General features: G+C 38.2%; 3 protein-coding genes and 1 long non-coding RNA gene across 5 annotated transcripts; 2 read left to right on the top strand and 2 right to left on the bottom strand.

Moving 5' to 3' along the window:
- Nucleotides 1–14002: 14002 nt before the first annotated feature.
- LOC118491475 lies at nucleotides 14003–14688 on the bottom strand. The gene is made up of 2 exons (XM_035989290.1): nucleotides 14684–14688; nucleotides 14003–14573 (listed from the first exon to the last, which is right to left on the bottom strand). Exons 1-2 carry the CDS (start codon nucleotides 14686–14688, stop codon nucleotides 14003–14005), a joined length of 576 nt encoding a protein of 191 aa, XP_035845183.1.
- Nucleotides 14689–15653: 965 nt separating this feature from the next.
- Nucleotides 15654–18032, top strand: LOC118491665 (allene oxide synthase-like). The gene is made up of 2 exons (XM_035989633.1): nucleotides 15654–16877; nucleotides 17405–18032. Exons 1-2 carry the CDS (start codon nucleotides 15688–15690, stop codon nucleotides 17808–17810), a joined length of 1596 nt encoding a protein of 531 aa, XP_035845526.1. The 5' UTR covers nucleotides 15654–15687; the 3' UTR covers nucleotides 17811–18032.
- A 12843-nt stretch (nucleotides 18033–30875) lies between these two features.
- Nucleotides 30876–32072, top strand: LOC110934571. 2 transcript variants are annotated; one of them, XR_002588447.2, is made up of 2 exons: nucleotides 30876–31073; nucleotides 31529–32072. It is a non-coding gene; the product is annotated as an uncharacterized LOC110934571 (long non-coding RNA). The 2 variants fall into 2 exon arrangements; XR_002588446.2 differs by having other exon boundaries at nucleotides 30889–31068.
- A 13594-nt stretch (nucleotides 32073–45666) lies between these two features.
- Nucleotides 45667–47751, bottom strand: LOC110933246 (glutathione S-transferase T3-like). The gene is made up of 3 exons (XM_022176475.1): nucleotides 47277–47751; nucleotides 46448–47141; nucleotides 45667–45787 (listed from the first exon to the last, which is right to left on the bottom strand). The coding sequence occupies exons 1-3, from the start codon at nucleotides 47749–47751 to the stop codon at nucleotides 45667–45669; spliced, it is 1290 nt and encodes a 429-aa protein (XP_022032167.1).
- Nucleotides 47752–72089: the final 24338 nt, after the last annotated feature.

Raw genomic sequence — 72089 nt, 5'->3', positions numbered from 1 at the left:
GTATATTGTGATGCATCGCACACCGGTATGGGTTGTGTGCTTATGCAGAGGGGCAAGGTGATTGCCTATGCTTCGCGACAATTAAAGGTGCACGAAAAGAATTACACCACACATGACTTGGAGTTGGGTGCCGTTGTATTTGCACTAAAGCTTTGGAGGCATTACTTGTATGGCATTAAATTTGTGATCTATTCTGATCACAAAAGCCTTCAGCATCTATTCAATCAGAAAGATTTGAATATGAGGCAGCGACGTTGGATGGAAACTCTGAATGATTATGACTGTGAAATAAGATACCATCCAGGCAAGGCCAACGTAGTCGCAGATGCCTTGAGCAGAAAAGAAAGAGTGAAACCAATAAGGATCAATGCCAAGAACATTGAAATCAAGAACGGTCTGAATGAGAGATTGTTAGCTGCACAGAAGGAAGCTGTGTTAGAAGCTAACTATCCTAACGAAAAGCTAGGAGTAACTGAAGAGCAGTTATCCTATGGAAAGGACGGAATTCTGAGATTGAATGGAAGGATATGGGTTCCTGTTTATGGAGGTCTTCATGACGTTATCCTTCAGGAAGCCCACAGTTCCCGATATTCCGTTCATCCTGGAGCTGACAAAATGTACCAGGACTTGAAGGCAAACTTTTGGTGGATAGGCTTGAAAAAGTCTATAGCCACCTACGTATCAAAGTGTTTGACTTGTGCGCAAGTAAAAGCTGAACATCAAAAGCCGTTAGGCTTGCTACAACAGCCTGAACTTCCCGAGTGGAAATGGGAAATGGTGACGATGGATTTCATCACCAAGTTGCCAAAGACAAAGAAGGGAAACGATACAATATGGGTAATAGTTGATAGACTGACTAAGTCAGCACATTTCCTACCCATAAAGGAGACTCATAGCTCCGATATGTTAGCCCAGTTGTTTGTAGAAAAGATTGTAGCCCTTCATGGCGTGCCTATGTCTATCATCTCTGATAGAGATACCAGATACACGTCACACTTTTGGAAAAGTTTCCAACAATCTTTGGGCACACATTTGAATTTCAGTATCCACAATGTGTTTCACATCTGTAATTTGAAGAAGTGTTTCGCTGATGAATCACTGGTTATACCGCATACAGATGTACACATCGACGAGAGCTTAAAGTTCGTTGAAAAACCTGTGTCGATTGAGGATCGACAGGTTAAGAAGCTTCGCAGGAAGTATCTACCAATTGTGAAGGTAAAATGGGATGCCCGTAGAGGTCCCGAATACACGTGGGAAGTAGAATCCACGATGCAAGAAAAGTACCCTCATTTATTTCAATAAATCTCGAGGTCGAGATTTCTCTTAAAGGGGTGAGGATGTAACACCTCGAATTTTTGCGTCCAATAATGTATTGACACGTGTCATGAGTTTACACGTGGTAATAAGTACTAAATAAGGACTAAAGTTGACAAACATAGAAAGTATGTGAAACCGAGGGTTTAAAAATGTCAACGAGGGATAAATATACTGTACAGTAACCCTAAATGATGCTCGTACCTTCAAACGAATAAATCATGGATCGTACGGGACGAAATGCGGAAGAAAGTGAGAGATTACAAAGTATAGGGGTTAAATGTGTCAACATGTTTAAGTTATACCTCTGAGTGACCCTTTAACGAACCCGAGACTTTGTAACAGTAAATTACGCTCACTAGAATGTACGATATAAATTTCGCAAGTTTCCGTTTTAAAACGAGAAAGTTATGATCAAATTCGTATGCGAGGGGTTAAAGGCGTCAACATTGAAAATTAGGACTTTTCGGGTAATAATAAACTAACCGACGACTTAACGGCGCGGGTAAAAGTCACGGGGCCCTTGTGCGTAAATAAATGAGGCCCAAAGTGCAAAGTTACGCCTTCGAATCGCCAAAGGCCAGCAGTAATAATTGAAAAGATTTGAAAAATCTTACTTTTTGGTCTCAGGCGGGCCGCGTAAAGGTTACAAAGGATCTTACGCGGGCCGCATTGACAGTAGAAGATATGGGCTTGTCAGAAGGATTCTTGCGACCCGCGTAAAGGTTACCTGATCATTAACGCGGGCAGCGTCAGCCTCCCAGATGCAGAAAAGTCGGACAGAAGCACTGTTTGCTGTTTTAACCGACTTATTTAACCCATCTAGCCGCTCTTTCTCTCATGTGGACGACCCCTAGGCACCCCCTAAGCACTAGGTCATGTGTTGATCAGTTGTGGATGGGTGCTAGACTAAGATGTCAACATATTGTGGTGTCTTGGTCACTATATAAAGACCCGCATGTTATCAACTTTGATCATTCTTGCCTCAACACATTTCTGATCAAGTGTAGAGCTTCCAAGCAGACCCCAAGCTTCCTAATCAACCATTAAACACTAGTAAGTATGCTTGACCCCTTCTAATTAAGTTTAGCTTAGTATTTTAGCTAAAAGTCAAACCGTCGTAACTACGGTTTGACTTCGAGATTAATAAGTAATGGCTCAGTCAATTCTCGAATCAAAAGTAGATATAAGATGGTATTTATGTGGGTAATAAAACCTCAAAAGGGTTTCCCCTGATCATCACTCTAACCAGGTCAAAAGTCGGGTCAAACCTTTACTTAAAAAGTCAACAGGAAGTCTAAAATGCCATTTATGCATAATTAACATTGTAGATCATATACAACCTGTTGGATCATTGTTATAACTTAGTAATAAGTGTAAGAACATGTCTAAACATGTTCAAACCCGACAATTTCCTGTTTAGACCCGGTTTGGAACCGAAAGTCACATAGTTTGACTTTCACTTGGACTTTCAGTCCTGACCCGTTTAGGCATATTTTAGAAATGCCTCAGAGCTTTAATTGGACTAGGTTACATGTTAGAACAACCCTCTGTGATTATACACCTTGGTTCATTAGTTATCCAATTAATATGCATGTTTCCGTTAATTGCTCATATGTTGACCGTTATGCCCTTATTACCTTAAAACGTGATTTATGAAAATCTAAAAGTGTAGAAACCTTAGTTACTGATATATAGACTTGTATGCAAAGTTTGACATCAGTTTGACTTGTAGATTAAGAGTTATGCTCATTATCGCAAAATGAATGCTTTATGCTAATAAAATAGCGTAATTAGCGTATAGCCTAGTTAAACATACTTTTTGGTATCAAATCTTTTACCCACTGATGTAATATATTATTTTGGGATTTTTAAAGATTTTTAATTAATTTTAGGTTGAGCATAACTCATAGTCGTAGGCTTAATTCGGTGAATGTCGGTTTTGCCCTTACGGGCCATAAAATGAGATTTACATATCTAAACGACTCCAAACCTTTTGCTACTGATCACATATGATAAATAAATTATTTTAAGCCTTCTGGAAATATAAAAATATCAGATTTAAGTATCGAACTCGGAAATGGCCTTTAATCGCCTTAATTAGCGTTTTTAACACATAGTATGTTTTAAAATCATATTGGACATACCCGGGTTGATACCTACTGATATAAGAGGCAAATTATAATATTTTAACAGTAAGCAAAGGTGGATAAACTCAGACTTCAGTTTTGAGCTTTTCGGCTTATGTGAAATTACCAAAATACCCCTACGGGGCATAGTTTGGTTAAAAACGATAAATTTCACACATATGCTTTATCTTACTGTTATAACTCATTAGTTGGAGTATATTTACTGATTACATCAGACCTGTAAATTAGTTAAACACTTAAACCTTTTTACAACCTTTATAATGACCAAACTACCCCTAAGGGGCCTAGTTTGTGTTTAAACACGTTTCGGGCATAATGAAAGACACCTTACTGATGTCACAACATATTTGAGACATAATTAACTTAGGAAACCTGTATATAGCTCTCATGCCTACCCGTCACGCTTATTACGCGTACGGTTCGGTTTATGTAACAAGTTTACATAAATTAACCGAAACGGGTTAAACCTTAACGGTTTTATCTCAAAAGTCCAGAATGTGAATAATAAACCCATATTAAACAAGTCTCTGAATTTGTCGGGTCTAAATCACATTCTATCCGGTCTTCGCTTAATCATGCGTACGAACCGTATCTTTGAAACTAGTCGGTCTAAGCTTAAGCTTAATAAAAGACCCGTTAGAATTCTAATAGGTTATTATAAACTTTCGTTCCAGATTAGGAGGACCAGTAAAAGCTACGTGCATTTGGCTTATTGTGAATTATACATTGCTCAGGTAAATACTTTTAACTTATTTTCCCTATACGGGCTTGGGTTACGGTATATAGCGTACCGCTTGATCGAGCATCGAATCTCCACAGTTAAGTAGGTAGTTGAATAATTTGATCGGCTCGTTTAAACAGTCTTGATTACTTAAAGTCTTTGGGGGGTTAATGACCATGTCCCGGATATCCTTGGCATCATCTTACGAGATGGCCACGACTTGAGCACGGGGTGTAGGCGTACACCTGTCAGTGTATAACTCTATGATGTGGTGTGTCTATTGATCTTTAACCCGGACAAGATCCGGGCTACTGAACGCACAAGTAACATGTAATTCGTTCACAAGATTATAATATTAAATAATTCTCCCAAGTTAAATAAAATGTTTATGCCTCGTGCATCCAAACCAATTTTCAATCATTTTTCCAAAATGAGTCAGTTGAATGTATTTACCAGTGTAAACTGACGTATTTTCCCAAAAAGATTAAATGCAGGTACTAAGCGAAATTGGCTGGGATTTCTCCTTAGCATCATCAGAAGTCTCGCAAGCTTAAGATGCCTGAAGTCTGTTGAACTATTGTCTCATATTTTATTTCGATCCGTCTGTGGATAAACAGTCGAACGTTGTGATACTTGATATTACAATAATTAAATTCGATTGTGTTACATCTTTTAAATTGCTTCCGCTGTGCATATTAAATATTGTGTTGTTTGACTATTACGTTGCCAACCACGTCACGATACTCCCCCACCGGGCCCACCGGTGACACGTGGAAATCGGGGTGTGACATCATAACCGGTACGTTTCTTATCAATGATGTATTCGCAAGAGTAATATTTGATTCTGAAGCGGATAAATCCTTTGTGGATGATAAGTTTTGTGAGTTGTTAAAATTGCTTGTTAAAACCTTGAATGTGAAATATGAAGTAGAACTAGCTGATGGGACTATGGGAACAGTCTCAACTGTTTTAGATGGATGTGTTATATCCATTAGGAATCACTCATTTCCTTTATCCCTGTTACCCTTTAAACTAGCTGGTTTCGACGTAGTGTTGGGTATGGATTGGTTATCGCATAACCAAGCCCAAATTATATGCGACAAGAAGCAAGTGGTTATCAAGACTCCGCCTGGAGAACCACTTACCATTCAGGGAGATACTCGACATGGATTGCCTGAGCAAGTGTCTATGCTAAAGGCATCCAGATGTTTGAAGAAGGGATGTGTCATTTATATGGAACAGGTGACTATTAGTGAGGAGAAACCCAAGATTGAAGACATCCCAGTCATCTCTGACTATCCTGAAGTTTTCCCGGAAGAACTGCCTGGTTTGCCACCAGATAGGCAAGTGGAATTCAGTATCGACATCATTCCAGGTGTCGCGCCTATTGCGAGAGCACCTTATAGATTGGCACCCACGGAAATGAAAGAATTGAGGACGCAGCTAGATGATCTGCTAGCCAAAGGTTTTGTTAGACCAAGTTCATCTCGTTGGGGAGCACCAATCCTGTTCGTCAAGAAGAAAGATGGTTCGATGCGTCTATGCATCGATTACCGTGAGCTGAATAAAGTTACAATCAAGAATAGGTATCCTTTGCCCAGGATCGACGATCTGTTCGATCAGTTGCAAGGAGCGAGCTACTTTTCCAAGATTGGCCTAAGGTCAGGCTACCATCAATTGAAGGTCAAGGACGAAGATGTGCACAAGACCGCATTTAGGACTCGCTATGGTCATTTCGAGTTCCTAGTGATGCCTTTTGGGCTCACTAATGCACCTGCCGTATTCATGGATCTCATGAATCGCGTCTGCAAGCCATATTTGGATAAATTTATCATTGTCTTCATCGATGACATCGTCATCTACTCAAAGAGTCAAGCTGACCACGAGAAGCATCTTCGATGTATTCTTAAACTGCTTCATCAAGAAAAGCTTTATGCCAAATTCTCTAAATGTGAATTTTGGCTACGAGAAGTCCAATTCCTTGGACATGTGGTGAGTGAGCTTGGTATCCAGGTAGATCCCGCCAAGGTTGAAGCCGTCATGAATTGGCAGGAGCCAAAGACGCCTACGGAGATTCGCAGTTTCCTAGGTCTAGCAGGATACTACAGACGCTTCATTGAGAATTTCTCAAGGATTGCTGCACCCCTAACTTCTTTAACTAGAAAGAGAATAAAGTTTAATTGGGGCCCTAAGCAGCAAGAAGCTTTTGATATCCTCAAACAAAAGCTGAGCAATGCTCCAATGTTGACATTGCCGGACGGAATGGAAGAATTTTTCGTATATTGTGATGCATCGCACACCGGTATGGGTTGTGTGCTTATGCAGAGGGGCAAGGTGATTGCCTATGCTTCGCGACAATTAAAGGTGCACGAAAAGAATTACACCACACATGACTTGGAGTTGGGTGCCGTTGTATTTGCACTAAAGCTTTGGAGGCATTACTTGTATGGCATTAAATTTGTGATCTATTCTGATCACAAAAGCCTTCAGCATCTATTCAATCAGAAAGATTTGAATATGAGGCAGCGACGTTGGATGGAAACTCTGAATGATTATGACTGTGAAATAAGATACCATCCAGGCAAGGCCAACGTAGTCGCAGATGCCTTGAGCAGAAAAGAAAGAGTGAAACCAATAAGGATCAATGCCAAGAACATTGAAATCAAGAACGGTCTGAATGAGAGATTGTTAGCTGCACAGAAGGAAGCTGTGTTAGAAGCTAACTATCCTAACGAAAAGCTAGGAGTAACTGAAGAGCAGTTATCCTATGGAAAGGACGGAATTCTGAGATTGAATGGAAGGATATGGGTTCCGGTTCATGGAGGTCTTCATGACGTTATCCTTCAGGAAGCCCACAGTTCCCGATATTCCGTTCATCCTGGAGCTGACAAAATGTACCAGGACTTGAAGGCAAACTTTTGGTGGATAGGCTTGAAAAAGTCTATAGCCACCTACGTATCAAAGTGTTTGACTTGTGCGCAAGTAAAAGCTGAACATCAAAAGCCGTTAGGCTTGCTACAACAGCCTGAACTTCCCGAGTGGAAATGGGAAATGGTGACGATGGATTTCATCACCAAGTTGCCAAAGACAAAGAAGGGAAACGATACAATATGGGTAATAGTTGATAGACTGACTAAGTCAGCACATTTCCTACCCATAAAGGAGACTCATAGCTCCGATATGTTAGCCCAGTTGTTTGTAGAAAAGATTGTAGCCCTTCATGGCGTGCCTATGTCTATCATCTCTGATAGAGATACCAGATACACGTCACACTTTTGGAAAAGTTTCCAACAATCTTTGGGCACACATTTGAATTTCAGTATCCACAATGTGTTTCACATCTGTAATTTGAAGAAGTGTTTCGCTGATGAATCACTGGTTATACCGCATACAGATGTACACATCGACGAGAGCTTAAAGTTCGTTGAAAAACCTGTGTCGATTGAGGATCGACAGGTTAAGAAGCTTCGCAGGAAGTATCTACCAATTGTGAAGGTAAAATGGGATGCCCGTAGAGGTCCCGAATACACGTGGGAAGTAGAATCCACGATGCAAGAAAAGTACCCTCATTTATTTCAATAAATCTCGAGGTCGAGATTTCTCTTAAAGGGGTGAGGATGTAACACCTCGAATTTTTGCGTCCAATAATGTATTGACACGTGTCATGAGTTTACACGTGGTAATAAGTACTAAATAAGGACTAAAGTTGACAAACATAGAAAGTATGTGAAACCGAGGGTTTAAAAATGTCAACGAGGGATAAATATACTGTACAGTAACCCTAAATGATGCTCGTACCTTCAAACGAATAAATCATGGATCGTACGGGACGAAATGCGGAAGAAAGTGAGAGATTACAAAGTATAGGGGTTAAATGTGTCAACATGTTTAAGTTATACCTCTGAGTGACCCTTTAACGAACCCGAGACTTTGTAACAGTAAATTACGCTCACTAGAATGTACGATATAAATTTCGCAAGGTTCCGTTTTAAAACGAGAAAGTTATGATCAAATTCGTATGCGAGGGGTTAAAAGCGTCAACATTGAAAATTAGGACTTTTCGGGTAATAATAAACTAACCGACGACTTAACGGCGCGAGTAAAAGTCACGGGGCCCTTGTGCGTAAATAAATGAGGCCCAAAGTGCAAAGTTACCCCTTCGAATCGCCAAAGGCCAGCAGTAATAATTGAAAAGATTTGAAAAATCTTACTTTTTGGTCTCAGGCGGGCCGCGTAAAGGTTACAAAGGATCTTACGCGGGCCGCATTGACAGTAGAAGATATGGGCTTGTCAGAAGGATTCTTGCGACCCGCGTAAAGGTTACCTGATCATTAACGCGGGCCGCGTCAGCCTCCCAGATGCAGAAAAGTCGGACAGAAGCACTGTTTGCTGTTTTAACCGACTTATTGAGCAATAATGAGAGCATGGGCGCCCCCTAGACGTCCCCTAGCACTCAGGGACACATGTTGGTGATCTAAGAACATTTGTAGACTTGTGTGGCAATGATCTAAGGTCCCAAATTTACTATAAAAGGGCCATGAGTTGCAACAAAGTTCTTCACACCTTCATTCTGCTTTCTGATCATTTTTGGAGCTCAAGCATTCTCTCTAAGCTTCACAAGTCGTGCATAGGACTCTTGTAAGTGTGTTTAACCCTTTGTGGTTTAGTTTTTGCATAGTTATAGCTTAAAAGTCAATCCGTCGTAATTAACGATTGACTTAACAGTTAATCACAAATGGTCCAGTGATTAGCCGAATCAAAGGTAGTTATATGTTGGTAATTATATGGGCATTAAACCCCTAAAAGGGCACCCTCTGATTCCCACTCTAACTAGTCCAAATGTCGAGTCAAACTTGCTTAGAAAAAGTCAACAAAATGCTAACTTTCGATTTTATGCATAATCAGTAATGTAGATGGCGTGTAACCTGTTTTGACACTCATAAAACATGATAATAAGTATTATGATTGGTCTAAGCTTGTTTGTTCCGACCATTTACTGTTTTAACCCGGTTCGGAACCGAAAGTCGCAAAACTTTGACTTTTGTTTTGACTTCAGTTCTGACCCGTTATGGTATGATTTAGATATACCTTAGGACTCTCTTAGGACCAGGTTACATGATGGTATAACCCTCTGTGACCGGTTCATTGTTTGTCCGAGTCTTTTGCACATTTCCGTTAAAAGCTTAAAAGTTGACCATAACGCCCTTTTTACTTTAAAACGGGAATTTTGGACATGTGAAAGGACAATAACCTTAGTTACTGATTTCTAAGAATGTCCCTAAAATTTCACGTCAATCCGAGGTCTAGAATAGGAGTTATGCTAAATAGCGCAATTACGGAACCTTTAGTAATTAAACGGCGCAATTAGCATAAAGCCTATCTAAACCCAAATTTCGACACCAAACCTTTTACACACTGATGTAAAATAATATTTTGGGATTTTTAAAGATTTTAATTATTTTTAACCTGCTCATAACCTACGGTTGTGGCATTGATTCGGTAAATACCGAATATACCCTTTTCGAACATAAAATGAGTTCTACAAGGTATTTTGACCCGAATCCAGTTGCTACTGATTTTAAATAATAAATAGAGTATTTTGGACTTTATAAACTGTTCGGAAAACTCAGATTTCCTGTAGAACTCGGAAATCTCTTTTATAATCGTTAAAAAGACCGAAATACCCCTACGGGGCGTATATTGGGATTAAACTCATTACGGGCGTAATGGAAGGTATCCTACTGATACCACAACCTCTTTAGAGCATATTAACTTAGGAAGCCTGTGTAGGACTCCTACGGTTACCCGTTACGCCTTTTACGCGTACGGTTCGGTTTATGTAACTAGTTTACATAAACTGGCCGAAACGGGTCAAACCTTATCGTTTTTACTTCAAAATCCAGAGTGTGGTTATTATACCCATATAAAACAAGTCTTCAAACTTGTTGGGTCCAAACCACATTCCATTCCTGGTTTTCGCCCTTCACGTGATTAAACCGTATTTATCCTTTGAAACTGACCGGTCTAAGCTAAGGCTAAATTAAAGACCCGTTAGGATTCTAATAGGTTGTTATAAACCTTCGTTCCAGAATAGGAGGCCAGTAAAAGATACTTTCATTTGTTTATTGAGGTTATTACGTGCTCAGGTAAATACTTTTAACTTATTTTCCGTTATACGGGCTTGGGTTACGGTATATAAAATACCGCTTGGTCAGGCAATTGACCCTAACTCATTAGTAGTTGGGTATTATCAATGTGACCCGTTTAAAAATTTGCTTTGTTGGCTTTACGCCTTTGGGAGCTTAATGACCATGTCCCGGATATCCTTGGCATCATTTTACGAAATGGCCACGACCTCGACACGCGGGTGTAGGCGTACACCCGACAATGTGTCTATATTTATAAAGGTATAACCGTTGGTTTTCCCGCCACGGCTTTATGCTTTGTGGCGTGTCTATTAACCTTAAACCCGGCACGACCCGGGTGACTAAACGCATAGTGAACATGTAATTCTTTTACAAGATTTAATTTATTAATTATCCCAAGTTATAAAGAGTTTATGCCTTGTGCATTCAAATCAATTTTATTAAACCTTTTACAAAATTGTCGGTTGAATGTATTTACCAGTGTAAACTGACGTATTTTCCCCAAAAAGATTAAATGCAGGTCCTACACGAAATAGGCTGGCCACTCCTTAGCATCGTTAGAGTCTCGCAAGCTTGGGATGCCACTATCTGTTGAACAATATTTCTATTTTTATTTTGATCCCCTGTGGATTACTTCGACTATTTGTGATACTTGGATATTACATTGAATGGTTGAAATATATCTATTTTTATGCTTCCGCTGTGCATTTAAATATTGTGTGGTTTGATTATATTGTTGCCAACTACGTCACGGTAATCCCCCACCGGGCCCACCGGGCCCACCGGTGAAACACGTGGAAATCAGGGTGTGACAAATAAACACAAGTGTATTCATGTTAGCCTTAGGAAAGGCATATAAATTTAATCAACAAGAAGTATAGCTAGGAAGCATGCATGGTAGAGTACAAAAGTTTTAAACAACAAATAAGAGGCAAAATTTCTAAAACTATAGATTAGGGCAAAAGCATGGCAATTTTTCCTAATTCCCTATAGTTATGGCTCTGATACCAATCTGTCACACCCCAACCGATGGCGGAAACATCGGGATGAGACGAAGTGTGTATAGATTGCTAGAGACTTTATAACACTAGGTGATAATATTTAATTAAATTCAAATTTCATTGCAATACTAAATTGTCATACAACATTTTAAAGTAGAAATAACAACATTGTTCAAATTTCAACATAACATCAAAAGATAAATAGATTAAAGGTGTGTATCTAGTCCACCCTACACTTGTTTCATCATTCATCCATACTTCATTAATCAACCTGCAATATGTATTAAAATAGAGTTTCAATGCAAAAGCAAAAGCGAGTATACAAGTTTAATTACATAGCGTAACAGGGTAAAAACTCAAATCCAACATGATTCATAATGTGTGATTACTAGTATGCGATTTTGGCGTACAATATGATCAAACCCGAGAATACAACGCATAAAAGAGCCTAATCCCAAAAGTTTAGCGGGGTGGTAATGTTTAACTTAACAATACCCAAAAGTATAACGGGCGGGGCGTTAATCCTATAGCGCTATAATTGTTAAGGTGGGCGAGCAAAGTTAATGAGCATAACGTTCCAAAGCGTTCACAAAGCATACGAGAATAACAAGCAATTCACATTAGTTTCATGTTTAATCATGGATAGAGTATGTTTCGTTTGAGTTTAAAAAGTTGTTTGCATAATCATACATGTTGCATCCCAAAGTGTAAGAGGGAAAAGGGGATCGAGTATACTCACGGTTTTTGCAAGCTTTCCTACTTGAAATCCCGCGAGAGGTTTTGGTGGATGGATTAGTTTGGAGCACCTTGTCCTTCTACATGAGGAAAACATAGGTGTGTGAGTTTGGGGAAATCGAAAGATTATAGGTTCGGAGTCTAAAATGTATGGAAAATAACATAAGTGAAAATAATCATCTTGTACACATAACTCTTGTTCTTGACACTATTAAAACTCAAAAGAGTTTGTATGATTTCATGGATTCAAAGGTCCATTAGAGTCGTAACAAGGGCATGGTCATAGATGATGTAACATATTCTTGACAAGTAACTATTAAGTTATCATCAAGTTTAGTTACTTAGGTATACATATGGAATAATTTAGATAATATAAAGATTACAAAGTCCTATGGTTCAAGCATGAGGTAGGAGATTAATGTCTCCATTTAGGCACCTCTTTGTGTCATAGAATTCATACATGAGGTAGGAAGAACAAACTCCTATTTAGGTACCTCCAATGTTCACCACTACACTTGATGTAAAAACATTCAAGGAGGGTCTTGAACTTACATAAGAAATGAAATGAACAACAATTCTATGAGAAAACATCAAGAAGTGAGTGGATGTTCATGAAAGATAGCCCAAGCTAGTCTAACCATCACACTTTTACCAAGCTTCAAGCTTGAACACTTCTTGTGGGTAGAACCCTAACTAAAACAGAACGTTTATGAGGTTTAATCCTCTGATTTTAAGTGTCTCAACCTTGTTTGTAAGCCCAACTAACCATTCATTTGATTATGAGCATTAGGACATAGGTTTGAGATGAGAAAACTCAAGTTTGGTTAAGTTTAACAAAGATTTCATGAAAACAAAAACAATCAGTGGACTTTGGAGCCTTTTTTCGGAGTTCCAGGGACTTATTTACTGTGAAAAACCCATGGAATCGAAGCCAAGGTCAAACCAAAGAAGTAGGAAAAAGAATGAACAAAATCGGACAAGTATTGAGTGAGTTATGCTCACTTTAGTGAAGATGCAACAATCTGCTCGAACTTAGGATAATCAGCTGATTAGAGGGTGTTTTGAGAGAGTTTTGGTTAGTTTGTAAAGTGATTTAGGTGTGGAAGAGCTTGGTTTATATAGGGATGAGTTAGGGTTAAGTTGGTAGTTGGTTAATTAATGTTAAAGCTGTTTAAGACTAAAAAAAACATTAAAACCCGCCCAAAACGCGGTCTGTCCGCGCTGGGCTGTGAATCCGGCCCAGTTAACGAATGTATAAAGGATTAATGGGTCCGAATTTGTTTGATGTGGAGTCCGCAGCCCAGCGGTTAGTGCGCGTGTGTGTGTGATGTCGACCCGGGTTCGATTCCTGGGGACTGCATCTATTTTTTTGAATTAATTTCTTTTTGTTTCACACATGAAACTTTCAGGAAATACATAAACAGCCCCTGTAGTTTAAAGTTTCGGTTAATTACTCAAATAATCCCTGGACTTTAATTAAAACTAATGTTGTGTTATTTAGTTTAGTAAGAAAACTAACTTTATGAAACAAACTAACTAGGTTAGTTTACTAACTTTAAAATCTAACGAGTCTAACTAGGTTATTATAAAAATAAACCTTTTTTTTTAAATTGTAAAATTAATTAATTTAGTTAACTAAACAATTTATAAATAACCATACTTATAAGGATAAAAGATTTTTAACGATTAATCACTTCATGAAACTTTCGAGTTTCATTATTTTACGAGTTTCAACTAGTTTAACGAGCATCGAGCGTAATAACGGATCAAAAGTCTTGAATAATACATCGTTCAAACGTGAAATTTGAATACCAATAGCACATAAGTTTAGTAAGAATGCACAACATGATTAAAATAGTTTCGTTTTCATTATGATCAATAGTCTCGAATCACAAACGGAATGAAAGTAGATTACAAAGAGAGTACAAGAGTCTAAATATGGAAAGTACAACATGACCTGCTAAAATAAGAAAGCGCGGAAATGCAGAGCGTTACACCACTCGAGCCGGCCCCTTTGCGCTTTCCGGCCGCCTCTTTTTTTGCTTTGTCCCTTCCGGTGGGACGTTCCGACTCGTGAACGGGCAACACATCCTCGCCATCTTCCGGGTCGTCGTTTATGTCGATTTGACAACGAGCGGTGGAGCCTCCCGCACTATAACTTCCGGACTCGGAAGTTTTAGTCCGATTGACGGTTGCGACCTCATTTGGAACCGGCTTCCATTTTTGTTCTTTCCTTACAACGTTCCATGCTCGGAAGTGCGGGAAAGGCGTTGAATTTTGAGAGTCCCACTTAGCGATAGCAAGGTTAAGAATGTTCTCGTCGTTACTCCCGCTAGGAGGACAAGTGTAAATTTGGTTATAAATCCTGTTAAAGTTATTGATGACCTTGCTCATTTTACGCCACTTGCCCGAGACGGATTCGACATCACGAGCCGGACCATGCTCCATAATCGAGTTAAATCTATCCGTTGTCGCCTTCCAAAAACTACTACCCGTTTGTTTCCTAAATTTTAAAAAATATTGCATTAGTAAAAATAAAAAATAAATGTTTTAAAATTTAAATTAAAACTTTGGTTCATACCGATTATCAGGCGAGTAGAGGACTTAACAAACGCCATTGCTAGCGCCTCCTCCTCTACTTTCGTCCAAGGTCTCCCCTTTGCTCTCGAACCGCTTTTTGGCGCGGTTTCGGGTATGTTTTTAATCTTCTTCCCTTCCCCTTGTTTTTTTTTTTGCGCTTGAGCTCTTGCGGTGGCGATTCGGGGACGACTTCTTCATCATCATCGTCAAGTTGAACCAGGGGTTGCGGTTGGGAAGTTGGCGGTTGCGATTAGAGTTGTTCAAACGAGTTGCGCTGCATGATTTGTTGGAGTGCTTGGTATTGTTGCATTTGTTGAACTTCAGACATTTGTGAGAAGGCGTTGGGTGTTTGTTGGAAACCCGAAAACGTAAATTGCGGAGCCCCCCACGAAGGATCCATAGTCGGAGTGTAAGCGGGAGTCGAAAAACAGTTAGGTTGGTTCGGGTTGGGATTATTCGGGTTGGGGTTGTTTGGGTTGGGGTTGTTTGGGTTGAATGGATGCATGATCAGAGAAAATGGTATAAAAAATTTGGAGTGTTTTTTATAAAAATGGAAGAGAATTTGAGAAGAATGAGAGTAGAATGGAAGAGAATTGTATAAAAATGGATGAGATAGAGCGTATTTATTTAAATTGAAAAAGGAATTTTTTTTTATATAATATAGCCGTTACAACGGCTTTATCTTTCAAAAAGTAGGCTCGTCCTCCCCGGCTGTGAGGAGTCGCCTTTGCCGAGCCGAGCCCAGGGGCAGTGTGGGGGACCGGCGCCGGTTCTAGCTAGGCCTCAGCCGACCCCATACCCTTTAGTCTTAGCCACTCCACCCCATGGCCCGGTCAAATTTAAGTTCTTTCAAGTCAAACGTACAACCCTTAATGCACAAACGTGTTTTTTTAGTTTCTCATACTCTCATGGAGTCATGGTCGGCTAATTGACCGATAAACATTGACCACTCACTCTCAAATGTTCTATACTCCTATATAAATAACCCAAACTCCCCAATGTTTCATCATCATCTCACATTTGGTCAATAAACATAAATGGCAACTTCATCTTTAGCTTTCCCATCCCTCCACCACCACCGGAATCTTGACACACCCATAATTTTCCAGCACCGGCGAGCCACCGGCGTCCACCTAATCAAAGCCACCAAAGACTCTATCCCACCACTCTCCGCCACCTCCGCCGACACAGCCGCCGCCACCACCACCACCACCGCGGCCGCCACCAACCTTCCTCTCCGGCCAATCCCGGGATCCTACGGCATTCCTTTTTACCAACCACTTAAAGACCGCTTCGAATACTTTTACGGCCCCGGTGGCCGGGATGAATATTTTAAATCTCGGGTTCATAAATTCCAGTCAACGGTGTTCCGGGCCAACATGCCACCCGGCCCGTTTATCTCCAACAACCCAAACGTCGTCGTTTTACTCGATGCCAAAAGCTTCCCAACCCTTTTCGATGTTTCTAAAGTTGAAAAGAAAGATTTGTTCACCGGAACTTACATGCCCTCCACCGAGCTCACCGGCGGCCACCGTGTCCTCTCCTATCTTGACCCATCTGAGCCCAAACATGGCCCTTTAAAAAACATGGTGTTTTTCATGCTTAAATCATCAATTAGAAGAGTCTTGCCGGAATTTGAAACGACTTATAACGAACTTTTTGATGGGCTTGAATCCGAGGTGGCCCAAAAGGGTAAAGCCCTTTTCAACGACGCCGGTGAACAAGCGGCGTTCCGGTTTCTGGGCCGGGCGTATTTGGAAACCAACCCGGAAGAAACCAAGATTGGAAAAGATGGCCCCAAGTTAATTAGCACGTGGGTGTTATTCAACCTCGGGCCGTTACTCCGTCTTGGGCTTCCGTGGTTCGTGGAGGAGCCGCTTCTACATACTTTCCGGCTCCCGCCCGCGCTTATAAAGAAAAATTATAACAAACTTTATGAGTTTTTTGAGTCGTTTTCGTCTCCGATTATTAAACATGCCGAATCGTTGGGGATTTCGAAAGAGGAAGCGGTTCACAACATTTTGTTTACAATTTGTTTTAATACGTTTGGTGGGATCAAGATTTTGTTTCCGAACACGCTTAAATGGATTGGTCGGGCGGGTACGAATTTGCATACCCAATTGGCGGCGGAGATCCGAGGCGCGATCAAGAATCACGGCGGGAAGGTGACGATGGCCGCGATGGAGCAGATGCCGTTGATGAAATCCGTAGTGTACGAGTCACTAAGGTATTATTAATCAACTGTGTATAACTTTTAAGTTTTTAGTTTATTATTTTTATAGTGTTCGAGACTCAGATATTTTATTTAATTAAGTCTTATTTTTTGTTAAACTCATAAATATATATAAAAAAATATAAAGTATTTTTATATTTGGTTTTATACCTAATCCAAACATATCTGTTTTAGTTACGTGAGTGTAATTACCATAAACATCAAGTAATATATTAGAGTAATATAATTTTATTAAAAATTACTATATTTTCTTTTTATTTTCAGTTAGATAATATTTTTTTATATATTTATCTTTACTTTTTCTCTCTCCTACGCTTACAACTGTTTTTAAAATATATTAAAAAGTTATAAAAAGTAAACAGTGTCTCACAAATTTACTGATTAGCAGTAACATATTCTTTCTCATCTATTCACAACTACCTACAATCACTTTTCATAAAATAAAAAGCGCTCTCGTATAATTTAATTTAAGATATGGGTTGTGAATGCTCTTATATCTAACGAATATCGTTGACACTTAGGATCGAACCTCCGGTGGCATTGCAATACGGGAAGGCAAAACGCGACATGATGATCGAGTCACACGACGCCGTATTCAAAGTCAAAGAAGGCGAAATGTTGTTCGGGTACCAACCGTTTGCAACCAAGGATCCGAAAGTGTTCGACCGTCCGGAAGAATTTGTGCCAGACCGGTTTGTCGGAGCCGGGGAGGAGCTTTTGAAGTACGTGACGTGGTCTAACGGACCGGAGACGGAAGGGCCGACGGTGGGGAACAAACAGTGTGCCGGAAAAGACTTTGTGGTGTTGATCACTCGGTTGTTTGTTGTTGAACTTTTCCGGCGATACGATTCGTTCGATATCGAGGTCGCCGCGTCTCCTTTAGGTGCTAAAGTTACGTTAACTTCACTCAAGAGAGCTCGTATGTGATTTTACGGCACCGGAGAAGAACACCGGCGAGGATAATTTAGGAAATATAGTTATTATTGTGGATATCAACGTGTCAATTTTTGGCTTATAATGGTGTTTTTAGTTTTTAAATTGCATGACTTATATATTTTCTGGATGAAATTGAATATATTATTGTATATAGCGTCGGTCAGATGTAGTATGATGCATGGAATTGAATATATTAGTTGTATTTACAATTTATCTTATTTTATAAGTTCTTATTATTTATAGTTATTCGAAGCTTGCATAAATAATATATAATTACATTAAAATACGTTAATGGTTACATGAAAAAGAAAAAAAGGTATGATCATATAAAGTTAAAATACCTCAATAATAATGAATAAGTGTAACATTTGTGCTTGTAATCATTGTGAACAGTTCAATTATCAATAAAATAATGTTATTTGATCCCAATGTTTGTTTGGTTGTGTTTTACATTTTTCATGTTTTGAGTTTCGTTCAATTTCAAACTCTACATCGCTTTCTGGAGCATTATACGCAAACTGGTGCGTAAACGTACTCAGTTTAATGCGACAAATACTCCGGAACATCAACATATACTCAACATACCTTAAATAACCTTTACATAACTTAGAAATAAGTTTTGAAGGCTTTGGTATAGCGAAAACAAGTTAATTCGCTTACAGGGACTAAACTTGACAAACTGCGAAAGTATGCCAATTTGAACTGTAACGAACATTCCGGAACATGTCCATAAGTTAAACATACCATAAATATCCTTTACATAGCTTAGAAATAGGCTTTGAGAGGTTTGGTATGCTAAAACAAACTTTTGGATCATTCAGGGACTAAAAGTGTCAAAAAGTGCCTAAGTTTGCACTTTCGCGCATAACTTACGTTCTGAATACATCCGGACATCCAAAAATTTATGTAAGCATCCTTATATTATGCCTTAGTGTTTGGCATGAGAAAAATCCATTCGTCGCGTCATTTGGATCGTCTTTCACGCTTATGCGCATTCCGTCGTAATTAAGCGAACATCGCGATCGTACGGCCAAACGAACCGACATCCGACATATTTTTGGGCATGTTTCATGTCCACAATGTTTAGGCATCATTTTAGGGCCTTAAAGATGGCTTTACAGGTCTTAGAAGGGCTGGAAATAGCTTAAACACGCAACAGGGACCAAATGTGTAAATTCTGCAAGTGGTGCAGATCAGAGAGGGCCAGGCGGCCCGCGTGAGTTTTGCCCAAATATGAGGCGGGCCGCGTGGGGATGTCTGACAGAAAGATTTTGCATTTAATGCAGAATCTGGCCTTTCGTTCGTTCAAAGGGCGATGCCTTTTCACCCAAATGAAGGGCCAAGGGTCAAGTTCACTGAACTTATCCACTGGACACATGTACGCACGAGATCAAGGCACGATATTCGATAAAACGATCCTAACGGTTCCACCTTTCCTATAAATACCCCCCCCCTTAGTGTAAAAATCACAAAATCAGATCTTGAAGCTCTAAGTTGAAACCATTGTTTCATACCTGAGCTGTTTGATCTTGATTTGCACTCGGGGACCCTCCGTAAGTCTTCTTTCGCTCTTTTATTCGCTTTTCGAGTCCGAAAGTCAACGTTTTGTTGTCTTTCTGCATTGACCAGCTTATGGTCGATGCGAAGTTCATGGAACTTCATAACGTGAGCGTGATCACGATGGTTATGGTCCATAGTGACCATACCTACTGATCACCACGTTATCTAGGCTCGGTGACGAGTCGTAGTTTCGGCCAAAATGTGCATTCTTGCATATTTTGTAACCAAACTACTCGTGGGCATCAAAGCCGTTTGTTTTGATGTCAAACCTGTTTCTAAACTTAGTTAAGCATGTTCTAACATGCTTAGCTCGTCACTTTTAGTTTAGTGCTTATATAGGGTCGTAAGGTAAGCGATCTAAACCATCGCTTATGCTTTCGAACCCGACCCATTTTGTCGGTCATTAGGACCTGACCAAACACATTAGGTGACCATAGCTATAACCTTCCGAGGTTATACCTTGTGGTCACGATGTTAGGCGTTCCAGACGCGTTCTACGCGAACGACGCTTAAGGTGGCATAAGCTACCTAAACGGGTCGTGATGGACCGTAAGCACTTAGGTTAGGTTTCAGTTTAGTATGTAGGCTTTGTTAAACCATATTACACGAGTCTCCATACTCGTTTGGTTTTCGAACCCGCGTACTGTCCGATCCTTCCGATTTGGTCCGGTATATTAACATAAGCTACCTATTAGGTGTCGTTGATATTCCGTGATCTTTAGCATTATCTGGTTATTATACAAGGAACTCAAAGCAATCTCAGGTGAGTACATAGAACCCCTCTTTTACTGTTTTCCAAACTGTTTTGGGGTGAAACACATGTGCCTATCTGTTACTTTCATGCTTTCCATGTTTTCACATCATATGCCTGCTATGTTGTTAGTACATTATAGTACACGATTTCATTACATTTCATGCTATGTATGCCCATTGTGTGCGTACTTAGTACATTTGATTTACATTACATTTCTGTTGCATATGTTTACTCAGCATATGGACACATTGATTTACATGAACATTTCTGTTGCATATGTTTACTCAGCATATGGACACATTGATTTACATGAACATTTCTGCTGCATATGTTTACTCAGCATATGGGCACATTGATTTACATGAACATTTCTGCTGCATATGTTTACTCAGCATATGGGCACATTGATTTACATGAACATTTCTGCTTCGTATGTTTACCTAGCATACTTAGTACAATTGTTTACATCACATGCCTTCATTTTGTTATGACATTTGGTTTGTTTAACATGGGACAATACATTCATTAACACTAGCTACGCCGTTCGTTAGTAGGTAGTGGTACCATAGGAATTGACAACTCCCATTCCTGAAGTCCTGGGTTTGATAGGACTGGAAGGAATGACCGAATTCGATATACATAACTTAGATAAACCTTTAATTTGTTTAAGGGTTTATCGCCGCAGTCTCAAGGCTTGGATGTATGCATAGTTTACAATACCGCATAAATGTTAATATCAATAGAGCATGCATTTTCCGCAGAACATAACGTTGATTTAAACCACGTTTTACTTCAACGACTTGTTTTGTGCATATGGTTTAAGTGGATACATTTCGCTTACCATACATGATACATTTTGGGATGCACAATACATGACTTACATTGAACATAAACACGTCGACATTGACATACACATTTGGTGGTTTACATTTGAACATAAACATTTGACATGATTTACAATAACACTTGACATTTGGTTTACACATGAACAATTTACATGGTGGATTGGTTTGGGTAAATGATTTAAGTAACGTGGCGTATGTAATATGATACAAACATGGTGGATACGCCGCTGGTACTTCCTATATATAAATGTTTGTATAATATTACATATCGTGGCGTTATCTAAGTCATTTCAGTTTAGACGCATTACATTTTACATAAATAACATTTTCTTCACAAGACATTATTTTCACAAACAACTTATCTTATTCAACTCATTTTACTTGGTTATTCGTTTAACCTTACACTTATCTATACATATCGTTTGATGTTATCGTTTTTCAAATGATTTACAAAGCAAAACAAATTACAAGGTTCATGACTGACTGTTATTAAACATTTCTTTAAGCTCAAGTCATGAATCCCATTTTCACAAAAACTATGTATCTCACAGGCATTTTTATGCTGACGTACCTACTTTCACATGTGTTTTCAGGAGCTATTCCATAGGACGATGATCTTGATTCTAGGGCGGACCTGTGCCTTAGAGCCTAAAAATGAAGTTTGAACTAGCTTAATTATGTTTTGATTTCCGTACTCTCTTTCCAAGACAATGTAACACCTTTGTTTATAAATAAAATACAACTTGTATGCCATGGTTATGAAACAATTTAATTCTGTCCACAACACTCCCCGGCGTTTCCGCCGCGGTTGCATGTTATACGCGGCCGGGGTGTGACAGAAGAGTTGGTATCAGAGCCAATGGTTATAGGGAATTAGGTTATTAGTAATGCTTTGACCTAGACTATAACTTTAGGACCCTAACACAAGTTATCTTGTGTTTAGAGTTTAAAACATGCACATCACCTATCCTTAGGTGATAACCACAACGGGAACTTCGGTTCCGAATCCGCCTTGAAAATTAATCATCTGTTCTAGGATGATTGATTTCTAGGTTTTGAACCCTCTGTTATAAGGTTTTGAACCCTCTGTTATAAGGTTTTGAACCCTCTGTTATATGGTTTTGAACCTCTTTGGATTTCAAAAATCCTGTCAAAGTTTTGGGTTAATAGTGTGAACATGTGCGAACTGGAAGGGTGAATGCCTGTACCCCGAGTTTTCTGTCTAAGGCTAGAGTGTTCGTACAAATCCACATAATCGGAACAGTCACTCTTACCTGGGAACTCTTGGGGTGAGTGTTCACTTATAGGCGAGAATGTCTTCGCGATACACTAATCCTGACCCATTTACTTTGACTAGACATTTCACGTCGCTTATTTGCTTTGCGATGCATAACCGCCATCTTTGCTTTTGATTGCTTTTGCTTCATCTCATTCTCTTCATCCAATCATCTCACTCGTTTCATTTCATGTTTTTCTCTTCTAGAATGCCTCCTCGACGCGACAACCAGATAGCTACTGCCGAGCTGGCGGAGATTATTGCGCAGCAGATGGCTGCTCCATTTCCGAATCTCTTTGCTCAATGGAACCAGGCCAACAACAACAATGGTACATGCAAATACAAGGATTTTAGCTCGGCTAAGCCACTCAAGTTTAGTGGTTCTGAGGGAGCAACTGGGCTTCTTCAGTGGTTCGAAAGCATCGAGAACACTTTCCGTCATGTGCAGTGTCCTGACAATCGCAAGGTCGAGTTTTCTTCAAGCGTGTTTCAGAAGAGGGCTCTTACATGGTGGAATGGGGTTATGAGAGATCAAGGTGCAGAAGTTGCTCTAGCTCAAACATGGGCTGAACTGAGAGCTCTTATGATGAGGGAGTTTTGTCCTCGTCATGAGCAACGAGCGTTGGAGAAAGAGTTTGATGTTTTGAAGCAAGATAGTGGCGAGCACAGGGCTTATACGGATAGGTTTGAGGAGTTGAGTCTTCTTTGCCCAACTATGGTTACCCCACTCGATAAGGCCATCGAAAGATACATCGACGGCCTACCTGACTCAGTACAAGACATCCTTACTGGTAGCAACCCTACCACACTCCGTCAGGCAATCGAGTTATCGGCGACGTTGACTGAGTCGCAGATCCGAAAGAATAAACTACACAGGAAGGGCGACAAGGGCAAGAAACAGTCGGCTGACAAGGAGGATAGTAAGAAAGGTCAGAACAAGAAGGGAAAGGACTCTGGTTCCTCAAGGGGGTCAAGGAAGCGTAAGGCTTCCCAAAATTTTGCTGTGACTGCCCAAGCTAACCAGGCAGCTCCCAACCAAGCCGCACAGCCTCCAGCCAAGAAACCCTATTCAGGAAGTGCACCTTTGTGCAATCGATGCAACAGTCACCACCAACCACAATATCAGTGCCGTTTCTGTACTAACTGTGGGAAGTCAGGTCATCTTGCCGATGTTTGTCGGTTTGCTCAGAATCACGCAGTCCAGAACCCTGCTCAACAGGTTGCTCAACAACAGGGTCAGGCTGCACGACCAAACTACCCACCAGGTGCATGTTATAATTGTGGGGATCTGACCCACTACAGAAATCGGTGTCCAAAACTAGTCAACCAGAACCAGAATGCAAACCAGAATCCGGCACCGGCTCGAGGTCGAGTCTTTAACATGAATGCACAAGAAGCACAAGCAGACAACGAAGTGGTGAACGGTACGTTCTTTATTAATAATCGGCCAGCATCTGTTCTTTTTTATTCGGGTGCCGACAAGAGCTTTGTGTCATTGTCTTTTGAGACAATGCTTCGCGTGTCTAGAACGAAACTAGGTAAACCTTTGACAGTAGAGGTTGCCAGTGGTGAACCCATTGTTCTAAATTCTGTTCTGCGCAACTGCCAGTTGAACCTTAACGACCATATTTTTCCTATTGACCTCACGCCAATGCAACTTGGAAGCTTCGACGTTATTGTGGGAATGGATTGGTTATCCAAGCATCGCGCAGAGATAGTTTGTTCTGAGAAGATTGTTCGTGTACCGCTATCGACAGGTGAGATCCTACAGGTCCATGGTGAGAAGCCTGCCGGTGGTCTCAAACTCATGTCTTGTTTTAAAGCACGGAAGTATCTGCGAAAGCACTATGTGGCTTTCTTAGCACATGTTACAGCAGATAAAGGCAAGGGTAAGTCTATTTCAGATATTCCTGTCGTTCGGGATTATTCCGAAGTATTCCCTGAAGACTTACCTGGTCTACCTCCAGCACGCCAAGTCGAGTTCCGTATTGATCTCGTACCTGGTGCAAATCCCGTTGCCAGAGCTCCATATCGTCTTGCACCGTCCGAGATGCAAGAGTTGTCTAAACAGCTGCAGGAACTCTCCGACAAAGGTTTTATCCGTCCTAGCTTTTCACCTTGGGGTGCTCCCGTTCTCTTTGTAAAGAAGAAGGATGGATCTTTTAGGATGTGTATCGATTATCGTGAGCTTAACAAGCTTACCATCAAGAATCGATATCCCCTACCTCGCATTGATGATCTCTTTGATCAATTACAAGGCGCTTCTTACTTTTCAAAGATCGATCTACGATCTGGATATCATCAGCTTCGTGTACATGAAGAAGATATTCCCAAGACAGCGTTCCGTACTCGTTATGGACATTATGAGTTCACAGTCATGCCATTCGGTTTGACTAATGCTCTTGCTATTTTCATGGACTTAATGAATAGGGTCTGCAAGCCTTATTTAGATAAGTTCATCATCGTTTTCATTGACGACATTTTGATATATTCTAAGACGCGAGCTGATCATGAGCAACATCTTCGTCTTACATTGGAACTCCTAAAGAAAGAACAACTTTTCGCCAAATTCTCCAAGTGTGAATTCTGGCTTAAAGAGGTTCAATTCTTAGGACATATTGTCAACGAACAAGGTATTCATGTAGATCCCTCCAAGATCAGTGCGATTAAGGATTGGGATACACCTACTACCCCTACTGAAGTTCGTTCTTTTCTTGGTCTAGCGGGTTATTACCGCCGCTTCATAGAAAATTTCTCGAAGATTGCAGTTCCTCTAACTGCTCTAACTCAGAAGAACAAGCCATTTGATTGGGGAGTCAAACAAGAGGAAGCGTTTCAGACTTTGAAACAAAAGCTTTGCGACGCACCTGTCCTAACATTGCCTGAGGGCAATGATGATTTCGTCGTTTATTGTGACGCATCTAAATTAGGTCTCGGCTGCGTCCTAATGCAAAGAAACAAAGTCATAGCATACGCATCAAGGCAGTTAAAGATACATGAGAGGAACTACACCACTCATGATCTTGAGTTGGGTGCAGTTGTCTTCGCTCTCAAAATTTGGAGACACTACTTGTACGGTACAAAATGTGTGGTTTTCACTGACCACAAGAGTCTTCAACACATCTTCAACCAGAAAGAACTCAACCTGAGGCAAAGACGTTGGGTTGAACTCCTAAACGACTACGACTGCGAGATTCGCTACCATCCTGGTAAGGCGAATGTCGTAGCCGATGCATTGAGTCGCAAGGAACGTACTAAGCTTCATTGTGTTCGTGTCCAATCTGTTATTCAAACCGACATCCAAGCACGTATTTCTCAGGCTCAACAAGCTTGTGTTTCATAAGGTTTAATGGATAAGGAATTTCCTTATCACATAACTCCTGCTCTAGAGCTGAAGGACAATGGATCGTACTATTTCATGGACCGTTTGTGGGTCCCAAGCCAAGATGATCTTCGTACCTTGCTTATGGATGAAGCCCATAAGTCTCGTTATTCCATTCATCCTGGCTCAGATAAGATGTATAAGGATCTTCGTATTCAGTATTGGTGGCCTGGTATAAAGAAAGACATTGCCTTATACGTATCCAAATGCCTTACTTGTCTCAAGGTTAAGGCTGAACATCAGCGTCCTTCCGGATTATTAGAGCAACCGGAGATCCCAGTTTGGAAATGGGAAAACATTACTATGGATCTCATTACTAAACTTCCGCGCACAAAGAAAGGTCACGATGCCATCTGGGTAGTCGTGGATCGTCTTACAAAGTCAGCGCATTTCTTACCAATCCGTGAGGATTTTTCGGCTAACAAACTTGCTCAAATCTACGTAGATGAAATTGTAGCTCGACATGGTGTTCCTTTGAGCATCATTTCTGACAGAGATGCTCGTTTCACTTCTCATTTTTGGAGAACCATGCAATCTGCTATGGGGTCTCAACTTAATCTGAGCACAGCTTATCATCCGCAAACGGATGGTCAATCTGAAAGAACAATCCAGACACTGGAGGATATGCTTAGAGCTTGTGTGATAGACTTTGGTGGTAGTTGGGATTCACATCTTCCATTGATTGAATTCTCCTACAACAACAGTTATCACTCCAGCATCAACATGGCTCCTTTCGAGGCCCTCTATGGTCGAAAATGTCGTTCACCAGTCTGCTGGAATGAGATTGGCGAGGCTCAACTTACTGGACCTGCCCTCATTTTAGAGACAACAGATAAGGTAAAGAAAGTTCGCGATAACCTTCAGGCAGCTAGAAGCCGTCAGAAGAATTACGCGGACTTAAAACGCAAGCCCTTGGATTTTCAAGTCGGTGATCGTGTATTACTTAAGGTCTCACCTTGGAAAGGTGTGATCAGATTCGGAAAGAAAGGAAAACTTGCACCTAGATATGTTGGACCATTCAAGATCGTCGAAAGAATCGGTAAGGTAGCCTACAGACTTGAGTTACCTCCTGAACTTGGAAATGTTCATCCAACCTTTCACGTATCCAATCTCAAGAGGTGTTTAGCCGATGAGAACCTCCACATACCGCTTGATGAAATTCGTGTTGATAAAACACTGAAATTTGTTGAGAAACCGGTAGAAATCATGGAACGTGAAGTCAAGTGGCTCAAACGCAAGCGCATTCCTTTGGTCAAGGTTCGTTGGGAATCTAAACGTGGACCCGAGTTTACTTGGGAACGTGAAGACCAAATGAAGGCAAAATATCCGCATCTTTTTCCATCAGTTTCCTCTAAATAAATTTCGGGACGAAATTTCCACAAGTAGGGGAGACTGTAACATTTGTGCTTGTAATCATTGTGAACAGTTCAATTATCAATAAAATAATGTTATTTGATCCCAATGTTTGTTTGGTTGTGTTTTACATTTTTCATGTTTTGAGTTTCGTTCAATTTCAAACTCTACATCGCTTTCTGGAGCATTATACGCAAACTGGTGCGTAAACGTACTCAGTTTAATGCGACAAATACTCCGGAACATCAACATATACTCAACATACCTTAAATAACCTTTACATAACTTAGAAATAAGTTTTGAACGCTTTGGTATAGCGAAAACAAGTTAATTCGCTTACAGGGACTAAACTTGACAAACTGCGAAAGTATGCCAATTTGAACTGTAACGAACATTCCGGAACATGTCCATAAGTTAAACATACCATAAATATCCTTTACATAGCTTAGAAATAGGCTTTGAGAGGTTTGGTATGCTAAAACAAACTTTTGGATCATTCAGGGACTAAAAGTGTCAAAAAGTGCCTAAGTTTGCACTTTCGCGCATAACTTACGTTCTGAATACATCCGGACATCCAAAAATTTATGTAAGCATCCTTATATTATGCCTTAGTGTTTGGCATGAGAAAAATCCATTCGTCGCGTCATTTGGATCGTCTTTCACGCTTATGCGCATTCCGTCGTAATTAAGCGAACATCGCGATCGTACGGCCAAACGAACCGACATCCGACATATTTTTGGGCATGTTTCATGTCCACAATGTTTAGGCATCATTTTAGGGCCTTAAAGATGGCTTTACAGGTCTTAGAAGGGCTGGAAATAGCTTAAACACGCAACAGGGACCAAATGTGTAAATTCTGCAAGTGGTGCAGATCAGAGAGGGCCAGGCGGCCCGCGTGAGTTTTGCCCAAATATGAGGCGGGCCGCGTGGGGATGTCTGATAGAAAGATTTTGCATTTAATGCAGAATCTGGCCTTTCGTTCGTTCAAAGGGCGATGCCTTTTCACCCAAATGAAGGGCCAAGGGTCAAGTTCACTGAACTTATCCACTGGACACATGTACGCACGAGATCAAGGCACGATATTCGATAAAACGATCCTAACGGTTCCACCTTTCCTATAAATACCCCCCCCCCCTTTAGTGTAAAAATCACAAAATCAGATCTTGAAGCTCTAAGTTGAAACCATTGTTTCATACCTGAGCTGTTTGATCTTGATTTGCACTCGGGGACCCTCCGTAAGTCTTCTTTCGCTCTTTTATTCGCTTTTCGAGTCCGAAAGTCAACGTTTTGTTGACTTTCTGCATTGACCAGCTTATGGTCGATGCGAAGTTCATGGAACTTCATAACGTGAGCGTGATCACGATGGTTATGGTCCATAGTGACCATACCTACTGATCACCACGTTATCTAGGCTCGGTGACGAGTCGTAGTTTCGGCCAAAATGTGCATTCTTGCATATTTTGTAACCAAACTACTCGTGGGCATCAAAGCCGTTTGTTTTGATGTCAAACCTGTTTCTAAACTTAGTTAAGCATGTTCTAACATGCTTAGCTCGTCACTTTTAGTTTAGTGCTTATATAGGGTCGTAAGGTAAGCGATCTAAACCATTGCTTATGCTTTCGAACCCGACCCATTTTGTCGGTCATTAGGACCTGACCAAACACATTAGGTGACCATAGCTATAACCTTCCGAGGTTATACCTTGTGGTCACGATGTTAGGCGTTCCAGACGCGTTCTACGCGAACGACGCTTAAGGTGGCATAAGCTACCTAAACGGGTCGTGATGGACCGTAAGCACTTAGGTTAGGTTTCAGTTTAGTATGTAGGCTTTGTTAAACCATATTACACGAGTCTCCATACTCGTTTGGTTTTCGAACCCGCGTACTGTCCGATCCTTCCGATTTGGTCCGGTATATTAACATAAGCTACCTATTAGGTGCCGTTGATATTCCGTGATCTTTAGCATTATCTGGTTATTATACAAGGAACTCAAAGCAATCTCAGGTGAGTACATAGAACCCCTCTTTTACTGTTTTCCAAACTGTTTTGGGGTGAAACACATGTGCCTATCTGTTACTTTCATGCTTTCCATGTTTTCACATCATATGCCTGCTATGTTGTTAGTACATTATAGTACACGATTTCATTACATTTCATGCTATGTATGCCCATTGTGTGCGTACTTAGTACATTTGATTTACATTACATTTCTGTTGCATATGTTTACTCAGCATATGGACACATTGATTTACATGAACATTTCTGTTGCATATGTTTACTCAGCATATGGACACATTGATTTACATGAACATTTCTGCTGCATATGTTTACTCAGCATATGGGCACATTGATTTACATGAACATTTCTGCTGCATATGTTTACTCAGCATATGGGCACATTGATTTACATGAACATTTCTGCTTCGTATGTTTACCTAGCATACTTAGTACAATTGTTTACATCACATGCCTTCATTTTGTTATGACATTTGGTTTGTTTAACATGGGACAATACATTCATTAACACTAGCTACGCCGTTCGTTAGTAGGTAGTGGTACCATAGGAATTGACAACTCCCATTCCTGAAGTCCTGGGTTTGATAGGACTGGAAGGAATGACCGAATTCGATATACATAACTTAGATAAACCTTTAATTTGTTTAAGGGTTTATCGCCGCAGTCTCAAGGCTTGGATGTATGCATAGTTTACAATACCGCATAAATGTTAATATCAATAGAGCATGCATTTTCCGCAGAACATAACGTTGATTTAAACCACGTTTTACTTCAACGACTTGTTTTGTGCATATGGTTTAAGTGGATACATTTCGCTTACCATACATGATACATTTTGGGATGCACAATACATGACTTACATTGAACATAAACACGTCGACATTGACATACACATTTGGTGGTTTACATTTGAACATAAACATTTGACATGATTTACAATAACACTTGACATTTGGTTTACACATGAACAATTTACATGGTGGATTGGTTTGGGTAAATGATTTAAGTAACGTGGCGTATGTAATATGATACAAACATGGTGGATACGCCGCTGGTACTTCCTATATATAAATGTTTGTATAATATTACATATCGTGGCGTTATCTAAGTCATTTCAGTTTAGACGCATTACATTTTACATAAATAACATTTTCTTCACAAGACATTATTTTCACAAACAACTTATCTTATTCAACTCATTTTACTTGGTTATTCGTTTAACCTTACACTTATCTATACATATCGTTTGATGTTATCGTTTTTCAAATGATTTACAAAGCAAAACAAATTACAAGGTTCATGACTGACTGTTATTAAACATTTCTTTAAGCTCAAGTCATGAATCCCATTTTCACAAAAACTATGTATCTCACAGGCATTTTTATGCTGACGTACCTACTTTCACATGTGTTTTCAGGAGCTATTCCATAGGACGATGATCTTGATTCTAGGGCGGACCGGTGCCTTAGAGCCTAAAAATGAAGTTTGAACTAGCTTAATTATGTTTTGATTTCCGTACTCTCTTTCCAAGACAATGTAACACCTTTGTTTATAAATAAAATACAACTTGTATGCCATGGTTATGAAACAATTTAATTCTGTCCACAACACTCCCCGGCGTTTCCGCCGCGGTTGCATGTTATACGCGGCCGGGGTGTGACAATAAGGGTAATGCTTCATAGGAAAACTTAGATTTTTAGAAAACTTTGCAAACCCTATTGTGTGGTCTAGATTGCTTCACATCAACATATGATTTTAGAGCTTTGGAGGGTAGGATTGTCTTTTTACACATGTTGTATCATTTCATACACACCCCCCAATACATGACTGTAAGTCGTTTCATTCACCATCATAAGTTTTGTACTTCATCCCACCATCTTACCAACTCTTTCATCTTTCTCTCTCTAAAAAACATCAAGAACAATTTTTTTTTTCAATTTTATCAGATTTGAGCAAACCATTTCTCAAAGACCTAGATGTAGATCTTATACTCATTCCTTTCTATTGAAGCCACCAAATCTGAGGATCGAAGCAATTATCGAAGCTCTTCAAGAAAAGAAAGTAAGGTGTTGCTCTCATCACATCTTTAATTCTGTTTTTAGAGAGAGAAAACTGATGTTTTGGAGAGAGAAACAACAATATTCATCTTGTTCATCTGGACACCCAGAACACACGCACAAATGTGTGTGAGAGAAACACGTTTAAAGATCTTACTTTTGTTATTTATGTAATTTGTTTAGATTTATACTTTTTATGATATTTGATAGATTTAAATTCAGAGCTTCGTTTGTTTATTTCAAAATTTTAAATGAAGACCAAGAAGAAATTTTTGTGTGCCCAATTTCTTTCTTCAAAAATTCGGTCTTCTTAGTTGTTTCAGATCTATATGTGTTTCAAACATACGGGTTTGAAGCAGATTTGATGTTAGATTCATTACTTTTGAGTTTTTTTATGAGTTCTTTGATTTTCGGTGATGTTATTTTCAAAAAAATGTTTGTCTTTTTTTTTTCATCCTTTCTAGGTGGTGATTCTACTAGATGGCATATCCTGTTACTACAACCCGTAGCTACACATGTTACATTTTTTTACAGCTACATATGTAACGACCCTTTGTTATATATGTTAATGACCAGCTTGTTGGAATAGGTTAATGGAGTTTATGCAAGAGATGAGTCAGCAAAGGTAGCATATAAACAGCAAAGACAGACCGTCAATGGAAGCTCCACCGCTTCTTAGTTATTTGTGTTTTCGTTTACTAGTAATATGTAATGTGAGACTCTTATTATTTTTTCTAGGACGTGTTGTTAAAAATGTTCTGGCCTTCCGAACTTCTGCCCTGAAGTCGACCTCAGCATATTTGTGTTGCTTTTGGGCTCTATGCATCCATTTTTGTGTAACTTGCTTGTAGGCAATGTAGCTTTTTACAAGTTTATTAGTACATTAATCTCTAACACATGTTATGTATAACTTGTTGAAAGTCTTAACACACGTTGTAATAGAGCCTTGACACATGTTATATCAGTTATATCGTTATGGGTATAGTAAACGGCCCACCATTTTTCTTAGTGCTATGTATTTTCGTTTACTAGTAATATGTAATGTGAGAGTCTTATTGTTTTGTCTAGTACATGATGTTAAAACGGTATGGACTTAACACATTCTGGAAGTCTTAACACACGTTATAAAAGAGGCTTAACACACGTTATATCAGGTATACTATGTTGTTATTAAGTTACTATTGGAGTTTATGCATCCATTCTGGAAGTCTTAACACACGTTATAATAGAGGCTTAACACACGTTATACATGTCAGGCACGTAACACATGTTACAGTATGTATATACAAATCATGGTGTTTTGGAAACCCCTAGCTTATACATGACACCATGTTGGGTTAAACCAAGATTATAACAGAGGCTTAACACATGTTATCCCAGGTATACGGTCTTACAATATTAACTTGTATGTTCCATATTAAATTATTAACTTGTACACGTGTTACGATCAGTACATGCACATCATGGTGTTTTGCAAACCACTTTCATATACATGAATACAAGTCGGGTTATAATGGATGCTTACATGTTATCATATGTATACAAGTGGGTTACAACAAGATTACGATATTAACATGTTAGATCAGTATATACAGATCATGGTGTTTTGTAAACCACTAGCTTATACATGAATACATGTCAGGTTACAAAAAGATTATAACAGTGGCTTAACACATGTTATACATTCCAAAATGTGCAAAACAAATGACCCGTTTCATATTATATATTCCAAAATTACCGGTACATGTGTTACCATAAATGGCTCATTGCATATTACATGTTACATACTAACTTGTACATTTATTACTTGTACAAGTTTCACGCTCAGTATCTACATTATCGGATATTTTAAACATCAACGAAAATAAAATAGATATTACTTGTTTTTTTTTAATTAACAAAAGGTTAACACACGTTATATATCATTCTAATAGGGGCTTAACACATGTTATACATGAACACATGTCAGGTTACATCATGGTGTTCTGTTACAGCATGAACCACCAACACATGTTATAAATGAACGAAGACTTCTTTCCCAAAGGATGTGACTTATTCAATGTCCCCGCATTAACGTCGCCTTCATCCATCCAGCTTGTCAATTCAATATCTTTTATGGATCTGTTTCTGTAAATCAACACACGTTATATATCATTCTAACATGTGCTTAACACATGTTATGGGCCTGTCTCTGTAAATCAAGCAACCCAACAAAAAAACAATTGTTCTTAAGATCAAAATCCACAAACAAGCAACCAAACCAACAAAAAAAACCCGTTCAAAATCTCATCCTAAAGTTTTGGATTTATTTAAAATACATGAACATTAACCATTACTAGAACATGCATTAACTTCGCGTACATCCATCCAGCTTGTCAATTGAATATCTTTATGGGTTTGTTTCTGTAAATCAACACACGTTATATAACATTCTAACATGGGGCTTAACACATGTTATGGGACTGAGTCTGTGAATCAAGCAACCAAACAAAAAAACACTTACTGTTCAGATCAAAAACCCAAACAAGCAACCCAAGCCAACAAAAAAGCAGCTACTGTTAAGATCAAAAGCCCCTAACAAGCAACCAAACCAACAAAAAAAAACCCGTTCAAAATCTCATCCTAAAGTTTTTGATTTATTTAAAATACATGAACATTAACCATGGATACCCCATTAACCATTACTAAAACACTTTCAGCACACAAAAACATATTAACAACCATTTCAACAAAAAATCAAGTGTGAAATGATATTTCAAGAACACTTACCGGATCTATACCTGTTCGATGAACACGAAGAAGATCTTCAAACTTTCTTCTCACACACACACTCGCGCGTGTGTCTTTGTGATAAAGATTGTTGTTTCTCTATCTAAAACATCAACTTTCTCTCTCTAAAAACATTCATCTTGTTATCGTTCTTCTCACACACACACTCGTGCGTGTGTCTTTGTGATTTTTTCAGACCACATGATGCTGAAATTATCTTCAAATGAAGATCACCATTGAAGGATCACCATTGAAGATCATGAAGCTTTTCTCTTTCACATGATGAAGAAAGAGGAGAGAGATAATAGTGTATTGAAAGATTTGACTAGAAGAAAGAGGAGAGAGATAATGATACTAGTACTACACAAGTGGGTTTTGTCATTTCCAATGCCAAAAAGTGTTTTTCTTCTACCAAAAATGCCCTTCCAGTTGTACTAATGTGTATTATAAGATTTCTTTTAAATATAATTCTTACCAAAATTAAGAGAGCCCTTGATCAAGTGTGATGAAAGTTAATCAATGGATGACATTGGGTTTCTATAGTTTTCTTAAAAAAGATAGAGTTTTCTATAAGGCACCTAAAGAAAAGTTTACTTTGAATTTTCATATTTAAGAGCTGCATAGGTGGACCAGGTTAGTGTCCTTTTGAAAAGAAATCGATAGTTTTGTTGAATATTTCATATAATATAACTAGTTTCTTAATTAGTAACATAGGTTTATATATATTTTTTTTCATTTTGATCACTTATATTAAATAAAATATTTATAATAGTTTTTCATGATCACTTATATTAAAAAAAATATTTATAATAGTTTTACAAGATTGGAATAATATTGAAACTCAAATGGTCTTTGTTTTTAGAAAGAAAATGTTAATTACTGTTACAAAGCTCAAATCAAAGAGAAGGCACAGGTTTATTCAAATGAAAGCAAGATCAGTTACAGCGAAATGATCAACCAGTCATCACGGATTGGCTGGTTGAATCATATGTTGAACAAGATCACAGACCAGAGACAATAAGCCCTAACAATCTCACGTATTTTACTTGTGAGTAACAAGAATCAAAAGACACAAAATGATTGAGAAAAGAGCTGATGATGCTCGTATGAACACAGCAGCAACACGAACTCCTTTTAAGGAGAAAGCAACCCTAGCCAGCTGGAGCCCAAAGGAAGACAGCTGGAGCCCAAGCTTTGAGCCCAAGGAAGGAGCAGGCCAGCGACATGAGAGGAGCGGCCCAAACCAGCAAGCGGACCAACAAGCCAGCAAACCCAAGAACAAACAAAAATAAAAAAGGATTAGACCGAGAGAATAAAAGGAAAAGGCACATTTACACTGTCATTTTAACACCCCCCTCAGTTTAAATGGGCAAACAGCTTAATGAGACCGAGTGACTTACACATTTGAGCATGAGCTGTTGGTAAGAGCCCTTTGGTGAAGAGATCAGCCAGCTGTTGTTTAGTTTTGATGCCACGAGTCTTAATTTGTCCGGAAGCTATCTTTTCCCGTAAGAAAAACAAGTCAACTTCGAAATGCTTGGTCTTGTCATGAAACACGGGGTTTGCGGCAATGGATAAGGCAGCTGAACTATCACAGTTTAGAGTGATAGGAATGAGACATCAATGTTCAGTTCACGAAGGATATTGATCAGCCATAACACTTCACACGTGGCACTACACATAGATCGGTATTCTGCTTCGGCAGACGATCTAGATACAACACTCTGTTTCTTGCTTTTCCACGAAACCAATGATCCCCCAAGAAAAATAGAGAACCCAGTGACAGACCTGCGGCTGTCAGTGCACTTTGCCCAGTCCGAATCGGAAAAGGCTGTAAGGTTAAAAGAATCAGCTTGTTTAAACATAATTCTAGTCCCAGGTGCCCCTTTGAGATACCTTAAGACTTTGAAGGCTATCTTAGTATGAGCTTCAGTGGGTTTGTGCATAAACTGAGATAGATAGTGTATAGAATATACAATGTCAGGATGAGTATGGGACATGTAGATGAGTTTTCCAATTAATTTTTGATATTGTGTAACGTCAACCGTATTGGTTTCGTTTTTTTGTTAAGTTTGTTAAAACATGATTTTGTTCAATAGGACAATTAGCAGGTTTGCTTCCACTCATCCCATACTCATTTAGAAGGTCCATGCAGTATTTTCTCTGTGAAAGACACACCCCATCGTTGGTTTTTATGACTTCAATCCCAAGAAAAAATTTCAGTTATCCAAGATCTTTAATCAGAAATTCAGTTTTTAAAAGGTTTTTGACTTCCTTTATCTTTTCTTCATTGTTTCCAGTGAGAACAATGTCATCCACATAGATAAGTAAAACAATAAAGACGCCATTTTTAGACATGATAAACATAGAGTGATCACATTTGGACTGATTAAAGCCAAATTTAAGAAGGGTTTGAACAAGTCTTTCATTCCACATGCGTGGGGCCTGTTTGAGCCCATACAAGGACTTGTTCAACTTGCAAACTTTGTTTTGGTGTTTGGCACTTAGACCATCAGGTAGACACATAAAGACTTCTTCCTTAAACTGCCCATAAAGGAAGGCATTATTAACATCAAGTTGGTACATTGGCCAGTTATGTTGAAAAGACAAGCTGATGACACATCTAACAGTAACCATTTTAACAACAGGTGAGAAAGTTTCTTCAAAGTCTATGCCCTCTCGTTGGTTAAAACATTTAGCGATGAGCCTAGCCTTAAACCTATCGATCTCACCTGTAGACTTGTATTTGACCTTAAATACCCATTTACAACCAATAGGTTTTTTACCACTTGGTAGATCAACTATTTCCCATGTATTATTTCGGTGAAGATCTGATAGCTCTTCATTCATAGCATCTATCCACCGTTTATCCTTGATGGCATCTTTATAGGTGGATGGTTCAATAATTTTATTAACATTGGCAGCCAAGAAAATATTCTCCCTAGGCAAGTTGGAATAATCTACAAACTTATCGTAACCATATTTAGCATGACCAACAACAAAGTCATTAAATTTTTTTGGAGCAGTCACAGGTCTAGACAATCTCCTAATAGGTTGAGTACCCTCAGGAAGGTTTGATTCATCATTGCTATTGCTTGACTCAACCCTCACAGGACCAGGTTCAACACTTGTGACTCATGGCTGTTAGACATGCCATCAGACTCCAAGGACTGCTGTGTATCGTTCAAAGCAGTTGATTCAACCTCATCACTGTGTTGCTGAGTCATAACAGGCGAATCAGTGACAACCTTCTCTTCATCATCGGGATTTGTATCACTTGAAGTTTCAAAATTGTCAAAGAAATTTAGTTGGTTTTAAAGATTTGTATTGTTTTGAACCGGATGGTTACTTTTGAAAGGAAAAACAGTTTCATAGAAGCTCACATCTCTAGAGAAAATGAACTTCTTTTGGTCTAAGCTCCAGACCTTATATCCCTTTTTAAAGTTTGAATACCCCATGAAAACACATTTTTCAGCACGTTCCTCAAGTTTATGAGAATTGTCTAAAACAGTGAAAAAACAAAGACAACCAAAAACTTTCAAGTGATCAAGAGAAGGTTTGAACCCAAACAACATTTCATAAGGAGAACTACCATGCAGCACAGAAGAAGGAAGCCTGTTAATTAAGTATGAGGCAGTAAGCACACATTCAGACCGGTATTTAAGAGGAACTTTTGACTGAAATAACAAAGCTCTTGCAACGTTCAACAGGTGTCTATGTTTTCTCTCCACAACACCATTTTGTTGTGGATTATACGTACATTAGGTTTGATGTATGATACCTTTAGTTTTAACAAAATCAGACATTTGAGAGTTAATGAATTCTGAACCATTATGACTCCTAAAGACTTTAATGTTGACTTCGAATTGGGTTTTGACAAGGTTGTAAAAACTTTATATATTTTCAAAGACTTCAGATTTGGACTTCATTAAGTAGACCCATACAGATCTGGTAAAGTCATCAACTATGGTGAGAAAATATTTGTACCCTTCTTTGCTTGTAACCTAGTATGGACCCCAAACATCCAAGTGTACCAGATCCCCTACTTTAGTTGACCTGTGGTCACTTAGAGGGAAAGGTACCCTGTGTTGTTTGGCCTTGTGACAAATGTCACAAGGGTTTGTGTTAGTAGTCTCAGAATTGATTTGTAAAATTTCAATACTTGTTCAGCAGGGTGACCCAGTCTAGAGTGCCAGAGCTTTATTTTTTCAGTCTTACTCAAGCAAGAGAAATTAGGACCTAGGTAATTACCACAGAAATATAAACCCTCAGTTTGTTTACCAGTCACCAGGGTTTTCTTTGAGCATAAATCCTAAATATAGCAAGAGCTTTCATCAAATATTACTCTAAGTTTGTTATCTTTAGCTAGCTTATACACAGAAATGAGGTTCACATAGTACTCAGGCACCACAAACACATCTTTCAAAATCACAGAATCTGATAGCTTAAGACATCCAATCTTAGTGATTTTAGCATCTGTCCCGTTGGGATGCTTAATAGTTGTGTTATATTCAGTAACATCCACTAAGTTAAACATGTTTTCACTGGTCATAACCATATGTTGGTTTGCACCAGAATCAATAATCCAATTTAAATTTTGTGTTGTAGAGCCTATAGAGTTAAAACAAAAAAGATTGTTGAAGTTTGAGAGGGAATTAAAGCACTTACCCCCTACATTGGACTTATTAGTGTCTTCTGTTTTATTTTCATTCAGCAACCCTAGCAACTTAGAAAACTGATCAACAGACAGAGTATTCAAGGAACTAGCACCTTTATCACACACAGAATTATTCACAGATGGACCATTACTGTTATTAGCAAAACTATTAGACTTAGACCATTGACCATTTTGGTTAGGTTTTTGTCTATAATTTGAAGGATAGCCATGCAGCTCAAAACATTTATCAACAATATGCCCAACTTTATTGCAATGAGTACATTTGAGATTAGGAGTAGGGCCTTTGTTAAATCTTTTCTTGTTATTAAAATTAGTTGACTTAGCAGCAAACCGTACATTAGGAATTTTAGACCCACTATTTGATCCTCTATGAGATTCCTCTCTAGAAATAATAGAGAAGGCAGTTTTGATAGTTGGAAGAGGATCCCTAGTTAACATATTGGTCCTAACAGGTTGATAAATATCATCTAGGCCCATTAAGAATTGCATAAGTTTGATTAACTGACTGAACTCATTGAATTTAGTAGAGGCATTGCATGTACAAGAGGACAATTGTAGCATAGCATCAAATTATTTCCACATAGTATTGATTTTATGATAATATTTAAACATACTTGAACCATTTTGACTAACGGAGTCGATTTTCTGATACAAGCTAAACACAACAGACCCATCAACTTTATCATAGGTGTCCTTTAAATCATCCCAGACTTCTGAAGCAAGTTTCGAATAGACTTGACCCACATATGATTCATCAGATACAGAATTCAGAATCCAGGTGAGCACAATAGAATTACATCGATCCCATTGACTAGCAAGAACATCATTGTCTTTAGACTTAGTACATGTTCCATCAATGAAACCTAATTTATTTTTAGCCATTAGAGCAAGTTTCATAGCATTAGACCAGACCACATGGTTCTTAGTCCCTTTTAATTTTAAGCTAACAATTGTGAGTCCACTAGAGTCACTAGCATGGAGATATAGTGGGTCACTAGCATCTAACTTGCTAATCAAAGTCACAGCAGATTCAGTTTTATCAGTCATAACAGCAAGATAAGGAAACACAAAACAGAACAGTCAAACAAGCATATAAGCAAACAAAATACCAAACAAATAAGCAAACAGAAAACCAAACAGAGACCGGCGAAGCCTGGACATAGGTCCGATCAGAGGTTCGTCACTCAAGGTGCCTCCTCAGACAATGACCAGGGAGCCACAACACAACACAACAGACCAAACCAGACACAAATGCAATAGAGTGAACCCTCTCTGTGTCCCAATAATCAAATCGGTCTTGCCTAAAACCCGGTATCAAAATGCCTAGACACCAGACACAGTGATGCAAACAAAAATAAAAGGAGAAGGGAAGGAACGATCTCACAGTGGGTGCAAACCAAAGGGATCAGGTCTGCAACCTTCACTTAGGGTTGCAGGCACTAATTAGAGAGCCAAAAACAGATCCTGTTGGTTTGCCCTAAAAAGAGACCAACGAGGATCTTCTTCACCAACCAGAGGAGAAACCAAAGATTAGGGTTTCTGATGTAGCACCGTCACAGCCACCAACCGTAAACACCAAACCCTAGAAATTAGGGTTTCACACACCAAGATCAACACTGTCTCCACTGATCCAGAAAGCACTCTGGAAACAGGGACCAACCCACAGGGCGCCGACAGAATGGAGAAACCCTAGATCAGAAGAGGAGAAGGCAGACGGAGCTTTGAAATGCAGCAGGAAGAATCACCAGAGCCCGAGTCAAATCAAAGAGAAGGCACATGTTTATTCAAATGAAAGCAAGATCAGTTACAGCGAAATAATCAACCAGTCATCACAGATTGGTTGGTTGAATCATATGTTGAACAAGATCACAGACCAAAGACAATAAGCTCTAATAATCTCACGTATTTTACTTGTGAGTAACAAGAATCAAAAGACAGAAAATGATTGAGAAGAGAGCTGATGATGCTCGTATGAAGACAACAGCAGCACAAACTCCTTTTAAGGAGAAAACAACCCTAGCCAGCTGGAGCCCAAAGGAAGACAGTTGGAGCCCAAGCTTTGAGCCCAAAGAAGAAGCAGGCCAGCGACATGAGAGGAGCGGCCCAAACCAGCAAGCGGACCAACAAGCCAGCAAACCCAAGAACAAACAAAAATAAAAAAGGATTAGACCGAGAGAATAAAAGGAAAAGGCACATTCACACTGTCATTTTAACAGTTACTTTGTTAAAATAATATTAAAACTTATTTACTATTTCTTGGTTTATCCTAGTTACATATCATCCTCTTTTTTCTATTAACCTTCAAACCATGGATGAGCTATCAGTATCGAAATTCGTGAATATGGGTATAGAAACAAGTATTTGAAAGCAAAATTCGGTAAAATATTGGTATCGTATCGAACCAGTACTGATACAGAAAACGCCAAAAAGTTGGTACGGATTCGGTACCGAAAATAATTCAGTACTGGAAATTCGATACCCGGTACCGATACCCGGTAACAGATGCTCATCCCTACTTCAAACTACTGAAGTTATTCTAAAGATTATTGTTATATTTTTGTTATTTCTCTCCTAACGGAAAGTTAGATAATTTGTATTTCCATTAATTTTTCTCAATCTTTTTAGCTTATTTTATATGTCGTAATAACATTCTTTAAAAAATAATCTCACACAAAAGGTTATATATGTATATATGTATGTGAGATGTGATGGTGTTTGTCATGTGTCTCCGAAGTGTCCACGGCCACGGCCCAGGTTTCTTAAGCTGCGTACTTGGAAAAACACGTTTACTCGTTTTCCTTAACTACACGTTTTGCGTCCTTATTGTTTGGGCAAATACCATAAAAAACCAATATACTTTCTATTTTTTCTCACAAAGGTCCCTCAACTTTTTTTTGCATATAAAAGTCCCTTAACTTGTTAAATTTGAACATTATTGTGATTATTTAAAAAAAAAAAAGAGAACTCGTAACCGGTTGTCCCGATAGTTTTGGTTACGTGGATTTTTTTACGTGGCTTTAAAAAAATAAAAGGAATGGATTTCACATGATAAACCCTAGCAACTGAAATGTCAAAGAAGGAGGAGACGAAGCGTATCAGAACTCAAACTCGAAGAAATACTTGAAATTAATTACAGGTACGAAATCAGTTTCTTGTGAACATAATCGACATCACTGTTCTTTTAATCCACGTTGCTTGATTAACATCATGTTTTTAATCCATGTAGCATGATACTCAATTTCTTGTTTTTTTTTGTTATGGATTATATATGCATGTTTTAGTAGGATGGAGTCATATTTGAATGAAGAAGATGATGATTTTAGTGATGCTACTTATGAAGTAAGTACCGAAGAAGAGGAATTGTCAGATTCGTTGCTATTAGATCTTGAAGATGAGGATTTTGTTTCTATTTTAAATAGGACAAACGATGATCCTTTTTTAAATAAACTTAGTTACGAGAATATGTGGCCGCATTATGGTAATGATGTTGACAACGTGTTGGTAAGACTTTAGTCCAGGGTGACGATGATCTAAACATTGACGAATATAACGAAGGTACACAACACATTGAAAAGGGAAAGTATATCCAATTCATGATCCAAACATGAATTGGAAAGACATGCGGCCGACTCTTGGGGATAGGTATGAAAGTCCTACACAATTGAAGTTTGCTATATGTTTTTATGGAGTAGTAAATGGATATATGTTAAGTTATAAAAAATGAAACAAAAAGGCTCTTAGTTGTATGTGGTAACAAAGATGTTGGTTATTATTGCCCGTTTAGATTATGGGCATCTTGGATGCAAACTGAGAAATCTTTTCAGATTAAAAGCCTTAATGATAATCACAACTGTAGTAGAAATTACAGTTTAGGGTCCCTAGTGACAGCCGCATGGATTGCAAAGATGTACCTTAAAGAACTCATTGCAAAACCTTTTGTTAGAATAAGAGACATGCAAGCGGATATATAGCGTGACTACATGGTTAAAATAAGTAGAGGTCAGTGTTGTCGAGCAAAATCTATGGCAATGTTCGAAATAGAGGGTGGATGGAAAGAACACTATGCGCAGATATGGGATTATGCACATGAGATTTTAAGATCCAATCCCGGAAGTTCTGTGAAAGTGGGAGTAAATGGTATGCCAGATGGAAGTAATGTGTTCAGTAGGATTTATATATGTTTTAAAGCTTTAAAAGAAGGTTGGGTTGCATGCAGGAAGGTAATAGGCTTAGATGGAACATTTTTAAAAGGGTTATGTAAAGGGGAACTTTTAACAGCAACAGGTCGAGATGCAAATAACCAGATTTATCCCATAGCTTGGGCTGTTGTGGAAGTAGAGAACAAAGACAACTGGAAGTTGTTCATTGAATGCTTAAAAGATGATATTCGCATAAGTGATGGGAGGGGTCTTACAATTATATCTGACCAACATAAGGTACAATTGGTTTAACTTATGTAATCACTATTGTTAATTATATCTTATTTACTTATATCTTATTATGTAATTAGGGACTTGTAGAAGCTGTAAAAGATTTGCTTCCTCATGTCGACATAGGCAATGTGCAAGGCATATATATGCTAATTTCAAGAAGAAACATAATGGGGTGGAATTTAGAAATTTGTTTTGGGCAGCATCCAAAACAACTCTTGAGCACGAACTTGTCTCTATTCTGGATAAAATAAAATCTATTAGCATTGAGGCATATAATCATCTAATTGAGAGAGATCCAAATACACAAATACATGGTCTAGGGCGTTCTTTGAAATTGATAGAGCATGTGAATCTGTAGAGAATGGGATTAGCAAGAGCTTTAATTCTGTGATTATGAATGCAAGAAGAAAACCAGTTATCACAATGTTGGAAGAGATTAGAATGTTTATTATGAAAAGGAACTACGAAATGAGTAAAAGATCATTGAAATGGGAAGGTAATGTATGCCCAGCTATAAGGACGAAGATACAAGAATGGTCAAAAGAATCAAGGTAAGTCGATACTTGTTTTTCTGTTTTTGGCTTTTTTTGCTGTTTATAGTTGTTTTTGCTGTTTATGGTTGTTTTTTTGCTGTAATTTTAGCTGTTTATGGGCTGTTTTTTGTTGTTGTTTTTTTTGTTTGCTGTTTATAGCTATTTTTAATTAGTTTTATATGATTATATTTAGGAAATGGATCGTTATCCCAAGTGATGACAATGTGTTTGAGGTACGGGATGGAAATGAAGCTTACAATGTGGATCTAGATAATAGAGAATGTAGTGGTAGATTGTGGCAAATATCTGGATTACAATGTTTGCATTCAATAACTGCTATATACTACATTAACAATGATCCGGAGGATTATGTAAGTGATTGGTTCAAGGTTGAGAAGTTCAAGGATACTTACAAGCACAATATGAAACCGTTAAATGGAAGCAAAATGTGGAAGGTAACATCTTACATTAAACCACTTCCTCCAAAAGAGAGAAGAATGCCGGGTAGACCATCAACTAAGAGAAAAAGACATGAAACTGAAAAGCAATCGAAGTATAAAAAAGTATCATTTACCGTTGCAGCAACTGTTTAGAGAAAGGGCATAATGTGAAAACATGTACAAATGAAAAAAACTTGCACTGCCCAAAGAACCTAAGAGAAAAGGAAGGCCCAGAACAAGGGTGACAAGAGAAGATCTTATAATTTGTTCGCAATTTTTTTTTTTTTTGAAAGGCCTAAAAACTGAGAAAAAAATCCAACAATAACCACATAATAAGGAGGAAAAAACCAAATGTCTAAATAATTTGCTTTCGTGATTTTTTGACACGTAGATTGTCCATGTCAACATTTTATATTTTACTTATATGCCACATCAGCAATAAATAGGCTATTATAAGCCATTTTACAATCAATTTAACAAGTTAAGAGACTTTTATATGAAAAAAAAAAGTTAAGGGACTATTGTGAGAAAAAATAGAAAATATATTGGTTTTTTTTGGTATTTCCCCTTATTGTTTTTACACCTTTAAGGATCTGTATATGTTCTAAAATAAGTAATTATACATGTGTATTAACATCTCTTGAAAAGCAGCTGTAAACAATAGAGAGAGAAAAAAAGATGCCGGTTTGTGACCAACATCAAGGAATTGAGATCGCGTTATATTAGCTTCGATAGAATAGGATAGGTAATGTTGTGGGGAAAAAGTAAGAATTGAGCCTTCATATAATTATTACAACTTGCAAGTGGGTCATTTAACCTTTATATATTGTCATATTTCTTCCTTGCATATTTATCACGTTAAAACCATTGTACATTTTTTTAAAACTATTGTATTCTCTTTTATTGTTCAAAGGTTCATTTCACTGGAGTGGAAGCAGAAATGTTTGTTTTGATTAGTGTATGGTAATGGTCCATTCCAGTGATTTTATTACCTTGTTGATTTCTTTAGATGGTTTACTTCATTCCATGTTTTTATTGCGGACAATCAAACCTACCCTTAGAATCATCATCACCTATACAGTGAAAACTCACTATTAAGTCTAAATGCACATCCAACCACTCTCCCTTTAGTTAGTGTATTAATCAAGTTGGTACGTTATACATATGCTCCGACCCGAACCGTCGAACCGACCCGTATTTTTTATGTTCGGACATATGAAGTCGACCATTTAAAAAAGTGAACTCCTTGGAAAAAAATTCCTGGATCCGCCACTGCGTGTTGACTCGCAAAATTTCGAACGAAACGTAAAACAAAAAACTTGTGAACGATGAAAAGCATGGGGTGCCATAGTTGAGAATAAAAAAGTGTTGGGGTTAAATTGAAATATTGAAAAGTTTTGGGTTAAAACTATAAAAGGCAAAGGGGTTAAATTGCAAAAATAAAAAAACCCTTTGAATTAAAAGTGAAAAATGCAAATTTATTATTTTTTTGAAAAACTCCCAATACATATATTACAACTATATAAAGCAACAAAATGTTGCAAATTTATAGTTTGGAAATTGCACCGGGTAATTAACCTTTACCTTTCAAATATAATTTATCTTACTTTTTCTTAACGAGTATTTAGTACCTGCGCATTGTGGTGGAACAGTTAAATCAAGCAAAAAAAAATTAAACGTAAAAACATTAATTTATTTTACTTTTTTAACGAGTATTTAGGACCCACACATTGTGATGGAATAGTTAAATCAAGCAAAAAAATAAACGTAAAAACAATGAACCATGCACACACTTTGCGGGATGTTAACTCCAACATGTAGACCGATAGAAAAGGAGAATTTTAAAAATCCGAAAGGCAGTACCGTTAAACTGAAAAAAAAAAAATAAACGTAAAATCGATACACTACGAAGACTCCCTTAGTTTGTTAGGCTATTATATCTTGCGAACGACACCCGTATCATTCTTATTAAATTACTTTTGATCATTCAAGATAGTAATTAATTTAACTTATAGTCCCTCAATGTAATATATGAAAATATTTATTAAAGTATATAACATTAATAACTTAATTTATGTATATCTGTTAAAGGAAAAGTATATATAAATTAAGGACTTTTATTTTTGACCGGCTATTGTTTCACATCAAATGGGTTCCGAACCCCATACCTCCAAGTTAGATTGTTAGAAAGTTAGTTGCCATCACAGCAGAAGGATGAGACATATACATTAGGTCATCCGTAGTCGTAAGGCCCTTGTGGGGGCGTTATGTGACATGTGGCATGTCACGTTACCACGGGGCTTTATGGACGTTATGCAAGTTGAGGCCGTAGTCATAAAGCCCCCTTGTCATCATTACCCATTTTTTAATTTTCATTTTTTTAATTCATTTGTAAGTTTTTTAAAAATAAAATTCATCTCATTAAATAAAAAAATTACTATAAAATAAAAAAAACATTAAACTAGAATAAAAAAAAATTACACAATCAAAGGTTATATTTTTTTTTTCAATTCGCTCTTTTTGTGGCAACGCCATTTTCAAAGCTTTTCCCGTTAAGTGGTCATGCGGTTTCGAGTAGAACTCAAAGTCGTGAGCCCATTGTCTATCCCGCATAATCTCCGTAACTTCGCGGTTCTCCTCGATACGTTTAGTACCGAGTTCGTGTATGTCTTGAAGTCGCTTGTTTATCTCCGAAAATGCGTTACTCATACCCGTTCCCATAGACATCGATGACGACTCAGGCTTTTTCGCCCGCCTACTTTTTCCGGGCGGTCTTGGTAGCTCCTCCACCGGCTCGTCATCCGGAATATCCTCGTTCAAGTCGGTGTTTCGAGCGTCGGAGGTTGGCGTTTCGGGTTCACCCGACTCGTTTGTTTTGGACCTCTTTGATGGCCGTGTATTTCCCGAACGACCACTCGGAGTAGATACGGTGGCCCATTTGGGGCTATGGCGAAGGATTTGCCAACACCTCATGTACGGGAAATGGCCATTAGCCTTCGTATACTCGACCAATGCCGCTTGCATAATGTCTTCATCGTTACTTCCACTTTTCCATCCGGAAAACAAGCGTTGGTACACGGTTTGAAAGTTTGTGCATTTCTTGTTTATATCGGTCCACTTCCCCGATATAGAGTCCGGTGGGCGGTATTCGTCTCCTTTACCCATGAGATCGAAAAAAAGTTCTCGTATTCGGTTCCAAAAAACGGTTTTACTTTGATTGTTTGCTACAAAAAAATAAAATATAATGTTAGTCTAAAATTTAAAAAAATAAAAACAGAAAATAAATTAAAAAACTGAAAATAAATAAAAAAATGAAAAAAACAGAGAAAAAAAAAGAAAAAACAGAAAAATAAATATACATATAACCGGGTCCTCCGACACATCGATGAAAGCGCGGGTTAACGCATACTCCTCATCGGGCTCCCACGTTATCACATTTTTTTTCGCTCGGGTGGTGGTTTCCGCTTTCTTTTTATGTGGCCGTTTTCCTTTTTCTTTTCCTTTTTGCGTCTCCGCTACCTTGGGTTGTGTTTCCGGAACGACGTCGGGTTCGTGTAGTGGGGAGCCGAAAGCTTGAGCCGACCCAAACGCTTGAGACGACCCCATTCCATCGGTGTTTTGATTCGGGTTCCACCCGTAGAGATTCGGGTCCCATGATAGCGGTTGGTTCAAAAGATTCATGAACCCGGGACTTTGTTGATTGTAATCGAGAAAACCGGAGCCGAAAGGGTTGGGTCGAGTGGGAACCGGCGACACGGGGCGAGTAGGATTACCACTTTGGTTTGGGTCCGCACTTGATCGGAGAGGAATGAAGCCACGGTTGAATGGATGCATTGTATAAAATATAAGGGTTTCTAAAAAAAATGGAAGAGATAAAGAGTGTTTGAGTGTGTGTGGTAAAAAAAATAGGAGATGAGGTATTGATTTAAAGGAAAGTTTGAAAAAAAAATTTATTTTTTTTAAGGAAAATGACCGTTTACCAACGGTAAAAAAAAAACAAATCACAATTCAAAGCGCCGTTATATACATCGCGCCATTCCATTTTTTCAAAACATACCGCCCCCCGTTTCGGTGTTGAAGGCGCTATGCCGGCGCTATGCAGGGGCACGCCCCACTACGTATGCTCTTAAGGAGTTAGTTGATGAAGTAAGATGGTAGAAAAAGACAAAAATGAAGACATGTGGACAATCTTTTGTAATAAAATTGAACATTAAATGTTTCTTACATAAAGTCGTCGTTCAAAAAACATTTTCCTCAGAGCATACGTAGTGGGGCGGTATGCCCCTGCATAGCGCCTTTAATACCGAAACGGGGGGCGGTATGTTTTGAAAAAATGGAATGGCGCGATGTATATAACGGCGTTTTGAATTGTGATTTGTTTTTTTGACCGTTGGTAAACGGTCATTTTCCTTTAAAAAAATCAATTTTTTTTTCAAACTTTCCTTTAAATCAATACCTCCTCTCCTATTTTTTTTTTTACCACAAACACTCTTTATCTCTTCCATTTTTTTAGAAATCCTTATATTTTATACAATGCATCCATTCAACCGTGGCGTCGTTCCTCCCCGATCAAGTGCGGACCCAAACCAAAGTGGTAATCCTACTCGCCCCGTGTCGCCGGTTCCCACTCGACCCAACCCTTTCGGCTCCGGTTTTCTCGATTACAATCAACAAAGTCCCGGGTTCATGAATCTTTTGAACCAACCGCTATCATGGGACCCGAATCTCTACGGGTGGAACTCGAATCAAAACACCGATGGAATGGGGTCGTCTCAAGCGTTTGGGTCGGCTCAAGCTTTCGGCTCCCCACTACACGAACCCGATGTTGTTCCGGAAACACAACCCGAGGTAGCGGAGACGCAAAAAGGAAAAGGAAAACGGCCACATAAAAAGAAAGCGGAAAACACTACCCGAGCGAAAAAAAATGTGATAACGTGGGAGCCCGATGAGGAGTATGCGTTAACCCGCACTTACATCGATGTGTCGGAGGACCCGGTTATATGTATATTTATTTTTCTGTTTTTTCTTTTTTTTTTCTCTGTTTTTTTCATTTTTTTTTATTTATTTTCAGTTTTTTAATTTATTTTCTGTTTTTATTTTTTTAAATTTTAGACTAACATTATATTTTATTTTTTTGTAGCAAACAATCAAAGTAAAACCGTTTTTTGGAACCGAATACGAGAACTTTTTTCGATCTCATCGGTAAAGGAGACGAATACCACCCACCGGACTCTATATCGGAGAAGTGGACCGATATAAACAAGAAATGCCACAAACTTTCAAACCGTGTACCAACGCTTGTTTTCCGGATGGAAAAGTGGAAGTAACGATGAAGACATTACGCAAGCGGCATTGGTTGAGTATACGGAGGCTAATGGCCATTTCCCGTACATGAGGTGTTGGCAAATCCTTCGCCATAGCCCCAAATGGGCCACCGTATCTACTCCGAGTGGTCGTTCGGGAAATACACGACCATCAAAGAGGTCCAAAACAAACGGGTCGGGTGAACCTGAAACACCAACCTCCGACGCTCGAAACACCGACTTGAACGAGGATATTCCGGATGACGAGCCGGTGGAGGAGCTACCAAGACCGCCCGGAAAAAGTAGGCGGGCGAAAAAGCCCGAGTCGTCATCGATGTATATGGGAACGGATATGAGTAACGCATTTTCGGAGATAAAAAAGCGACTTCAAGACATACACGAACTCGGTACTAAACGTATCGAGGAGAACCGCGAAGTTACGGAGATTATGCGGGATAGACAATGGGCTCACGACTTTGAGTTCTACTCGAAACCACATGACCACTTAACGGGAAAAGCTTTGAAAATGACGTTGGCACAAAAGGAGCGGATTGAAAAAAAATATAATCTTTGTAATTTTTTTTATTCTAGTTTAATGTTTTTTTTCTAGTTTAATGTTTTTTTTATTTTATTGTAATTTTTTTTATTTAATGAAATGAATTTTATTTTTAAAAAACTTACAAATGAATTAAAAAAATGAAAATTAAAAAATGAGTAATGATGACAAAGGGGCTTTATGACTACGGCATCAACTTGCATAACGCCCCATAAAGCCCCGTAGTGACGTGGCATGCCATATGTCACATAACGCCCCCAAAAGGGCCTTATGACTACGGATGGCCTTACATATTTGGAAATAATGTTGATGAATCAGATAAGTTTAGGATAATCGGATGTTATAGATTTAATCCTCTGATATATAAGTTTAGTCTTACATACAAAATCTGTAAATTAATATAGGTAATTTTTATGTAAGATATATTTTATTTCTTCTATCATAACTTGTGATAATTAATATTTTATTAAATTCAAATGTACAGTTTTGTTCTACTTTTTTATATTTTAATATAATTTCTATTAATAATTAAGTTGTATTCAATATATAATTTTGTTATAGTTTTGAATATTATTATAGAGAAAAAAATTGTCAGGATAGTTTTTGTGATTTGGTGAAATTTCACCAATAGTCATAAACTATCTAAAATTACTGTTATAGTCCTCACCTTTTGCACACTCATTTCTCGAATAGTCTTTAGCATCACTAGTACATAAATGGTTTATTGGGGCATTTAAAATCGTTTTTTGACATGGTTTATGGACCGCCCCAACAAATAGGGAGTCAAAAAATAAGGCTATCTTTTACAACGGTTAAGAAACTGCGCCATTAAATAAAAACAACTGCGTCATTAAGTAGAAACAGATGCGTCCAAAGCCACTTTAAATATGGAGTCAAAAAATGATGCTATCTTTTAGCGCGGTTAAGAAACCACGTCATTAAATAGAAACAACCGCGTCATTAGATAGAGTTAACAAAACTTTCTAAGCTATTAACAACAACAACAACAACGACAACAACGACAACAACGACAACAACGACAACAACGACAACAACGACAACAACGACAACAACGACAACTACGACAACGACGACAACGACGACAACGACGACAACGACGACAACGACGACAACGACAACAACGACAACGACAACAACAACGACAACAACGACAACAACAACAACAACAACAACAATAATAATAATAATATAGGTAGCTTTTTATATTTCGATAACAAAAAAACACAGTCAATGGATTCAAATAAACAAACAAAACATAATACTTTGATACCAAATGACAATAGTCGAATTCTCACTTAACACAAAATGAAAAGACATCCTACATAAACTAAGTTGCCACCAAAAGTTCAACACAAAATGAAAAAAAACTTAAACTCCTATAGAAACGAAATTGAAACCAAAAGTTCAAACATGAAATGAAAAAACTTCTAAACTCCAACAGTGGAACTCCAACTTTGACTTTTTATTGTGCATTGCTCTCTTCTTGGTTTTCATTACCCCACTGATTGGCAAAAGTAAAAGTAAAAATTAATCAAGATAAGATATATTAAGATTAGGTGATTCATAACAAATTATGAAAGAAAAGATTACATTTCTTACATATTGTCGCCTCCAAACATGTTGGGAGTTGTTTAGTTATCCCTGGACATTATAGTTTACAACAAAAACAAAAAAAAAATAAGAAACAATTTGTTCAAGACACAACAAAACTAATAGATTATAACTAAGCTGAATGAAAATAATACCCAGTGCATTAGAACAATTTAAGCATTTTCAATACGTTTCCGAACTCAACATATAGACTCAAAACTCAAAAGATATCCCAAAAACAAAATAGGACAACATCTGACCTGTTGGAAACACCCTGCTGATAAATTGTGGTGTTAAGTCTAAGATCAGCTTGTCGATTTGTTTTTGCGGAAGAAAGCCTTTTTCGTTCCAAAGCTAAAAAAGAAACAGAAAATATGTAATTGAAAAATAGATAATTTAGGCAATCCACAATGTCTATAAAACAAACCACTTACTTTAATAGGAAAATCATGTTGAATAGAGTTGACAACCATTCTTTTGTTGCTTACACTGCATTGATTTAATAATAAGTACTTTGCATACATGAAAATCAACTGATAATAAAATAGATAACTTACTTTCACCATTTCCCAAAGAAATGGAAACCCAAAAGCTTCATCAATGATAGACGTAAGAAGGTAACTATGCTGGTTCTTTTCTCTATTTATAGAATCTATAATATAGCCTCTCTCAGTCGAGGGACAAATGATAATTAGTGTCCAATGGTTACTACAAAAAAAATTAGACAATAATTAAGTATGTATGTGTATATATGTAATTATGGTGGAAAAACATAACTTACTTTGCTAAATATGGTGCAACCAAAAATGTTTTGTCAACATGGAACGTAAACATGTCTATGATGTGTGATTGAACGCCTTCAGAATTTTTAGTGCATGATTCACCTTTGATGTGGTGCGGATTAAAGAACGCTCACCGAGAATTGTGCGACTCATAAAAATACCTTAAATCAAGAACAAATAGATATGATAAAATTGGCAAACAAAATTATATCTAAGAAATGTTATTTAACCATATAAAACAATAACAAAGACTTACATGGCAAACCAATGTATGACGGTGATATCAAGCCAGTCTTTAGTAAATAGTTGCAACAACTCTACATATGGAATAATATCTCGAACCACATGGGGATACATCCTCGCTGGTGAAGAAATCTCAATTCTATGGTTATCCCCAACACACCTTGATAATAGCTCTACCAAATCCTGAATTGCACGAGGCCTAGCCTTCGTTCTTTCCAAAGAAGTAATTACTTCAGGATCAATAAATGTTGGATCGGGATTAGGAGCATGAGTACTTTGCATCTCTTGTGTTGGACCAGGATTGGGAGCATGAGTAGCTTGCATCTGTTGTTGATATACATTTTGGGGTAGTTCTTGTACTTGCATTAACTAACAAGGATTATAAAAGCAATATTAGTACTTAGGTATTGTTATAGTAACAAGAATCTGATTTGTACTCTTTCTATATATATATATATATATATATAGAGAGAGAGAGAGAGAGAGAATAAAAGAAGAAAGAGATATGTGTGTGCGCGCACATGTGTGTGTAGATTGTTACAAAAACAAGTGGCTGATGTTTTACCATATTCATAAAACTCTGGTTAGTGTTTTGTTGAATAGGCATTTGTGGTTCATACAAATCGTCTTCCTCAATCTAAAATAACAATAATGATTGTTAGAATATGAACAAATCAAACTAAATTAATTTAAACTACCTCTGGATGATAACATGAAATCGCAGCGATGTCACCGGCTTGTGTTTGAGGTGAGGCGCCAGTGTGGCTTGACGAACCGAGACTCGGGTTCGTTCTCAGGTAACTCATAGACCTGCTGCGGGATGTTTCCTTGTTCACAATCTACAATTTAACAAAAAAATTTAGAGTAAATAATAATATATACTAAAATATAATGTAATGTATAAACAAATATACCTTTAGTGCATCCCTTGGCCATTGAACAAAACAGTGAAGCATGTATCCAACACGTTTAATTTCCACAGTTTTTGTTACTTCAAGAACAGGCATTTTCTCGCAACCTTCAATGACATTATCTACTTGAACTTTTACAAAACCCTCGCTTATTAGTTTGCCATGTAGAATCCTATCAGAAGTTGGCCATATCTGCCCTATAGCCACCGTCAATTCATCGCTAAGTTGGAATGGAAAAAGCATCTCACAGGGTGTTAATTTCTCCGAAACCATAAAGCATTTTAAAAAATATATAACATTTTTTAACAGCCTATAAAATATATTACCTCAATAGGTGGATAAGATATGATCGGTCCACCAGAATTCTTCTCCACCAATGATACTGAGCCTCTCTCCTGGTTTGCATCTAAACTATTGCCACTTCTTCCTCGCTTTTTACTATGGTTGAACAATCCTCCTTGAACTTGTGTTGAACCTATATAAACTCAAAATCCAAAACTACATCAGCAACCAAAAATCCCTCAACAGAATTCTTTTGATTGTTTCACATTTAGTGGTTCGGTTGTATTGTAATAAATAATGCTAATAACCGTTTGTTTTCTTGTTGCAGGAACTGCAGTCAATGAATATCGTTCCACGTTTGCAATTGGCTGATTCTTGATAATCTTTATGGTCATCACGAGGTAAACCAATAATGAGTGGCTATTTATTATATAAACTTATTGTTATGTTATTTCTAGAGGTAGAAAACTAGAAATCTTGATCGATTTATTTAAATTAGGTTGATGTGGGCTTTATATTGAATCTCCCACTGGTCAAATGGGTAAAAGTTGAAAAATTAGTAATAAATTGCTTTAGTAAAAAGTAATATTTGTTTATAATCTAAATCCATGCATTACTTTTAGCCCTGCATTATTTTTTAGTTAAGAATTTGAATAAAAAGGGTTGTTGGGTCACCCATCCCAACCCATTTAGGCCGGTTACACCGCCCACATATTTTAACGCTTTCGTCGGGATGGCAGGTGTGAAATGTTAACCATTCAATCACTTTGTTAACCGTGAAAAGAGGATGGTGTAAGATTAAATATATTTATTTTATATTTAATCTAGTAGCCATTATAATCATTTACATTATATGGATCAAAATATATAACAATCCTATTAAATAATTAGTTGGTAATTGTTGATGGGCCTAATTACCCTTATTAACTAATTAGGGTTTCCTCCTGGGTGCTTATATAAGGAGACTTATGTGGAGGTTAAGGGGTTACTCAGTTAGACAATTACATAAACCCTAATAACTCATAACATCAATTCACCTCCATCTCCATAGCCGATACCCTTTTCGGTTTTCTTAGCCACCATCATTAGATTGCACCCTAAGGAGGAACCAGACCAAAATTGACAACCATGTCAAACACTATTGCTGCACCTACATCTGGATTCTCTGCTGGCCTGTACTGATGCAATCAAAGGTATGTTTTTCATGTTTTCCTTCATGTATAAACAGAACTGAACCAACATGTGGTATTAGAGCATATGTTGATTAGTCAGTTCTGTTTTCATATCCATAATTCTGGGATTGAAACTTGGAAAACGGATTTTTTGTAACTTTAAAACGGTGACAGCCGGTTTCGAGTCATGAAGATCGACTCGATATCTCTGTTTTCGGGAAAAAGGATTAATTATATGTTCACTCGATTTCAACTGGGTTATGTTTTGACCGAAATCTGTTTAGAAAAACTATTAAAATTCAGGTTTCGGGTTCCAGAATCATGTTTTTATTTTTAGGGTTCATCATGTGTTCTTAGGAAAATTCGAAAATTCTATTATGTTTTGGAATGTTTTAGGATTAATGAGTGTTTTTTCCATGTTTGATCCAGTTTTATCTTTTAAGTTTATTCGAAAACTGTTATTAGATAAACAGTTATAATTTTCGAAATATGCTGATAAAATTAGATCATCTTAAAACAGGAAATAATATCTCATAGTCCCTTAGAATTCGAATTTTCAGTTATGCTTTCACATTCACAGCTGTTAACAGGAAGCTTCGAGATCATCAGATTACGACTCGAGACCATCAGTCTCGACTCGAGACTATAAGGTCTCGACTCGAAATCATCAGGTCCTTAAACCTTCACAACTCGAGACCAACAGATCTCGACTCGAGACCATAAGGTCTCGACTCGAAATCATAAGGACTCAAAGGTCTACAACTCGAGACAAAGGTCTCGACTCGAGACCATAACGGCATAACTCGAGACAATAAGGTTGCGACTCGAGACCATAACGTCATAACTCGAGACCATAAGGTTGCGACTCGAGACCGTGGTTGCGACTCGAGACCTCATCATGACTCGAGATCTCATAAGATATAGTAGTCGAGACCATGGTTCCGACTCGTGACAACAAGGTTGCGACTCGAGACCTCATAACTGACTCGAGATCTCATAACTCAGTCGAGACCTGACTCGAGACCTCATTATTTTTAGGCTGTTTAAATGTGAACTAAAAAATTTTTTCGGGGCTCCGCCCCGAACCCCCCAGCGAACTCACCGCGGAGTTCGATCCGCGCTAACGGGTGGTTTGCTATTAAATGATTCGTTTTTGTAATTAATTAGTTAATTAATGAGGATCAAATAATGTTTTACAAAACCAAAATGGCTTAACTTGAATGAGTTTTTGATATATCATTTCTGGCCAAAGCTGACTTGATACATCTACTTATCGTTCAAGTATTACGAAAGCTATGTTAAGTGTGCATCATAAACATGAATGTCTTAATATCTGGCCAAAGCTGATTTAATTCCTTCATAGATGGCATACTTAACAAGTGCATAACTAAAGTGATTGTCTCAATTTCTGGCCAAAGTTGATTTGTTACAACCACTTTGCACACATGCTTAAATGATTACACTTCTGGCCAAAGCTGTTTTGTCTTCGTTTAAGTAGAACTTTAAGTAGTCTATTATTTTGATGTTAGTAATAGACATATCACAAACCTCTTCACATAATGATCCTTATATTAATGATCCTCAATTAATTTTTTGTGATCATTTTGTCTGCGTTATTCTTAGTACCCATAATTTTTTTGCTCACTATATTTTTCTTCTATAAGTCTATATCTCATCCACTCTAATTCCTAAGCCTAAAATGTTTTGCTTTATTTAAAGTTTCTATAAGAATTAGCTCTTAAATTAAATCTTTGATTATCTCTTAAGACACGATAACCCTATTGCCCTCTTCTGATAAGGCACTACAAAAGAAAAGTAGAGCATGATGATTAGGATAAATCGAACATGATGTCTCTTATGATAATCAAGAACTCTCTAACATAATTGCTATCACTAAAGTTATTCCAGATTAAGTTTTTCCTAAGACTAATCTATAATTGTGGAATAATCACTAGAACTCCTAAGGTGCATGTCTTCATTTAAAATTATAAATTATAAGGTTAAGTGGTATATGTGAATATATTATAATGTACAATACCATGACCCATAAAGTTAAGGGCTTACGCATGGAAATAGTACATTTTTCCAGTACATTACATACTAAGATTTTCACTTGTACAAATTTGATGCCTTATAAATCAACTATAACACTCAAAAATACCAAAGTATAACGAGTGTGTTGATAAGCAACATATGTACATAGAAATAAATGTTTGAAACTGGAAAATAAGATGTTATTCACCTTACAACCACTAAAACCTTAAGAGAGGATTGTTCTAAGGTCCATAGACAAATTACAAGTGCTAATCCCAACGTTAAGGTTTTTGAAGTGAAAAATCTCACTGCATAATTATGTCATTAGACTAGGCATAAGCAACGAGACTATCCATTATTCTAAAGAACAGTTGGATAAATTAATTAGATAGTAACTTCCTAATGATATTTAAGTCTGATAATTTTTTAATATTCCAATTAACACATGATTAGTTGACTCTAGTTCCAAAGGTTTCTTACCAGAACTCGACAAATAACTAACACGAGAGTTAGTGACAAAAATTAAACGTTAAGGCTATAAGAGCCATAATAAGCAGTCTTCAAACAACGCTTTTCGATACCTTATATATTCTGATTAATCAGAATATAGTATCATAATTAAGCAAAGATATGAAGATTGTGAGGTTTGCATAGTCAACAAAAAGTCACACTCACCGTAAACTCTCATTTTATTTGTTCTAAATATCTGGATAGAAACATTAATTACTAAGATGAAACTAGATGATACCTTACTTTTTCACAACTTTTGTCATCATGCAAATGAGAATTTGACAAAAGGAAAATGAGACTTATAAATTTTATCCATTAGAACCAAAATTCATGAGAAATCATAACATGGTTAATGAGGATGATTTTTTTTCATCTAATCTCATTTTAAGTGATTTTAAATCATGACGTTAAAGCCCTAAAATATGACTTGGCTTAAGGAATAAGCATGGGTCCATCATAAGTCATTCATTGACATTCGTGGAACTTATTCCAAATGGAATATTCAGACATAATTCATTTATCATTTGAAAGACTATCAACTTGTATCTAAATTTTGTCGCATATGGCCCACGGTCTTAGAAGAACTCTATTCATATATGTAGTTAATCAGATTTCTATTAAATATGTCCCTAAAGTTTCTTCTGATATCTGGACATTAAAGAAATCAAATAAAGTCTAACGTATATGTGACAGGTTCCTACGTCACGTAGCTCATTGAAACTTCTCTTGTAGCATTCTAGAGATATTAAAGATCAGTGGGAGCATTAAGTGTCTTAATAATAACTTGCAATAGTTGCAAGAGGTGGGGGAGTGAAAATTTTACATTACCTAAATTTGCACCTCTTGTACAAGACACCGCTCCATCATGACACTGTTCCATCAATACTTGTCTCCTTAAAATCTAATGCTACTCTTACAAAAGTTTCATTGTTGCTTAATTGTGGGCACACTTAGATTTCTTACCTAAACTAACATAATCCTCAACAAGAGAAATCACAACGACTAATGTCATTAATTTTTTTTCTCTATTAGAATTTGTTGGTCGTTAAGTATTGACCCTAAGCATGCTGAGTTCCTAAAGTTTTCTAAGGTCGGTGGGAGCAGTCAAAGTCCTTATCATGATTTGCAAGGAATACAAGAGGCGGAGGGAAGAGTGTCATTAAATTCACTCCGAATTTAACTCCGATTACACCTCTTGTACACCATACTGCACCAACTCTTACAAACTTAGAATGAAAATGATAGCAACCTAACCAAGAGCTAATCCATAAAACTGAAACTTCTAATGAACCCAATTGTGACAACCCGAACTCTCAGGGTTAGTGTCTTCTAGCCTCGTAACTTTTATTTCACACTACGTTTTATCATACGTTGCGGTGAGTGCTTGTTACTTGTACTTGTTAAATCAGTTAAACTCGGTTGATTGTTATAATAAATTATGTATGGGCTGATATTGTTACACACTTTGATTCACACGCGCACCTCATGAAAAACCGCACATTCAACACTCTCTCTTAGATCTTGGCCCGGTGTATATCTTATCTCAACTCTCGGCCCAGCGTATACCGAAGCCTAAACCGAAGCCCAAAGTTATTCTGGGCCCAAACTTCTCAAATAAAAAAAGGGGTGCACATTTATAACATACGTAGTTATGATTGTGAATTAGAAACCATAACAAAACCTAGCACAAACTTACACCCCTTTAGCGATCGGCGACTGCCATTCTCTTCGAAGCCATACCTTCCCTCGAATCCAGCATTCTCTTCTACGTTTCATAATCTGGTCAGTGTAATTTGGTTATCTATTATTGATTCCTTGATATACTTGGCCGAAAATATACTTGTTGATTGTTATGTTATTTGTAAAAAAAAAGTAGATTGTTATGTTAATTGTAAACGAGTTGATTGTTATGAATAACTGTGATTTAAGGTGTGATAGAATCGACATGATTAAGAGTGTATGGACATTGAATACAAACTCTATGTGATATCTTTGTATGATCCGAATTGAGTGTTCCTGGTTGATAGTTAATTAATGATCAATGTTGCATAAACTGGTATGTACATGAATGATTTAACACCTGTTGAATATGTCAGCGATGATTAAGGATACTAGGGATGTGAAGCTGCTTCATGAACCGACATATATATAAATATATAGGTAGTTAGTGGCGGCTCATGTGGGTGTGTGTTTGTAGTCTAAATCAAAATCAAAACATGTGCATATGCTTATAATGTCGTCAGAACAGTAGTATAGTAATTCAAGTGTGCATGTGATCATCATTATCAATAAACTTTGACCATTTAATAACATGTGAATGTAATTGATTTCCAATGCACCGTCTGACAACAAGGATCTATAATTGGACCACATTTTCAATAGAGGGCTAATGCCCTTAGTGGACTGTCTTAAAGTGATGTTAGTAAATTGATTGGGGCGTGGGGGGTGTGAACAAATTGAACTCGATTGGGTTGCATAAGGGAAACCGAAACTGGGCCGGAGGCAGCTGGGTTGTACCCCACCGTGAACAGACTTTGTTTAACTACTGGGCCGCACAACACTTGTAATGAACCCATTTAAACCGTTGGGCCACACATGTTTAACAACTGGGCTTGAGGTGAATACTAGTAAATTATGTGTGTATTTATGTGGCATCTTTGAGAGATTACATGTTAAGCAAGTGCTCGGTGGCTCTAGAGGAATGTATAAACTGTCATGCTTTGAATTACGTGTGTGCGTTACATGTACCGTGAATGTGTTTTATGTGATCAATGAATACGTGAATTACTTGAATATAAAAACTATGGTTCATATGCACGTAAAAATGACTGATATCGGTAACTCCTTTAGGGCGTACTTGATTAACTGGTAGACTCGTAGATAATCTTACCGAGCAAACCAAAGGTGAGTTCACTACACTTTTCTAAGCATGCGTCCCGGTGGTTTGGGATATCTGGTAAACGTTTCTGAAGGGAATACTGGGTAAACTGTTTAATTGGGATGTTGGTTATTGAACACAGTATAAATCATGTAAGACCCCAAACATCTACCGTGTTGCTGAAGAAGCAACGAGGTATTTAGTTGATAGCGCTATTAGGTTTGGCACCCTCACACCGGGCCGAAAGGACGGGTGTGAACTAATTACCTGGACTTCATGACCAATGCCTAGTTAGAGGCATTGGGGTTGGGCATTCACATCGTGTACATATAAGACCCCTTACATCTATTCAAGGTTGTTTGATACCTTGACCTCATGACCAATGCCTAAATGGAGGCATTGGGGTTGGGCATTCACATCTAGTCGCTACATACGGTAATCGAGTTAATAACAACATCAAATCAAATCGTTGAACTGTTTTATACACATATTTGGTAACTAAACTCGGTAACAAAACTTTGAACTCACCAGCGTCGTCTGACACACTTGTTTGCATGCTTGTAGGTCGTTAGTTGTCTTGCATTGGAACTTGATGTCTGGAGTAGCTGGAGTGGTCATGGGTCGACCGGATGGATTTATGTTACTGATTTCTTGATACTATACTTTGGTTTTGAAACTGTTTAATTTTGCTTCCGCTGAATACTTTGGTGTTCACTTAAACTTGTTGATGGTATTTTATTAATAATTAAAGAGTTTATTTTGAAATTTGTACGCGTTCAATGTAATTAGTGGCTCATTATTGGTATGTCGCACGCCTAACAGGGAAATTCCCTAGGTGGTATTTTGGGGGTGTGACAGTTTGGTATCAGAGCCATTGGTTATAGTGAACTTGGTTTTAAAACGTTTTTCATAAAACCAGACTATAACCGAACAGATCTGTAATCGACCATGACACTCAGCTCCAGACTGCAAGGTTCGTTTCTCATTTACTATTGCATAGTATATCTAGTGTTTGCTTATGAATAACATCACACGTGAATGCACACTTAGCGCTGCAGTATGAACTTCTATGTTACCAACCCATGTTACGTGTTTTAAGAGTGCGACTCTTCTTGAACTTTCATGATCTATGTTGTAGCGTCATCTGTCTTATTGCTCGAATTCGGGGAACCTTTTAGCACGAGTTAAGAGGCACTTAGATAAGCATGCAAATTGCCTTATTATTATGGGTGCACACATAATAATAATGTGGGGTGCATGTGAGTCCCAGTGAGGCTTAACGAGTGTGAGAGGGGTTCCGCTCTGTTAATTGATGTTATGTTAGAACTCAACAGTCTATAGGAGTCATAGCAGTAATTGTCTCCTACTCGAACATGATCTTTTCACCCCTTTCTGAATCCCTACGAATCTCGATGCTATCGAGTATCACCTGATCACACATCTAAATGCCTAGCGAACTGTGTAGAATGTTAGGTGCTAGTACGAAAGTCCCTGAGTTGGATGGCTCAGCGTCAAATGATTGGACTCTACTTTCCTCACTTATCTTTGTTTGACGCCTTAGATCCCGAAGTGCGATCAGTTTTGCGACACTCTCGCGACATACCGTGTATTACTCTATCAACTTGCAAGAACGATGGACAAGAGGGTAAACGTAGTACCTTACCGACTTCAGCATTTGAACGACCCTAATTACCGGCAACGAGCAACAGCGATTTTACTCCAATCGAATCCTTAACCCCAGCCAGCGAATCATGGGAGTCGACTCTTACGAACCAATTGGGACAAAATCGATGACGATTGACTGTAGAGCGGACTGTGTAACCGCCCGCACCATGAGTAGTGCCTTAGGACGTGGCACGGAATGTGAAAAGATGGACCTTGTTGGTGAAAGGACGCAGCACACCGTTACAGGCAACAATATTAGAGGCAACAGTCATGGCAACATCAAGGTACTCGTGATCATAGCTTACAGAATGGAAACGAAGGTGAACCCGACAAGGATTAACTGTGTTAAGTCAAGGTAACGACAATCAAGGGAACGACGACAGTACTGGAAATTCTCGTGACAAAAAAAAAAAACACTGGAAATGAAGCTCATGGAAGGACATTTAGTATTGGCATAGGCTATACCAGGCGTAATAGCAACACGATAGCTTGGATGGGTAGTTATTCGCTTCGTCTCTGTTCTGTTAACCCTGATGCTTCTTGAAACCGAACCTGTTGTGGAGTCGACTGATGCAAGTCAATTGAAGCCTTATATGTTCGCTGAGATGTAAACTCGACCTTGGGGTACAGGTGTTCGACATCGACCTTCCTTCCACTACCTTTGATGGTTGCAATACAGTAGTTAGTGTGGATGGGTTATCCAGAGATCGCGCAGATACACCAGTGAGGAGAAGACCTTGTGTGGAGAATCGTTATTTGCTCTAAGGCGTCAGAGTGGTGCAAAGGTTAGCGCCATTTCAGCTATGAAGGCCAGAAGTGTCTACGGAGGGATTATTCCGTTATACTAGCAACCGTTACTGATGTTAGGGCTAAGGAGACAGAGGATCGAGGATCCACAAACCATTCGTGATTCCTTTCGGTGTGCTACCCAAGGAACTTTCGGGCTTACTTCCACAACTGTTAGGCGAAATCTCAGTCTGATCTTGCGCCAGAGGCAGCCCTGACTACACGCATCTTACTGTCTTGCACCAGGAGGGTTGCAAGAGCTGTCTAACCAACAGCAGGAGCTATTGGACAAGAGTTTTGTCGGACCTAGCTTTTCGCTTTGGGGAGCCCCGGTTATATTCGTGAAGATAAGCCTTTTGGTATGTGTACTGATTTGCAAGAACTCAATACGTGACAGTAGAGAACCGTTTACCACGACCATATATTGACAACCTGACGACCAGTTGCGGGGGTCGAGCTTCCATTCGAGGATTGAATAACAAATGAACTATCATCAGATGGGAGTCCAGAGGGGAGAATGTTCCTACAACGGCATATCAGACGCAGGGCGGCCATTACGACGTTGTATTCCAAAACCTCTGGGTCAATCATCACACCGGCAGCTGCATGGATCACGTGAATCAACTATGCTTATTGACAACGTATTGAATCATTTCCAGGAGGAAGGAACATCGTAGACGACATCCGTATCTTATTTAGGGCTCCTGAGGGAGGAGCCATTACGTGCGAAGTCTTGTTTAGTGTAACATCTAGATTCGAGAGATGCATTTGAACATGTAACCAACGAAGTGGGAATGCACGTGGACCTCGTTGAGACCCGTTTTGGTTAGAAACTGATCGACACCAGAGATCCCTTCGAGGATGCAACAATTTCTTGGTCTCACTAGATGGTATCGCAGATTCATCATAGGATTCTCGAAGATCGCGCAGCTTAAATCTCTTTAGCACAGCAAGGTGCTGTGTTAGTGGAAGACAAAATAGGAGGACGTCTTTTCAACTTCTGAAACCCAACCCTGCAACGCACGGAGCATCCTTCTATACGAGGGAACTGATGATGTGGCGGTATACCTTTCGAATCAGAGTCCCAGTTACACGTCGACGCAACGCGAGAGAGTGATGACTTACGTAATGGAGTTCCAAAGAGGAATTGCACGACACACAACCAGTGGTGGAAACCATGGTTTTTGGATTTACTTGGAGGCATTACTTGGACGGTACCGAATGCGTTACTTAGACCGATCACAAGGGCCTCCCGTGTACCCTGGTTTCAAAAGAGCTAAATCAGTAAATGGCATCATTGGATGGAACATTTGGGAGGATTACGACAGTGGAACTTGAACGTGTATGAGCTTTGTAGCTCACTATCGACTCTAACTTACCTGATCAGATTCGCTCTGTTCAAGCTGGAGAGCTGAAGGGAGAAAATTTTCAAGTTGAACCCATGCGGGGCAAGGAGAAGCAACCTTGGCAGGTCGGACGATATTCGCTATCTCATGGAACGAATGTGGATCTCATTATTCAGTAACTGTAGGAAATTTGTATTACGCAAAGCACCCCGGCCTTGATATTCTAGTCGTCTGGGTTTTGATGCGAGACATTAGGATTTATAAGCCTTGTATTGGTAATCGGGCATGAAGGCCCACCTAGCTATGCATGGGAATGATGTTTGACTGGTCGGAAAGTCAAGGTACAGTATCAGCAACCAGAAACACCCATATGGAAATGAGAACAGATTGCCCTGGAATCTGGCACTAGTCTACTTACAACTCAAAACGGAAACAGTCTCACCTGGGTGATCGTTGATTGTCTCACGTTATCAACACATTTTCTTTCAATTAAGGAAACTGACGAGACTTCACAGCTGTGAATGTTCCTCTGAGAGAGGCGACTTTTAGGCACGAGGTGCCAACTCCTGTTACCTTTTGATTTCGAGCTATACCTGATTTATGACCGGCAATACGCAACACCCTTGGCTCACACCTGGACATGAGCATTACTTATCACTGTAGGGCAACCAGGCAGAGTAACGGACCATCCTGACACGCGAAGACATGCTGTGAGCTTGCGCGTGATTGACTAAAGTAAACAATTGGGAAGGACACTTATCTTTGGGTAAGCTCTATTGTAGCCGTTACCGTTTTAGTATGCATACAAGCTCTATTTGAGGCATTTCATGGATGACAATGCCAACCTCCTTGTTAGACTAAGGTGGGTGACAACCTAATCACCGATTCAGAGTTTGTACTCGAACCTCATGGGAAGATTGTCCAGATCGGAAATCGTTTGGTGGCAACATGTAACCATCAGGGAAGCTGATAATCTTAGGGAACACTGGGAGTTCACTGAAGACGAACGTAGCGGAAGTCTCACCCTGGGAGGGTGCGGTACACTATGGAAAAAGTGGCCAACTTAGTTTGCGGTACACTAGGACATTTGGATTCTGGAACGGATTGATGATATGGCTCGCGAACTCGAGTTACCTGACGAATTTGGTAATGTACACGATGTCAATTATGTATCGAACCTAAAGGAGCGTCTATTCGACGCAACACTCGTGACACCCTTGTGAGGAACCCACTGTTAACACAGTCGAATTTCAATCGTGAGAGTTCGTTGGAACTCAACACGTGGACCGAAGTTACCGTGAGAACGCAAAGATCAGGTGAAGCTCTGGAAACAACTTTGGATATCATTGGCGAATTTCGGGACGAAATTCCCTTTCAAGTTGGGGATGATGTGGCACCCAACTGATTTGCAATTCTTTTTATACGTGGTGCAGTTATCGGGATGCATAGTGCGGTGGTGTAATGCTTGATTGTTATTTGTGTAGTATTACAAATAGGTTAATTGGAGTTTCTATCACTTCACCTCTCTGTGCCTACTTGTCAAATTTCGGGACAAAATTTCTTTCAAGTTGGGGATGATGTGACAACCCGAACTCTCAGGGTTAGTGTCTTCTAGCCTCGTAACTTTTATTTCACACTACGTTTTATCATACGTTGCGGTGAGTGCTTGTTACTTGTACTTGTTAAATCAGTTAAACTCGGTTGATTGTTATAATAAATTATGTATGGGCTGATATTGTTACACACTTTGATTCACTCGCGCACCTCATGAAAAACCGCACATTCAACACTCTCTCTTAGCTCTTGGCCCGGTGTATATCTTATCTCAACTCTCGGCCCAGCGTATACCGAAGCCTAAACCGAAGCCCAAAGTTATTCTGGGCCCAAACTTCTCAAATAAAAAAAAGGGGTGCACATTTATAACATACGTAGTTATGATTGTGAATTAGAAACCATAACAAAACCTAGCACAAACTTACACCCCTTTAGCGATCGGCGACTGCCATTCTCTTCGAAGCCATACCTTCCCTCGAATCCAGCATTCTCTTCTACGTTTCATAATCTGGTCAGTGTAATTTGGTTATCTATTATTGATTCCTTGATATACTTGGCCGAAAATATACTTGTTGATTGTTATGTTATTTGTAAAAAAAAGTAGATTGTTATGTTAATTGTAAACGAGTTGATTGTTATGAATAACTGTGATTTAAGGTGTGATAGAATCGACATGATTAAGAGTGTATGGACATTGAATACAAACTCTATGTGATATCTTTGTATGATCCGAATTGAGTGTTCCTGGTTGATAGTTAATTGATGATCAATGTTGCATAAACTGGTATGTACATGAATGATTTAACACCTGTTGAATATGTCAGCGATGATTAAGGATACTAGGGATGTGAAGCTGCTTCATGAACCGACATATATATAAATATATAGGTAGTTAGTGGCGGCTCATGTGGGTGTGTGTTTGTAGTCTAAATCAAAATCAAAACATGTGCATATGCTTATAATGTCGTCAGAACAGTAGTATAGTAATTCAAGTGTGCATGTGATCATCATTATCAATAAACTTTGACCATTTAATAACATGTGAATGTAATTGATTTCCAATGCACCGTCTGACAACAAGGATCTATAATTGGACCACATTTTCAATAGAGGGCTAATGCCCTTAGTGGACTGTCTTAAAGTGATGTTAGTAAATTGATTGGGGCGTGGGGGGTGTGAACAAATTGAACTCGATTGGGTTGCATAAGGGAAACCGAAACTGGGCCGGAGGCAGCTGGGTTGTACCCCACCGTGAACAGACTTTGTTTAACTACTGGGCCGCACAACACTTGTAATGAACCCATTTAAACCGTTGGGCCACACATGTTTAACAACTGGGCTTGAGGTGAATACTAGTAAATTATGTGTGTATTTATGTGGCATGTTTGAGAGATTACATGTTAAGCAAGTGCTCGGTGGCTCTAGAGGAATGTATAAACTGTCATGCTTTGAATTACGTGTGTGCGTTACATGTACCGTGAATGTGTTTTATGTGATCAATGAATACGTGAATTACTTGAATATAAAAACTATGGTTCATATGCACGTAAAAATGACTGATATCGGTAACTCCTTTAGGGCGTACTTGATTAACTGGTAGACTCGTAGATAATATTACCGAGCAAACCAAAGGTGAGTTCACTACACTTTTCTAAGCATGCGTCCCGGTGGTTTGGGACATCTGGTAAACGTTTCTGAAGGGAATACTGGGTAAACTGTTTAATTGGGATGTTGGTTATTGAACACAGTATAAATCATGTAAGACCCCAAACATCTACCGTGTTGCTGAAGAAGCAACGAGGTATTTAGTTGATAGCGCTATTAGGTTTGGCACCCTCACACCGGGCCGAAAGGACGGGCGTGAACTAATTACCTGGACTTCATGACCAATGCCTAGTTAGAGGCATTGGGGTTGGGCATTCACATCGTGTACATATAAGACCCCTTACATCTATTCAAGGTTGTTTGATACCTTGACCTCATGACCAATGCCTAAATGGAGGCATTGGGGTTGGGCATTCACATCTAGTCGCCACATACGGTAATCGAGTTAATAACAACATCAAATCAAATCGTTGAACTGTTTTATACACATATTTGGTAACTAAACTCGGTAACAAAACTTTGAACTCACCAGCGTCGTCTGACACACTTGTTTGCATGCTTGTAGGTCGTTAGTTGTCTTGCATTGGAACTTGATGTCTGGAGTAGCTGGAGTGGTCATGGGTCGACCGGATGGATTTATGTTACTGATTTCTTGATACTATACTTTGGTTTTGAAACTGTTAATTTTGCTTCCGCTGAATACTTTGGTGTTCACTTAAACTTGTTGATGGTATTTTATTAATAATTAAAGAGTTTATTTTGAAATTTGTACACGTTCAATGTAATTAGTGGCTCGTTATTGGTATGTCGCACGCCTAACAGGGACATTCCCTAGGTGGTATTTTGGGGGTGTGACAGTTTGGTATCAGAGCCATTGGTTATAGTGAACTTGGTTTTAAAACGTTTTTCATAAAACCAGACTATAACCGAACAGATCTGAAATCGACCATGACACTCAGCTCCAGACTGCAAGGTTCGTTTCTCATTTACTATTGCATAGTATATCTAGTGTTTGCTTATGAATAACATCACACGTGAATGCACACTTAGCGCTGCAGTATGAACTTCTATGTTACCAACCCATGTTACGTGTTTTAAGAGTGCGACTCTTCTTGAACTTTCATGATCTATGTTGTAGCGTCATCTGTCTTATTGCTCGAATTCGGGGAACCTTTTAGCACGAGTTAAGAGGCACTTAGATAAGCATGCAAATTGCCTTATTATTATGGGTGCAGACATAATAATAATGTTGGGTGCATGTGAGTCCCAGTGAGGCTTAACGAGTGTGAGAGGGGTTCCGCTCTGTTAATTGATGTTATGTTAGAACTCAACAGTCTATAGGAGTCATAGCAGTAATTGTCTCCTACTCGAACATGATCTTTTCACCCCTTTCTGAATCCCTACGAATCTCGATGCTATCGAGTATCACCTGATCACACATCTAAATGCCTAGCGAACTGTGTAGAATGTTAGGTGCTAGTACGAAAGTCCCTGAGTTGGATGGCTCAGCGTCAAATGATTGGACTCTACTTTCCTCACTTATCTGGACATTAAAGAAATCAAATAAAGTCTAACGTATATGTGACAGGTTCCTACGTCACGTAGCTCATTGAAACTTCTCTTGTAGCATTCTAGAGATATTAAAGATCAGTGGGAGCATTAAGTGTCTTAATAATAACTTGCAATAGTTGCAAGAGGTGGGGGAGTGAAAATTTTACATTACCTAAATTTGCACCTCTTGTACAAGACACCGCTCCATAATGACACTGTTCCATCAATACTTGTCTCCTTAAAATCTAATGCTACTCTTACAAAAGTTTCATTGTTGCTTAATTGTGGGCACACTTAGATTTCTTACCTAAACTAACATAATCCTCAACAAGAGAAATCACAACGACTAATGTCATTAATTTTTTTTCTCTATTAGAATTTGTTGGTCGTTAAGTATTGACCCTAAGCATGCTGAGTTCCTAAAGTTTTCTAAGGTCGGTGGGAGCAGTCAAAGTCCTTATCATGATTTGCAAGGAATACAAGAGGCGGAGGGAAGAGTGTCATTAAATTCACTCCGAATTTAACTCCGATTACACCTCTTGTACACCATACTGCACCAACTCTTACAAACTTAGAATGAAAATGATAGCAACCTAACCAAGAGCTAATCCATAAAACTGAAACGTCTAATGAACCCAATAATCAACTCAGGAGGTCATCTAGGTTTAAAAGCCTACTAACTTTGATGATTACGTAACCTCCCTAACTGAAGTTGAAATGGATTTTGGAAATGTTCAATGATTCTATCTCTTAAAATCAAGCCATTAGCGTAAATCAATCATCTGAATGGAATAAAACAGTTTTCTTGTAAAACTGATTTTATGTGTTCGTGTAACGATTGGGATTTGATTGAATTACCTAAGAGTGTTCATAAATAAATCAAATCCTAATATAAGCGTTAAACACAAAGAGGCATGATTGGTTGTCAAAGGTTGTACTCAGGAAGAGATAAATTATCAAAGATTTCTTTGAGGATCATCACTGTTCTAGTAGCTTATAATAGTTTTAAGCTACATTAGATGAACATTAAAACGATTTTCCCTAACAAATGGCTGACACATTTACATGTTCATTAGATAACAACCTAAAGTTTCAAATTGAAGGTTAAAGAACACTTTATTTGTAAGCCAATAATATCCATGTATGGGTTAATGCAAACATCATAATGTGATGAAAAGCTAACGTAATTATTTTCATCAAGAATCAAGTGGATTAATGAACCTACCTCAAAATGAGTGGGAGCAACTAAGATAAACTTGTCTATATAGATGATATTTTTTTGACAAGTATATGTTACATAAGTCAAAGCATTGTTAACACAAACTTTGATATAATAGATCTCAGAGATGTCTCTTATGTAATAGATATCATAACGTACCGAGATAGACCCAATGGGACAATAGTTTCGTTCCATGAGTTTAATATTAAATGGGTCCTTACATATGTAACAAAATACTACTCTCCTTTAGAGGATAATAGGATAAATGAGATTATTTCCTTATGATTCATTAATTAGAAGCCTTATGTAAGTTTAAGTCTATACTCGTTTAGATATTACTCACATTGCAACACACTAGATATGTCTAGATTAATGTGTAACATCTAATGGAGTATTACAATATCTTTAAAAGAAACGAGAGACTACAATTTAAAAAAGAAGTGAGAATTAAAACCGGTTTATTACTCTAACTTTGTGATATTCAAAGATTATAAAATGTAATTTCGGGTATATCTTTATGTCAGCAGACAAAACCTGTTTCATGGAGGAGTCATAATGCACTGATATAAACAACCTAAGTTATAACGACATAATATAGTCACTAAATGTTGTGGAAATTTATCAGTGGACTCATAAGTTTATTAACTCCATATAATGTTTTGAAGAATTAGTGTGATAAAGTCAGCTACCATGACTCCTTGAACAGTAACAGTTCAAGAGGTGCTGCATTAAGTTTCGATACGCAATTAATTATTCATTTATGAACGAATTGAGGAAACTAAGTTTTGTATCGAATACATTCATGATATGCTTAAGGATCCTATAACTGAAGGGCTATTACCCATAAGTCTTATTAAGAGAGCTCATAGACGGGTATTAATTAATAGTCGTGCGCAATTGCATATCGTACTATGAATGACTAAGTATTAGTTAATTTTCCTCATCAGTTTGATTTTGTATGTCTCTAAGAATATGTCAAGCTAGCATAATGGCATATAGACAAATATAGTTACAAATCAAACAAAGGGCTTACGCGTATTTTGATCATAACGATTAGGTTTTAAATTAAGGCTATAGTATGATTAATAGGGGTCCTGAGTCGCATAATGATTCAACGGCTGTATTTTTCTGCTATAGTACTTGTTTAAGGCTAAAATGAGTGTTAACTCCTGATCAGGCTTATCTAACACTCATAGTAAATGATTACTCGGCTAAGTGGGAGAATGTAAGATTAAATATATTTATTTTATATTTAATCTAGTAGCCATTATAATCATTTACATTATATGGATCAAAATATATAACAATCCTATTAAATAATTAGTTGGTAATTGTTGATGGGCCTAATTACCCTTATTAACTAATTAGGGTTTCCTCCTGGGTGCTTATATAAGGAGACTTATGTGGAGGTTAAGGGGTTACTCAGTTAGACAATTACATAAACCCTAATAACTCATAACATCAATTCACCTCCATCTCCATAGCCGATACCCTTTTCGGTTTTCTTAGCCACCATCATTAGATTGCACCCTAAGGAGGAACCAGACCAAAACTGACAACCATGTCAAACACTATTGCTGCATCTACATCTGGATTCTCTGCTGGCCTGTACTGATGCAATCAAAGGTATGTTTTTCATGTTTTCCTTCATGTATAAACAGAACTGAACCAACAGATGGCGGCATGCTTTACAACCAGAATGGCCAGATTATATTCACTACCTTGTAATTTAGTTTTTGTTTCCCTCAAGGGGTGTTAAACGGGTCAGGTTCGCAGGTTGGCGGGTTCAACCCGACCTGAACCCGGAAAATTTACACGAACCTGAACACGAAAAATGTGTTTGACACAAGAACTCGAACACGACCCGAATTTTTGTGGGTTAACCCGAACCTAAACCGTTTGACCCGAACATTTACTTATTTCTAAGTATTCTAGTCTAACATTCTAAGACCATACTTAATAAAATAGAACATCAAAAATTATAAATTACAACAAAAGCACATTTTCCAATAATTCCTTTTAAATAAGTTGTCTTAAAAGGGAATTTCAACAGACAAAATGTAAAAATAAAAAAATTGGCGCTCCTGACGATTTGTTGCTTGCTTCGAATATAACAAACCTGATATTTCAAAAAGATGACCAATGAACTATTTTTTTTAACAGC

This window comes from Helianthus annuus, chromosome 4 (genome assembly GCF_002127325.2).
Source record: "Helianthus annuus cultivar XRQ/B chromosome 4, HanXRQr2.0-SUNRISE, whole genome shotgun sequence".
NCBI classification, from domain to species: Eukaryota; Viridiplantae; Streptophyta; class Magnoliopsida; order Asterales; family Asteraceae; genus Helianthus; species Helianthus annuus.
This window is presented reverse-complemented; position numbering and strand designations above follow the sequence as displayed.

Excerpts from the sequence above, each read along its gene's own strand:
- LOC118491665 (XM_035989633.1), top strand. The coding sequence starts at position 15,688 with ATGGCAACTTCATCTTTAGCTTTCCCATCCCTCCACCACCACCGGAAT. Across the intron at positions 16,878-17,404 it reads GTAGTGTACGAGTCACTAAG|GATCGAACCTCCGGTGGCAT; the intron begins GTATTATTAATC and ends GTTGACACTTAG.
- LOC110933246 (XM_022176475.1), bottom strand. The coding sequence starts at position 47,751 with ATGCATCCATTCAACCGTGGCTTCATTCCTCTCCGATCAAGTGCGGAC. Across the intron at positions 47,142-47,276 it reads GTCGGAGGACCCGGTTATAT|CAAACAATCAAAGTAAAACC; the intron begins GTATATTTATTT and ends ATTTTTTTGTAG. Across the intron at positions 45,788-46,447 it reads GGAAAAGCTTTGAAAATGGC|TTTAACGGTACTGCCTTTCG; the intron begins GTTGCCACAAAA and ends TTTTTTTTTCAG.